Source organism: Cyprinodon variegatus, unplaced genomic scaffold (genome assembly GCF_000732505.1).
Source record: "Cyprinodon variegatus isolate N-32 unplaced genomic scaffold, C_variegatus-1.0 Scaffold84, whole genome shotgun sequence".
Taxonomy (NCBI): Eukaryota; Metazoa; Chordata; class Actinopteri; order Cyprinodontiformes; family Cyprinodontidae; genus Cyprinodon; species Cyprinodon variegatus.
This window is the reverse complement of record NW_015150537.1, coordinates 1,426,050-1,496,650: the sequence shown is the minus strand read 5'-3', so window position 1 is coordinate 1,496,650 and position 70,601 is coordinate 1,426,050. Positions and strand designations below refer to the sequence as shown.

Genomic DNA, 70,601 nt, shown 5'->3' with positions numbered 1-70,601 from the left:
CTATAGCAACGGGTGGTTTCAATATTTCAGGCACAGTTTGGTGATAATCTGTGGATTTACCAGCATGATCAAACCTTGTATCATAAAGCTAAAAGGAAGATGAAGTGGATCACTCTTCAGAACCTTGAACCTTTGAACCCTAGGTCAGAAAACTGACCTGTGGTCACAGTTTTGAAAAAAAGGTGGAGAAACAAAAGCCAAGGAACTGGATCCTTTCCAGGATCCAAAAGGAGCAAGAGTTCCCCACCATCAGTCCAGATTTGGTCTGAGCATCTTATAACAAAAACCTTTGAAACCAATAAAAAGGTTTTTTATTGTTCCTCGTTTTACAGCAGAATCCAGTAGAACCTTTTCCTCTGTAGGAACTTTTGGACCAAACTGCAGTGATAACAGAAGGATTAGCGGAAGAGAGTGAAATGAGAATGAATCCGTCTGTTTTTGTTTTCCAGAATATCCAGGCAGAGAAGGAGGCACTGACTGATGGAAGGGAGAAAAAACCAAAGTACCACCGGACTGAGGATGGGTTCATCCGGATAGGTGAGCCGTGACTCAATGCCATGTGGCGAGCCACGCAAACATTTTCCATCAACAATAACAAACTGATTAATCCATTCAGTAGTTTTTATTTTAAAGGGTATCAAGGGCATCATTTTCTTCCCCCATGAGTTTAAGTTTTTATGGTGTAAACTTCAATTCAACTGGATCAAATTTAGTTTCATACAATAATGCAGAAACTATGCAGAACTGTAACAGATCTAGACAACATAGATGTGTGTATATTTACTAGCAAAGGCTTAATGTTTGCGTTCTCTGATTTATTTGCAGAATTCACACGTTTTATTAATGTGACTAGTGAGCTTTGATCCTGAACTGTTTTGGCGTCCGTCAGCTTTCGGGCCCCCTAAGGGCACATTGGCCCCTGCCTGGCTACCCCTGTGAAATCTTTCTGCTTTACAACTAGCTATTAGATGGGCCCTTCCATCCCTAAGGAGAAAAAGTTTGTTGAATGATCAGTTACCGGTATTACCATGTCGAATGTTATTTGATTTTTTTTTTCTTTTAAAGAAAAAGATTTGAATTAAGTTCCTTTTACATTAAAACATTCGGTCGCCACAGTTCATTTTTTCACTGAAACTAAAGGAAGGAAACAACTACTACTATCTAATACTACAAGATTCTACTTTTTATATCTCAGGTTTAAAGTCCCAACATTGTTCCTGGTAGAAATGGTCTCACCTGATACGCCACATGTAGCAGCAAAATCACAGAGGATCAGGTTTAGAGCCGTAGCTATAACTGAGATGTCTTATAAGGGGAAGATCGGGGAAAAAGTCAGCTAAATAATCTTGTCATGTTTATTTCAACACATGCTGGAAGTCCTCTTGGTATTTTTACTACTTTGTATATTCATTTAGAGGTTGGAACGGGTGGTCAGCTTCACAAATTGGGATGTCTGAAGGACAAGAGGTGAACAGAAACATGCCTTAGCAGAGAGCACAGTTTGATAATCTGACCTTTCTTCAGCAGCAAACTTTTTCCAATGTTTAGCCTCAAAACTGCACCCTCTTCTCTGTCTGAGGCCCTGGAACGTGAAGGAGCTTTTAGTGCAGGTGCTGCTGTCCGAAATGCAAACATTTTCACAGCATTCTGATTTAAGGCCTCACATGCCGGATCTGAAACTGTCATCCGCTGGGTTTATGTCTGAATGATTCCAGTGCCGCACTCAGAAACACGCGCTGCCATCAGCTGCTTTGTCCTGCAGCTGTTCAGGAAGACTGCTAATGTCCTTCCAGCCTGAGAGGAAAAAGTTCAGGAAATGATTTGGTGTTTCCTGAGTCCCATTAGCTGCCAGTAAAAACCTGCACAGGGTTTTATGTTTCCCACCCAGCTGTGTACAAGCAGCTGAAAGCCTTTAGAGGGAGAATAATCTCTGATACACGGGAACCAACAGTAACACACACTGTAGACCCTGCTCTTTGCAGGGATTACAGCTGCACCTGGAAGCATCACAGCATGAATTATAATCCTCACTTGGATTATTGCTCTGATGAGGTGAAAGCAGCTGAAATGAGACGACTGGCTGGTCCTGATGGAGACACACAAGAACAGAAAAGCGTGCGGTCGCCTAATGGAGTCTGGATAAATGGAGTCAGTTCTAATACCCCTTGGTAACCTCTTTAATCTGCCCTGGAAGCAGAAGAAACCCTCAATTACCTCAGCTTCCATTTAAAAACAATAATAAATCATGAAAACACACAGAATAGACCCTTTTTGGCCCTTACAATCCTCAAGCATCTAATCATTAATTTAGCAAGACTGCTGAAGGTGTAGATTCTGGATGATCTCTAAGGTTTGGTATCTGCTAGAATAGAGATGTTGAACTATTATGGACATAAATGTCTTTAAAGAAAACCAAACTCAGCTGATTAGAACAATTCTTATTGCCAAGAAAGTTGTTGGAGGAGTGATGATGTGGGCTTGCACTCAATGACTGGACCATGATCCCTTCTGTATATCAGCATCTAAAGTCAGATGTGAGGTCCAACAGCTGAAATTATGTTGGGAATTGATCAGTAGAACTATGGTCCCAAATACAGCAGGAGCTCTGCAATAGAGAGACTGGAAAAGAAGACACTGCAAAACAACCTAGTAAAAGTCCAGATTTCTGTCTAAATGAAAGTGCTGTGAAGGACCCTCGGTGCTAAGCTGGAACCTAGATGCTAAAAGTTTATTTTGAGCCCTGATAATCCAGTGGGCTCATTCCCGAAAGAAAAGGTTCTGACTGAAGAAGCTGCAGCAGAAAATTATCTCTTCAGGTTTCTATACTGACTGCACTGATGTTCTGTCTTCTAGGATCCTTCCAGAACGGGATTGCAGAAGGAGAGGTGGACCCCTCCTTTGGGCCCCTGGAGGCCATGCGTCTCACAGTGATAACGGACTCACCTGTGTGGGTGATCCTCAGCGAGGTGAGACCAATCAGAGGTTTATGGGTATAAACTGTATAAAAACAGGAGCGGCCTGTTTCTTTTAAGCTGACTGTTCTTAGTGACAGAAGGGAACCACACGTCGTTACGTGAACCAGATCATCACGTTGCTAGTTTTAAACACAGAGCAGATTTTTGTCATGTTTCTAAATCGGATTCACAAGAACCTGTTCTGTCTGGTAAGCAAGCTAAGAAGGTTCTGTTCCCAAGCTTTACTCCTGCTTAGGAACTACAGCCCTGTAGCACCGTCAGAGTGCATTAACGGTTAACTGGTTCAAAGGAGGTTTAGAGGTCAGGTCAGGCACTAAGGGGAACCTTTACCACAGGTCTCTGTGTTCTTCATGCTGGGACTGACTGGACTCGATCTTAGCAAAGGTGGTGGCGTTTTTGTGTTTTTGACCTTTGAGGACCTTTGGAAAGTTTTATAGGATCTTAACAGTGACAGAACAAACTACATGTTTGTTTTTTTCTGTCTTGCAGATCTTCATAAAGAAAGCAGAGTGAAGCTCCGCCTCCCTCAGTCACACCTGAGCCCACCTGCAGGCTCCTCACAGCGGCGCTAGAGCACCTCCGTGTGGCCGAGCCTGGCCGCTGCAGAGCGATCAGCTCAGAGACTGAAACCATTCAGACAGGCGGCATCTTAGGAAAAAATGTTGTGCCGGTTTCCACGACAACACAAGGCTGTAATTATCTAGGAGATTCTGTATCTATGTGTACATACAGTAAGCTAAATGTGAAAACACTGGAAGTCAGAGAGGATCAATCTGCTGCTTTGACACACTTCCTGTCTGCAGACACGGCCCTTCCTGCCATCACCCACCCTACGCCCTCATGTATGTTTACACACACACCCGTGTCTGTGTGCGTCAGCTGCTCCGGGTTCCCCCTCTGTCAGTTAACAAGTTGCCTTAATGAAGACAGAGCAGATTTCTATTACATGTAGCGTCCGTCCTGAACTATCATGCATCCTGAAACTACTGATGAAGGCAGCCGTTGTTGGAAAAGTTTAAGGTAACTGAGGCCTTTACTCCACAGTGCTCTGTAGTTTACTCTGCTGTCTATTTCTGTCCAGTGTAACAACTTTCTGTTTTCTGTAAAGAGACTGTTGTCCATCTAGACTTTGTCTTCCAGAAAGGGATTTGTGTTGCCTCCATTCTTAGAGGAGAGGGAGTTTTAGATAAATTGTTCCCTTCAGATTCCCCACTGTGCTTCACTCTCACAGTAGGTGCCTTCAATCGCTGTAAATAACTCCATCAAATCCTGACACAATTTTATTCCCTTTAGTTTGGATGGAAGATGTGCTGGAATATAATTTTTTAATATCCAATAAATAATGCCAAGAAGCTTTTTTCAACACCACGTTACATCAAACCTTACCTGATGGATCTTGGTTTGGGGGTTCTGAGAGTTCAGTCGTTTCTTCTAATCTAGCTGCTTGGTGCAGACCCAGTTTAATGGCTTATTTTTCTCCACATGCTTTTTCAGAACCAACCACAGGTTCTCATGTGGTTTAGATCTGGGGAGGTTTCTAACCACAGATCCAAAGCTTTAAGGTTCTGATTACTGATCCACTATGTTTTCTTTTTAGTCTTAATGGGGCTCCATCATGCCGAAACATCCAAACTGCCTGAATTGTTGAAACGACCTGCTGCCATTGTTGCACCAGCTCTGTACTTGATTAGCTGTGAACTAATATTCAAGTTTAGAAGATTAAAAGAGCAAATCCAGTTATTCTCAGTAAAAGAACCCCCAGTAGCTATGTCTACGAGGTCTCCAGTAGCAAGTAACCAAGTTGATGTTCTCATCTAGATGTCAGGCTTAATTGTATCTGTTTTAAATCTTAAAAAAAAGTTTGTCCCTCCATTTTAGCATTACGGTAGTCTGCTGGTTATATTGATGAAGAGGTTGCTGCTGGACTCTATTACAGCTCAACCTGAGATGATCAGGTGGTCATGAAACTGGTTAGTTTGAGCTTAGAATCACTGAAAGTCAAATCTTTCTAGAATATAAAAGCTTTAGCAGATGAAGTTTGTGGACATGACACCTGATTCCTTTGTATAACAATCTCAAAATACCTTTTAGAGTTATTCAAACAGCAATGGCCTGACTGCAAAGGAGAGTGGAAGATAATAAAAAGTTATGAAGAGCTTTTATAATTCAGCTGATTTTAGTTAAAGTTTTTCTGCCAACATTTATGACAAAAAGAAAAAAGATTTGGGCAAAACAGACTTTGGAAGGATCATTATCTGACATAAAACTTGATTTAATCTAAAATATGGAAACTAAACATTTTAGAGGTCACATTATAATCCTTTTTAAGGTGTAACATTCAAACTACATCTTCCCCTTAATGTGCTGTTTGTTGGTATTTACCACTAAATAAAATATTAGCTCCACTACATTAAACTGATAAAAAGATTTGTGAAAGCTAACGCTAACTGCTAAGACGACTCAGCGTTTCAAATTAAAACATGTGACACCTGCCAACCTCAAACTCTTATACACACAATAAAGATCAAAAGCACAAAAAAGGCTAAAAAATGACTGACCAACACAGTAAAAAAACATTAATTTAAACCCAACTTCCTGTTGTAGTCTACCATAGCATGTAGCCTACTCATGTTAAGCTAACAGCAGGCCTATTTGTCTATTGCTCACAATAGACAAATTAGAAAATTTGAATTCCATAAGTGGATTTAACTTAATGTAAACTAAACCTAATTTAGCTTAGTTAAACCATCTTTTAGCAGTTTAAAAGTTATAAATGCCAATTCACTGAACAAAAATTTAGTTATGCTGTTAGCTGTTTGTGGAAGCGGAACTTTGCCAATTTCTGTTTAAAATCTGACTGAACCATAAATGATTAGAGAAGTTCTTATTAGGGGATTTCATTTTTTTTATATCATAATCTTTGCTCCCACTGATCATTACATAAAAAAATGTCAGGAAAATTATCTCAGGGAACAATTTATCTGGACTTTTTCTCTCCTGACACGGATCTCCTGTCTCTCTGTCTAGAATCACTCATAAGGTTCATTTTTTTACATTTAAGTTAGAACTTCATTCATGCAGGACATAAACTTGAGTTTTATTTCATTTCCTCTATGATGCACTGGATTGCATTGCTGTCATCTTGTTTGTGTCTTTTCTACCCTTTAGATAAACTATTTAAATTATCTTAAAACTTCTATCAAATAAGTGGATTGTAATAAAGAGAGAAATTAAATGATGTAAGCCTTTTGGTGTGCTTTTTTTCTTGTTTTTATTCATTTGCAATTTTCCACAATTCCAAAACAGTTCCACTAACAGCCGTCAGTTACATACTCATTTCAGCACAAAGCTCCACTGGCACTGACACATTAGTTCTCTGCTGATTCAGTAGGAATATCTAGAAAATGTTATAAAAACTTGGAGATTTGCTTCCCAGAACATTTATTTCACCTTGATAAAATCTTCATCGCAGCTCTTTTTTCATATTTAAAGGGTACTTTGTTTAAACCTACAGGTTAGTGTTTGTGAACTTACAGAGTATCATTTAGCAGCTGGTAGGGTTGGTAACTGGAACTTACTGTGAACTTCATTAAAACCTATGGAAAGTTCCTCACTGGAAAGTTCCTCACTGGAACTTTGTGAGAGACAATTGAGTATTTCTTGCAGACAGAAACCTGCAGACTTTCTGCCTATTTAGAGTTCATGGAAACAAATTTGAAATAATTGTATATACCACAGGTCTTCAACGTTTTCCAGGCCAAGGACCCCAAACAGATGGTGAAATGGAGCAGGGACCCCCTAATTATATACATTGTATGAAATTGTGTTATATCAACTGGTCCTATAGTAACTCTATTACACATAGACTAATGTAACTAAAGTAATTTCACCCTGGGATTAATAAAGTATTTCTGATACTGATTCCTTGTTGATGGGACAGGTGTTGTGAATGAAACGGTGCCAAGCTTGAAAGAGCTCCTGCGTGTCACTAAACGTGTGCATTGACGACTGAAAGACATCTTCTACCTCCATTTATCTGTTTACTACAGTGTGTTGAATTCATGTTAAAGTGTATTGAAAGACATTTCAATTAGTGGGAAAAAATTGCAGGGGGGAATATAAAAAAAAGGTCTAATCGACCAAAGCTTTCGTGACCCCCCATGCAGTACCTCCGTGGACCCCCAGGGGTCTAGGAACCCCTTTTGAAGACTAGATGGGGGCTAGATGGGGGGCCAGGGGTGGCCAAGGCCACCCTTAGCCAATCATTGTCCACCCCTGTGGCCACCCCTACCACTTTTTTCCCTCTAATACAGATGGTGGCAGCAGTAATACTCTCAAGGGGAATATTCAAAACATTAAAATTATACACATCAATATTATAACATCAAAGGTGAGAAATACAAAATTTAATACTCTTTTCAGAACTAGATTTTTTTTTATATGAGGTAAAGAGAAAAAAAGGTGTCTCTGCAAGTCATCTGGAAGTCTTCAGTGAAATTTGAAGCGAAAATTTAACCAAAACTTATCAAATAATGAATTTATGTACCGGTAGATATTAGTGCTTGTAAATATCAATTTTATGCAGAATGTTTACTGATACAAGTAGGTAAGTAATGACGATGGAAAAGATTTATGCCCCAGAACTCAAAACTGAAAGAATTTTATCCACTATACCTTTTATTTAAAAAGCGCGGATGTTTAGATATGTGTGTCTACTTTTTAGCAAAGGCTGTGGCAAATTATATTTTTTCTTTATTTAGAAAATATGGATGTTTTGCTCGTTAATTTTCCTGTTGGAACAGTGTAGATTGACCATGAGGTTCTGGTGCCTATCCACTTTCGGCCATCCCTCAGTGTACATTAGTTATTGCCTGGCCGCCCTTATTTAAATGTCCTGGCTACGCCTCTGGTTGAAGACCTCCGTTATATACCATTAAATAAATAGGTGTAAATGTATTACAAATAAACATACAATTAAATAACGGAATACATAAATATACCAGTAGATAATACCAATAAATATTAAAATGTACTATTTATTTAACACATTGTTAACTGGAGTTTCTAAATTGTCCTTTGGTGTGAGTGTGCATTTGTATGTCTCTGTGTTGCCCTGTGATGGACTGGCAACCATTCCTGGGTGCACCCCGCCTTTTACCCATAGACTGCCTGACATGGGCACCTGCCCCACTGGGACCCTGACAGATGGAGCAGGAGAAGATGGATGGAAAATGAAATTATTAAATGTGCCATAATATAAAACTTAAATTATGATTAAATGTTTTTTATTTAATTATTTCAATGTACATTTCATTATTTAATTCCGCCTTCTTTTTTTTTTATGGAATTAGCGCATTAAATAAATAACTCATTAGGGAAATAATTTAAACTGTTCAACTTCACCCATTAAACTCAGTGGAGGGACTTAGATGTGTGATTGGCTGATTCCTATTGAGTAAGAAAGAACAATTTCTTCATGTTTTTTGTTTTTTTAACTCTAAAGTCAATAGTATCGCTGAAAAAGGCAGAGAAACATGTTGCATTTTATTTACGGCATTTACATCCCCAGTTTGGTTTGAACAATATCATGGGTTAACAAGAGAGCTTGCTGTGGTGTAGCATGGTGGAAGCTGCCACAGATTTTAACAGAATCAATGTTAGCTCCGCCCACAGACTTATACCACTTCATGTTTTCTCATGAAAAAACAAAAATGTTTTCTCATGCACTTTTTAAAGACCAAGCTATGGACATAGAGCCTGGCGAGATTCTCCCAATATGCTGTTAATGAATAACAACAAATTTTCAAGGACATTTTGAATTGAACTTGAAAGTTAAAACAAAACATTAAACAATTGTTTTTCTCAGTGAGAAAATCTAATCAGACACCAGGGTAGCTGTAGAAGCTAGTCATGAGTTTGATGGGTCAGACTGACATATCCTTTCTTAGGCTTTATATAGTGGGCCAAAACAATGCCTTGTTTTGGCTTAGAAATCATGCAATTTGAACCTGAATAATGAGTCCATCTCATAGGAATGGGGGGTCCTTTGGGTTATTTTGTTAGCCTGCAATACCCAATACTGGTCAATGCCTCTGAAAGAGGGTCGTTAGGGGGAATTGTTGGCCTGGCTGGACAGACGAGATGTTCTGTTCCCCTATATGGTGGTGGGGGTTGCGATGATAGTGGGAAGTCATCTCCCTCTGTTTAAGGTTGTTTTCTCTCTTAACATGGATGGCTTCCTTCACACCCTTTTCAAACTACCTGTCTTCTTTGTCCAAAATAGGAATATTCTGGTCCTCAAAAGAATGTCCTTTGTGCATAAGTCGAGTCTTGTCCGGAGGAGGTCGCTCTTCTTTGTTGATCCATGCATCTGTGGAGAGGTTATTTGGTTTCTCAAGTATAAAGATCAGAGCATTTCTCCCTGCATTGAACTGCATACACCACTCCGCTCATATTTGGTCTGGGGGTTTTGTCTTTAGGATGAACTAGTCTCTGTTTAAGAATGTTAACTGGCCACTCTATAAAGCCTCAAACCCAATGCTAACTCTGACATTTTGAATTGAAAAAGCTTCCTGGATGTTAAGAGAAACCTCTTCTAACTTGAAAAAAAAAAAGTCCAGTGGATTGTTTTTCAACTTTTTTTTAATAACTATGACCTGGATGACTGAGATTCTTCACCAGCACAATAAGCTATAGATTCATCTAGAAATGTTAACAACTGGGACAACAGCGACCTCATGAGGTTAGATATTGAAATACATTTTAATTTTCACAACCCTTCAAATATTTGACGCTCTCGGGGTCTTTTGGGGTTTTCAAGTTATAGACTGATTGATTTTTGATTAAAAAAAACATGAGCTAAACAGTTGATTTTAAAATCATCTGTAAAAAGAGAAGGTTTAATAGATATTCCAAAGTCTACTTGATTGTGGATTGATTGTGGAACAAATGGCTGAAAGCCAAGTCAAGAGAAGTGAAGAAGTTTTCTTGAATATTTAAAGCTTTTATTCACTTCTCTAGCATTGATCAAAACAATGAAAAAACTAAGATAACAAGAGGTGCTGGCCAGAAACCTTTAAACCGCTCCACCACAGGTAATAAAAAGGGTTGAATGAGCTTTCTGGATAGTGGGTCCCATCAGCAGTGGATCACATGCTGGAGATCACATGATGATGGTTGCAGCTCAGCTTTTACTTAAGGATCAGGAAAGTGCCAAGAACTGCATCTACAGTTTATGTTTTTTATTTTATTTTAATGAATTCAATGAATAAATAAATGTTAATAGTTAATATAATAACTAAGAGAAATCATGATCAAAAAGGACCAGAAAGATGAAGAAACTTGCATCTGTCCCCTTTTTACATGAAAAAAACTAAATTATATGTTCAGCTCTTAAGATATTTACAGACATAATTCAAATACAAAAAAAAAAAAAAAATCACAGAAAGTAAACATCAAAATATGAAATGTTATCATAATGATCATTAGAATGAAGCAGATTCTTTTTTTTTTCTCATTTTCAAGATTTTTCGCTAGTCATTTCTTTGTCTAAAAGGCTCTTACAGCCTTCCTATTAAGCATTAATTTACAAAATAATACATAAATGTGTATATAATGCATTTTAGGGCTGGTTGAACAGTGGATAGCGTTGCCACCTTGCAGCAAGAAGGTTGCAGGTTTGACTCCTGGCCCAGGGTCTTTCTGCATTGGGTTTGCATGTTTTCCCTGTTGCGTGGGTTCTCTCTGGGTACTCTGGCTTCCTCCCAAAGTCTAAAAACATTAATGTTAGGTTAATTGGTTTCTCTAAAATCTCCTCAAGTGTGTGTAAATTGTTGTTTGTCTCTGTGTTCCCCTGCTATGGACTGGGGGCCTGCTCAGGATGTAGCCCGCCTTTTGCCCATTGACAGCTGGAGACCCCTCATGACCCCAGCAGGGATAAGCGTGATGGAAAATGGATGGATGGTGTGTATTTAATTTATTATCACCTGTATTCAACCATGGCAGATGATCATTTGACAAGCAGCGGGTCACAGCAATAGATTAGGTTCTCTTTGTGGCATTTTGAAATCCAGCCCAACAATTGTTTCCTCAAGCTCTCAAAGAAGTGACGACTTAAATTTGTCCTTTTTTTTAATGGTTCTCAAAAAATTCCTTCAGCTTTTTGTGTCATGTTTGCTTTAATCAGTCGGCCTTTAACTAAATAAATCTCTTTGTTTCTGAGTAAAGAAAATGACTGAATAAATAGTTTTTAAATATTTTGGTATGTTTTGGTGACTTATTTAGATTTTTCTTACATATTTCAAAGTAGAGGTCCAGCTATAGCTATAGCTACAGTATAGACCTTTTGCGCCTCCTTTGCCCTCCTGTGTAACATTTTCTCTAGCCGCCACTGGTCTCTTTCTTGGACGTTCAGATCTCAAACACCTTCCAACAGAGTTTTATTTGGCTCACTCTAAATAAAAACATGTTTATTCTCTCTCTTGTGTGGTGTTTTCTAGGTTTCCTCATCATTCTTAGAAAGGCAGAGTCGACATAAAGGAATGTAGAGTTTTTTGATTATTACTATTTTTTTATGTCCTTCTGCCATTGTGGCGTAAAGTTATGATGATATATTTTGTTCTTGTGGGTGATAAGAGGTAAACAGAAGGTAGTGGCCTGTTTGGGTTGGTTTCCAATAAACCTCAATCTTGCAGGTTCAGTCTCCTTCCATTTGCAACAGGAAGCTTATTGCACCTTCACTAGTGTATTTGATGTATGCAATGCTTCTGGAGAATGATTCTACTTCCTTGGCTTGGATTTTGACACAGCTGCTCCCAGAGTCAGGACTCAGAGTCAAAAGAGAGTCAGGACTCTCTTTTCCTTCTTGTAGAGATAAATCATCAGAACATTTGAAAAAGTCTGACAAGAAGTATCCTTGGAGGAGACAAAATAAGGTTTGGAAACTTAGAATACTACAGCTCTCTAGTAAGATGATGTTTACATTGGGATCTGTTTTTCTTTTTAACAAACTGCACTGAATTCCTTTTATGAATCTGTTTTTTGGTGATTTTTTGTATATTTTTAGTTTTCTTCCAAGTCTTCCATGTACATTCATGCTTTCATTGCCTATTTGCTTCGCTAGTTTGTGGCAGTGAAAATTCAAATTCTATGTTTTGGTTCATTTCTGAATTTGGATGGAATAATCAATGAGGATTAATTCCAAATCCTTCAACTTCATGATCGTACAGTCAGAAGAATAAGACTTGTGCCAAGGTGGGCGTTCCAAACAATGATCAGATCAGTGATGATCCCAAACAGATACCAGAACAAAACCAAGATCAAGTCTGGATTGTTCTGATATTCTTATCTAATTAAGTCTCAATTAAGTGATTAAATCTATCAATGAGTTTGTATGTGATTCTGTTACATTATCTGCATGTTATGGTATTTTTTTTTTTTATCAGCCTACATATCAATTATTATATAGTCCACGTGACAGCCTGCTGTCACACTCTGAAGCTGTGTGTTAACATTTACATTTTTTCATTTTCAAAATGAGTTGCACATTTCATATATTTTCATTAGCGTGACTTTAAGTTAGCTTTTTGCAGTGCCAACATTTAGTTAACTTTATTTGTCAGGTTGTTTTTTTTGTCAAGATGTAATTGATTAATTTCTTTTTTCTTTAAGTTGCCAGTTTCCTTTGGATCTGCTGGTGGAGGGCTGCAATGAGCTCCAGCTTTCCTCAATTGGTTGTTGCGGGCTAATCAGCGGGTCAAACCATTTGTAATGGGAAGGGAAATTTGTTTATCATTTCTTTAAATATTCTTTGTTTGGATAATGTTGTTAATTAGTTACATTTAAAATTGTAGTGTATTTAGTTTCTGGCCAGTATTTATCTGTTTAATCAAGTTTATTAGTTTGTTAGTCAGTTATCCCCCTTGTGTGTCAACAGTGGTCTGATCAGCCACTATTTAAGTTTCCCTCATGTCCTGTTTGTTAGATCAGTTTGTTGATCTCTGTTTTTTGGCCCAGTTTATCATTTTTTGAACACTTTTTTGAAATGATGACCTTATTTGAAAAATTTCAGTGGTTTTCTGGCTGGTTTAAGCATTTTACGATTGTTATGGTAGCCTAAAGCATTGATAACTCTAATTTTCTATGTGGGCATTGCTTCTGTTGTTTTTTTTTAAAGACTGCTGCTGTTCTAAGTTTGACAGAACAACCTCAATTAGACTATTGCTTTGTTGAATGGATCAGATGGATCCCAATATTTGAATTTTTCCTGACAATACTCTGCATGAGCTTTACCCCTTTTCCGCGGATGACATTTCCTGCCTGTGAAGACTGCAGGGATTCAAAATTCAGTACAGAACAGAACCATGGATTGACAGTTACACAGATATGTGTCAGGCTCAGATTTTCAACTAGTGTTATGTTCCTGCATGAGGTGGGATAGGCTGAAAAAAGATGAGATAATACTGTTTATAATAAGCCCCAAAAATCTATGACAGCAGTGTTACTATTGAGTATGAATGAGAATGAAGGGACTTTTTATGTTTTACATATTTATTATTTTGAAAACAGTCATTTTCCCTGCCTGGTCACAAACTGTCCAAACACATTCTTACCACTCATTTCCCATGGTACTTCATAAAATGTAATATGATTAAATGTGCTCCAAGTTGTTAGTTAGGCCACTGTGACTGTATTTCAGGATAATGTATGCTGACCCATCCTTTGCTCAGTTTACCATGCTGAAGCTTCTTCCTACAGTACCAGATAGTATAAAAAAGTATACTGGTTTTATAGTGGGGTGCCTGCTTTATAGAATGTGGAGTATGAATTATAACAAAAAATTTTCTCATCAGTTTTTTTTTAATATATGAAAGGATAAATGTCTATTTTACCCTCAATTCAGTTCAATAATTATAAAAAAAATGTAATCATAAGTAGTTTCTTTTTCCTCATTAGATTTTATCAAAATATGTAGCAAACCTACTGAGGATATAGGATACAATATAGACTGCTATATAAACCACTTTGTATAGCTTACGGACTTCCTGTATTTATAAACAAACCGAAATATTCATTTTCAGTTACTGATATTTGTTATAAAATTAGTTTCACTCTCAGCCTCAACCAACGCCATTACTCTGCTTTCGAAAGGCTTACTATAGCCAATCAGCGTTCATTTCCTGTGGCAGGTGCGCCAATCATCGCCGTCCACGAGGTTCAGCTTCAAGACAGGCTGTCCGACAGAGATTTCTCTGCAGCCAATAGGCAACTGACATTTGACAGGAAACGTCCGACCCTGGGTCTTGTTGGCCAATCATCGTCGATGGAAGGCGGCGATTTCGCTGAGATTCCCCCACGTGACCCTCCTCAGTAGTTCCCAGGCGGTCACATCGCGGAGCTGTAGGTGAGTAAAGAAAGGGATTAATTGACGTTTTTACTGTAAACTTTACATGAAAATCAGTGTTTCCCGGTGGGAACATTTTTATAATCAATACATAGGATTGGAGTTGGTTACTGGTGGTGGGTTGTTCCGGTGGTTAAACTGGGAATTGTGTGTGAGCGGTCAGCTAGCTGGGGCTAATTAACCGCAGGTGAACATGGGCAGCCGATTAGCTCAGAATTACACTCAGAAGGCAGCCGTTATATGTATTAAAACGAGACCGTCGTCGGGTGTGGTTTTTAAAGACGTGTTTTCCTCCTAGATACACATTCATAAAAAGGCCTCCAGTGGTTCAATAAGAAAAACTAAAAAGACTTAAAAATGGCATGACAGAAGAGCTCGAGTTTAAATTAATGCAACTAAAGTAATGTTAAAGCGCTTAATATGAAGTGATTTATGATCGTGAGTTTATATTGAAAACGGGAAAAACGTGTTACCTGAAATAACGTCACCAAACATTAATATGTTAAGATGTTTCCATAAAATGCTAAAGAAGTAGCATTTGTTTAACAATGCGTTTGTCAGAATACAAAACAAATACCCAATTTTAGGTCTAAAACAGAATATTTTCATTTTAAATGTAGACAGAATTTCTCAAAGAAATCCAGAGCCATCATTTTTACATTGCTAATAAAACAATCCTGATTAGTGAAAATGTATACAAACCCAAATATTTAAGGACCTCCTTATCACATTAATCTTATCAAAACCATAATTTTGTGAAAAGTTTGCATTTGAACACTTTCTTCATTCAGTCGTAGGCATTTCTGTCTCCCTACACCTAGGGTGTCTCCCACTGCTAGAGTACTGTCTGACCAATCAGATGCCAGAGTGGAGAAAGCCACGCCTGCTGTAGTTCCCTTGCAGTAAATTGCACTTCCCAATTGTTCTTTTTGAATTAGGCATTGTCTCATATGATATTCTGATGTTATAACCTTAAAAGAGCAGTAAATGAGACATTTACTGTGAAATTAACCAAAATATTCTGATTTTTCTCCTGGATGGAAATTACATTTCTTATAATCAATCGGTCCTCTCAATCAGCAATGTTTAAGTCCCGCTACAGTTACATTCTGAAACTAGTGTGTAGCTTGTGTTTACTTCCTGGTTCCTGAGCCAATCATGGAGGAATGAGGGTAGCCATAAATTGCTTTATTCTGAAATATGGCTGGCAGAAATTATGGTTTCTCTTATGGTACATGTGTACAGGTTAAGACAAAGCAGTGTATACTTGGTCATTTTATTGTTTTTTTATGTACATGTTAAATATAATTCACAAGAGGAGACAAAGTGCAAAGCTGCAGCGGTTCGATACTCTGGCCTTTCACTAAACACTAAACAAATACACAAAGGGATGATCCGATATTGCTATCAGAAATCGGTCCAATATCGGAATATATTGTATTTGATCAGTTAATTTTTTCATGATCTTAAAGACCAGAGTCTATTGTTGCAGGACGTAACTGTAACCCTTTGTGGAAAAAGTGCTAAGTTCTACTTGCATGCTTGAATCTGCATTCTAGCTGCATCTCTCTCTTCCCTTCTATGTGGTTGCAAAGCCACTTTAAGTGCATTAAGCCGGGCGTACACTGTGCGATTTATGTTTATTTATTTTTGTCGTTGCACGCAGCTACTGCTCACAGCTCACGATCTATGTTCGGCCCGATGCTCTGATGCGATCTACCTGCTCACATTGTATGACTAAAATCCACGTCGGACTCAGCTGCCGCAGTGAGATGGAGCTGCTCTGTAGCTCTCTATCCTGAAGCCAAACAAATAGAAGAGAGATATTAACCTCACTATAGTGTACCGCGCTGCCTTGGCAATTTGTGCAATTTTGTGCTGAAAATCCTAAAAAGAAAAGGCAACGACGTATTTGGAAAAAAAGAAATGGCTGAGCAAACGTGGCTACTAAGGTCTGTCAATTTTACTGACAGAACTGCATTTCACTCATTGCATCCCTGCAACGCTGCTGTGTTTTATTGAGAGGAAGAAGAAAAAGAAGAATCCTTCTTTGCGTATGCCCCCTGAGCCATTTGCCCACGACATTCGGGAGAAAATCTAAAATGTTTGATATTCTCCCGACCTCACGATTCCTGATCAGGAGGTGGTCGTGAGAGGCTGATCACCGCTCGTAACCCCCTGTACACTAGACGACTCATGACGCACGATCAGGCTCAAAGTCGGCCCGATTTAAAGATTCTCGCACGACTGGAAAATCGCCCTGAAAATCGCACAGTGTACGTCGGTCTTTACAGCCACCTAAAAGACTGGGAAGTTTTAGCTACTTAATCTTGGTAAATATAATATTACCAAAAAAAAAAAAAAGTGCCTCTGTGATTTGAAAATAGCTTTTTATTTAGTTGTGATACTATTGCAAATGCAATTAGTTGCATGGACTTCATTAGTATCACACTGCACTTACTGCAGTATTGATATCGTATTGGAAATGAAAAAAGTTGTATTGGAACATCCCTATGAACCATCCGGCAACCAACGTGATCAGCAGTCTCTCTGCTTCATTAACATGTTGGTAGTGTTTGTCTCACTACTAATGCTACTACTAATGCTAGCTTGTTCATTTGAGGTTGACATGAACATCACCTTGAATTGATCAGTTATAGTGATGGGTAGCAGATGTGCTAACATATTAGAAGTATTGCCTGAAAGCACGTCCTGTACACAGGGCGACCTTCTTCCTGTAGCAGCTGAAGTATACCTGCAGAACAAGCAGCTATATAGGGATGCCCTGGGGGGGGGGAGGGTTGCTATACTGTAGCTGCAGATGAGCTGAAGGAGCTGATGGCTACACACCAGGGCCCTTAGTGGTTTAAAACTGTATACCAGCTACCTGTTCATACTTGGTTTTCAATTGACCTGAATTTTCTTTCACCTGTTAGATGTCCCACAGAAAAGTTTCCTCACTGTTTTTTCTATTCTCCCCCTTTTAAAGGTATCTTTTAATCTAGTCTAAAATGTAATGGGTCTAACAGGAGGGTGATGATAATCAGGCCCTTTTATATCCTCAGATGTTATCATCTGTCATCAACCTTTTTCCAGCTGACTGGTCAAGCTTATTACATCAGAATAAAACAAAAGTTCTATTTAACTTTTTAAAATTAATTGATTTATTTTGACAAAATTTCCGTTATTGGAAGCTGCAAACAGGAAAGGGAAATCCACACTTCATTTTGAGAGAAAATCAATATCATTCAATCAATTGATATCATTTGACCGTCTTTAACTTTTTGTTTTTTTCTGGAAGTGGTAATGAAGGCATTCCCTGTTCTGTTGTTTTGGTTCTGTTAGTTGTCCGGGTCCTGTCTTTGGTCCTATTGGTTTTTTTTGTTCCTGAAAATTTCCAGTTGGACCTGCAACAGAAGCTTCTCTAGCTTTGCTGCATTTCTCAGATCTGCTGCTTGTTTGATCACGAAACACTTTAGTGAAACTGTTGTGGCTCTGATGGCTGCTGGTTGGTATAATTGTCCCCTTTTCTATTAAATGGAGGGAATTTGATTCCTGATGCATCTGAAAAAAAATAAACCCAGACTATCTCCATGCCAAAGTGACGTGGTTCTTTTTTTGCCTGTCTGCTGCTCATTGGAACTGCACGGAAGATGAGCTGACAGGTTAACAGCTCCCCATGGTTGATGTTTAAACATATCCTGTCCTTTTTATCTGCAGAGGACTTTGTGACCTTAAATGGGAGTTGGTTAGAAACTAGAGCTGAATGGTGACAACCCTAATATATATATATATATATATATATATATATATATATATTAGGGTTGTCACGATACTAAATTTTTCAACTCGATACCGATACTAAGGAAAATATTCGATACTCGATACCATTTTCGATGCCACCAGGATAAAAACAGACTCCAAAATTCTACAGAAATATTTTCATTAATAAATAAAATGCAATAAATAAACACAATAAAGGTTGTATGCTGTGCACAATATTAAGCAAGCTTGATAAAAAACTTATAAAATTAAAATTAAGTGTTCCTTCCTTGGCTATGCTTTGCACACATAACAATGACACTAGCCAAACCGGTTAAGAAACAAAAGTAATTCTCAGCAGCTGCACCTGTTACAAAAAAAAGTCTGAAACTGAAAAGTGCACAGAATTATTCAATCACACAGTGTTCTGAAAGTGCATTTTCCTCTATTCTGCACTTTAGATGAATGACTGCTTAGGTGCCACTGGTGGTAGCTCTGTATCAATACTTTTGAAAATGAGTGTTGTATCCGAATACAACGTTTCAGTGTCAATACTTTTTTGAGTTTCGATACTTTTGACAACCCTAATATATATATAAAATATAATAGACTGTAATGCATATCAAAGCTGTAAAAGTATTATTGCAGCCTGTCAATAGATTTGTCAGAATTTGGCTCATTGTTGCTCTGTCCCCGTTTGTGACCCAGTGGGTAATGTCATTTCTGAGCTCTGTCTAAGTGGAAGTAAAGTAGAAGATCCATCTGATATTAAGTTATTCCAGTAAAGTAGCATTGTAACAGATCTCGGGAAGGAAACTATGATGCCGTTGACTTCAGTTTAAACAGTAACCTGTCTTACTTGCTGGGTGAGAAGTTAACTGGTGGGGTGTCTCATTTAACTGCCTATGAACTAATCCTCAAGACTTGTTTATGAACCATCAGCAGAAAATGTGGTGAACCTCCTGTTCCGTTTCTGGTCTGGACAGTGGCCCTCCACTGTTACTGATCCTGTGATGAGATAAACTTCCACATAAACCCAGTTAGAAACCATTTAGGCTCCAGTTAGACAGTGATGTGAGGAGCAACAGATGTCCTGCAGGCTGATCTGGCTCTAATATCTGATTAACAGTGAACTCCAGGCTCCAACGGTGCCGTCAGTCTGGGTAGATAACAGCAACTTCAGCTGGTTTCACTCCACTGATCAGGATTAGACGGCTGTTTTATCAGCCAATCAGAAGGCGGCTCGAATCTTATTAGTGAGCTGCAGGAAAATCAGGTATGGCTGCTAATATGCCTGGTTCAGCATGTTTTCTGGATGGCAAAGAATCAAGGTTTATTAATGAAGGCATGCAGGCCTCAGTTCCGGTTTCTTGGATCGACTGAAACTTTTTCACTGATGTGAAAACGTGATGCTACTTTTCTTTAAAAGAACTTCAGCTGTTTATGTAGAAATTATGTTCATGTGTGGATTCTTCCTCTTCCAGCCTGAGGGGAGTTTGTTTTCCACCTGTTCAGTTCAGTATAGAACTATAAGCTGAGGAGTTTAAGGCTTTTCTACCTAAAGGGCATCAGTGCTGCTGCTAGAACCAGATCCTGACGGGTGTATTTACCATGTCACATTAAACAGGTCATCCAGCAGATATTTAATTCACTCTTAGTTTTAAGTTATTAAGAGGATCTATGTTCTGCAGCGCATCGTGGGATCATTGATATTGTTGAATGGGCTTTCCAAAAAGTCTCTGGTCCTGAGTCAGAGAATCAGCTGTCTATGGAGGAGGAAATTATCTGATCAGTAACTATAATACCATCCCTCTATAAAAGAAAACAAGTCAGATTTGGACCCCCAGGCTCTCTACAGACGTTCCTGTTTTATTCAGTGAACAGGCCTGCCTACAATGATGGCCCAGACTTTCTGCATGTCAGAGTCCATAATTGAGATCCAGTGTTGATATCGCCTTGTCGGGATCCACTGTGTGGGAATGGGTAAAAATGACTCTTAACTGCTGTTACCCTGACTGCCTGATTCGGATCAACCAGGCTGCAGTCTTGAGAGGTGCTGGGACCTGAATGAACATATTCACTAGTACAATAAACAGAAGAGGTAATCGGGTTATCTTCAGAAATGGGATCTATACAGCTCTAGGGTCATGCATTAACATCAAAATATTAAACAGTTGACACAGATTCGCTCTCAGCTCTTGTTATTATTGTTAAAAAGCCCCTGAGAGGATTTCTGCAGGTTATATAAAAAAAATACACACTGCAGATACAGATGCTGTTAAATGGCTGTAAACACAGGTGGCAGTTGATGAGTGGGTAAATATGAGCCTCTTTAGCCTGCTGTGTGCTGCAGTAAATCATCTATGGGCCGCTGCAGTAATCCCATTGGGTGTAATCTCATTAAGGCTAAAAGAGCTCAGGTGATCTGTCCTATGGGTGCAGGTTGGTCTCCGTGGTGATGGACCCGCAGCCTGGTTGTGTGGTATGTTTTTTGTGTATTTCTGAGCCCAGTTCAATCTTCTGTCTTGGCAGACTATGCATCAGAAGGTCCTGTTGTTCGTTCTTCTGGCGGCAGGCCTCCTCTGCCTCAGCCTGGTCCCTGTCTGTCAGGCCCAGGATCTGGATGAGGACGTGGACGTAGAGGACGACCTGGATCTGGGGTTGGCTGGAACCGAGGACGATGAGGAGGAGCTAGAGGGAGACGAACAGGATGAAACCCCGCCTGCAACAAAAACTGCTGCACCAAAGGTGAGCCGCCTGCTGGCTGCTGATTGGACAGACTTTAGCTTCTATCAGGATCTCTTTCAGGATGTTTTCAGGGATGTGGTTATAATCCTGTTATCTGTAGGAATAAGAAGTGCTTTTATCAGCGCTTTGTTGGGAGAACTTCCCTGGAAGCAGCTGTCACACATTAACCAGTCCATTCAGTCTGATAACAGAACCTAAAGTGACCTACTGATCCACTGACCTGCGCTGATATGTTCACTCTGCATCAGACCTGAATGTCATTCTGACAATTGTTCATCAGCTGTAGCTGAATGTTTTTTTTCTTTTTTTTTCAGCACTCTAATGAACAGGTGATTCCTTTCTTTGTTCAGGTGACCTACAGGGCTCCAGAACCAATGGGGGAACACTTCTTCGCAGAGTCCTTTGACCGGGGGACCCTGGACGGGTGAGGACAGACACACACCTGAGATTATTTAATGTAGTTGGTTCTGGACAGACTTAAAACATTCAACATGGTTCGGATTGGTGGGTCTGATCTGAGCCAGTTTGGACCTTGGAGATCAGCTTTAGAGCAGAACTGATCCTGATGAGTTTTGGTTCTGCTAGCATGTTTTAGCTAAGAGAACCATTTGAATGTATCTTGGTGTGGAGAAGGTGGCGTAGAAGCAGGATGATTCTAATCTGGCTCTGATCCACACTACAGCTCTCACTGATTAGGTCTGCTGGTTGGTTTCAGGTGGGTTCTGTCCAAGGCCAAGAAGGATGATGCAGATGAAGAAATAGCAAAATATGATGGTAGGTGTTGATACATTTCTTCAGGACTTGTTGGATTTTTTTCCTCTGATTAGCTTAAACTATCTGAAGTCTAACTGAAGGTCAATGATTTGTCTCTAGTTTGGCTTTCGTCCGTTTTTATTTTATGAAACTTTGCTTTTGAAACTTAGTTTTCTCTTTAGTTTAGTTAAATTCTACGTTTACACTAAACTGGTCTAAGTTTTGTGTATAAAACGTGTTGTGTTTTTCTGAACCTCAGCTGCTATTGGATCAAATTTCATTCCTGTCAAAGTAATTTACAGACATGTGGATGTTTCAACCTCTGGTAGATTTCTTGATGATGATGTTGATGATGTTGTATGAACAGGTAAATGGGCAGTAGAAGAGATGAAGGACAGTAAGCTCCCAGGTGATAAAGGTCTGGTCCTGAAGTCCCGAGCCAAACATCACGCCATCTCTGCACATCTGCTGCGACCTTTCGCCTTCGACGCCATGCCCCTCATCATCCAGTAAGAGCCTATCTGAACCAAAGTTCTGCAGCTTCCTCCTGATGTATTAGTTGGTGGCTTATCTGTATATCTCAACCAAATCCTGAGGTTTTGCTCTGTTTGATCAGGTATGAAGTGAACTTCCAGTCTGGGATCGACTGCGGTGGCGCCTACGTCAAGCTGCTGAGTGAGACTCCTGATCTGGACCTGGTCAGTACACCAACTTTAGGTTAATTTACCAACACCCGGGAAGAAATGACAAAACCAGTTTTGGTTTGATTAAACTGCTGCTTTCCTGCAGGATCAGTTTGTGGATAAGACTCCGTACACTATCATGTTTGGACCAGACAAATGTGGAGAAGATTATAAGCTGCACTTCATCTTCAGGCACAAAAATCCCAAAACCGGCGAATACGAAGAGAAGCATGCCAAGAAACCAGACGCTGACCTGCGGTCCTACTTCACAGACAAAAAGACTCACCTGTACACTTTGGGTAAGGCCACACACACACACAAACCTCCCCCACCATCAAAAACACACACAAGAACGAATCTATAACTTTCCTGTCATTCCTGATGCCCCAAAGTGGTGAACAGCGACAACAGCTTTGAAGTTCTGGTGGATCAGACGGTGGTGAACAGCGGCAATCTGCTGACGGACGTGACGCCTGCTGTGAACCCCCCCGCTGAGATTGAGGACCCCAACGACCACAAACCGGAGGACTGGGACGAGAGGCCAAAGATCCAGGACCCCGACGCCGTAAAACCTGAAGACTGGTCAGAACCCACTGTTTTCTTCTTCTCTAATGGTTACTGTGGTTATCCCGCTCTGGGTTGGGTTAAAATTATTAGATTAACTTCAGTAAATGTGGTTAACCTTTTTTTAAGGGTCATTAAAACTAAGAAGGTTAAGAGAAGTAGTTGTACTGGATTCAGATTTTTATTAATTACTCCACAATAATTATATCTTAACTGAAAACCATATAAGGGACAAAATAAACCCCCTCTTTGGTTCAGACCCTTTTCCCTTCGAATTATACATGTACAACAACACATTTTCAGTCCTTACTTTTTTTAAAGAAAGCCATATTTTATACGATATCTGTGGAAAAACAACTTCTATAAAATGTGATCAGTATATAATCATTAGTTACACCATGATTCCTTCCACCAAATTTTGTATGAATATATAGTCAAGTCAAACAATATTGCCTGTTAACAGAAGATAGTTTTATTTTTAATACTTAGAGCTATGACAGTTTAGCTCAGCATTTCCTTTAGAGGCTTAACAATTGCTGCTCAATGTGCAGCATTTAGTAGAAACAAAAACATTTAGCTCACTGAGGCTACTATTTCTCATTAAGCCAGTAACTCTCATAAATGATCCCTGTTTCTGGTCCTAGAGCCTTCTTAACTTCCATCAATGCCCACATATTTATTGCTTTTTATGGCATCCCCGGATGCAAGCCCACTAAAGCTTAGATGTTCATACCAATTTTAGGTATTTGTTAGGTACACCTCGCTGCAGAACTTGTATTCCCTTTCAGCTGTGATGGTTTTTAAGCCAGTGGACCAACTCCTGTGGTGCTACTTGTGTGTCAAATTTATGGGTGTAGAAGAAACAGTCGGTACAAAGGTTCCTGCTTTCCCGGATTTTATTAGGTATATAAGAAATGCAATTATTGCATTAACTTTTTTAAGTTAAGGGTCACGTGGCTTGATAATCTGAGGTTTCAGTTTCTGCGTCTTACAGGTCTTTTTCACACCTATAAAGACTCTCCTCTCTGGGAAATACTTTAAAATACTTTAAGGACCAAAAACATTCCCCTTCTAAATTTCTGATAATGGTTTAATTGATGTTTTTCTCTGCAGGGATGAAGATGCTCCCGCTCAGATTCCTGATGAAGACGCAGTCAAACCAGATGGTTGGCTGGACGACGAGCCCGAGTACATCGGAGACCCCGACGCCATCAAACCCGATGACTGGTGAGTCACTATGGCGATACCGACTGCCAGCCTCCAGCATGTGCTCTGCTGTTCGGCTGTGATGCTCATTTCTCTCCTGCAGGGATGAGGACATGGATGGAGAATGGGAAGCTCCCCAGGTCCCCAACCCCGCCTGTGAGAGCGCCCCCGGCTGCGGCCCCTGGAAACGGCCAATGATCGACAACCCCAACTACAAGGGCAAGTGGAAGCCCCCAATGATTGACAACCCTAACTACCAGGTAAGTCTGTGCTTGGAGGACGACTACTCTGTCTGGTTATGGCCACACATTCAACATCTGACACCTGGTTCTAGGGCATCTGGAAGCCGAGGAAGATCCCCAACCCAGATTACTTTGAGGACCTGCAGCCGTTCAAGATGACGCCGTTCAGCGCCCTGGGACTGGAGCTCTGGTCTATGACCTCCGACATTTTCTTTGACAACTTTTTCATCACCAACGACCGCAACACGGCCGACCGCTGGGCTGCTGATGGCTGGGGGTTGAAGAAGGCAGCAGAGGGTGCTGCTGAGGTGAGTTCAGGTCAACCACACACAAAAAAATCCAGAGGTAGAACAGAGCTGCTTAAAGTCCCTCCATTCCTCTCCAATTTAACAAATTTCAAAAAACAATTTCAGACATTCAGCCCCCAATGAGTCAGAATCTCTTAGGGCTGCAGGTTTTCTGGGGTTTTACTCCCCCAACTTTGAAAATCTCCAGGCTTTTCCCCCAGATTCTTGGATAGAATTATGGCAGGACTTTGACTAGACCAATCCACCTTCAGAATCAGTGGTGACCTAAACCATCCATTGTACATTGCTGAAAGCTGAACCTCTGCCCCATTCTCAGGTCTTCTGCTGCCCCTAATCAGTTTTCTGATTATCCTGGATTCAATCTTCATAAAACTTCCAATAAAATCATAATAAAATACTGTGTGGTGTGAGGTTTCCCTTTTATATGAATAGAAACAGACCAAAATAAAAGCTTTTCATCTTGTTTGTAGATAAGTACAGTTTCTTCTAAGCCATTTAAATTCCCTAATAGAGCATTATTGAATTGAATGTAAATGGCTCGCTGTTGCTGCATAAAGGCAAATGTCCGTTTTAAAATAAATCCATCCATGGGGTTTAATTTGGGTTTCTTTACAGCCTGGTCTGGCAGCTCAGATGCTGACCGCCGCAGAGGAGCGTCCCTGGCTGTGGATAGTCTACGTCCTCACTGTGGCCCTGCCGCTCGTCCTCATCGTCGTCTTCTGCTGCACAGGAAAGGTAACCAGTTCACAGACTTAACAGTGAAACACAAACGTGCAGAGATGAATCCAGCCTTTTAGCAGGTTTATTCTTCTTGATATTTCCCATAATGTGTCAGATTACATTAAACAGGCTAAAACCAGCACATTAGGAAGATAAACTGGCTTCAAACAGCCTCAATCCTGTAATGTAACAATGATAGCTAAGGGCTCTGTGACAATCCCTACTGGTTAATGTTCTGCTGGTGGATTGTCCACAGAGGTCATCGGGGTCGGCTCAGGGTGCGCTGAGTCTTACCAACTTACAGGAAGAGCTGAAAGAAGCCGGACGCTCCCACCCGGTGACTCCTGCTGTTAGAATAGCTTCATGTGGCGTCGCTGTGCTGCTTTAGCTCTAGCGCTGGATGTGTTGTTGTAGCGGGAGAAGGGTTCTTCATGTCCGCCCTGTTAGCCCTTTCTCTGACTGATTTCCTTGAACCACTCTGCAGGATAAGAAGAAGACTCCAGCAACCGCAGCAGAATACAAGAAGACAGACGAACCTCAGCCTGATGTGAAGGAGGAGGAAGGTGAAGAAGAGGAAAAGGCTGAGGAGGAAAATAGCAAATCAGGTGGGGAAGCAGTCTCGATGAACTGCAGCGGATCAACCTGCTACCTTCTGTAACTCTTATTTTTTTCTTTCAGCTGCAGAAGATAAAAGTGATGAAGATGAGGCTGCTGCTGAGGATGGAGAGGATGGAGAGAAGGAAGCCAACTCAGATGAGGTGAGGAGGTTTGGTAGATAAAAAGGCTCCATCCGAAATGGTCAAACTGGTAATTGAGTGGATGTGTGAAATTAAAGCAAGACTCTTCAAATCAAAGATAAATAAAAAGCAACTAATGAAAAAATATTTAATATCAGAATAAATAATAGTTTAAATAGTTAATTCTTAATGTCATGTTATTATTCTATAGGGGATATCAGAAAGGAGTTAGGAGCCCTTAAAATGGGAGATGTCAAATTTATTAACACCAGTGGAAGCACATGATTTAAAGATGGAGAAATCTGGAAAAAAATCTCTAGGCTAACCAGTAGCTTATTTGCTGGTACCTTACTTAGCTTCTGAGTTTTACAAAAGTACCAATTAAACCACAAATCACAAGAAAGTTTACATGTTTTTGCTGATTAATTATAGACATGGCTGTCTTATATTGGTGTGTGTCCTTATCATTAGATGATTCACTGCATATTTGTTGGGATCCTTCTTTTTGTGTCTAAATCCTTGTGTTTGGTGCCTCCCTCAGGTGTAATGACTGTACTGCATCTCACTTTGGCTATTGCTGTTAACCCTACTGTTTTAGTGAAGTCAATCAGAAAAACTGTATGTAGCTTTACCCAGTGGGTTGGAAAAGCAGCTCAGTTTTCCTCGTCTCTGTAGTGAAGTGGAGCAAATCTGCATGTAACCTTGTAAGCCATCTAACTGATCAGACCGATTCTTTTGGATCTGTCCAAATTCTCGGACGCCTCAGGAGCTACATATCTAGCTTTGTGGATAAGATGCATTTTAAACATGTGCTTTTCTTTTTGTTGAAGCAAAAAGAACACTTTTTCTGTGAGACTTTGCTTTTTTACGTTTTAATCAAAGGTTTGGCCATGTTCTTCATGTTATGCCTTCTCTGGTTGTGCTATACAGAAAGAAGATGACATTCTGCGGAGATCTCCCAGGAGCAGGAAGGTCAGAAAGGACTGATATCTCTAAATCTTTATCCTTGTCCCCCCACGCCTTCCTCCCGCCTCCCCCACGTCATCTTCCTCCTCCTCTGCTCCGAGGCCACAAAGCCTGAATGGATCTGGAAAAAGCAGTGGAGCCGACAGAATAATGATCATGATTCCAACAAGATCTGGTTTAGGACTGAAAAGGATATTTTTTTCTTGTTTTTGTTTTTCTAAGACATCAACGGAGATTCATTAAAACGTCCTGCATCATTCCAACCTGTGGAGTCGACGTTCCTCCACCAAACAGCAAACCGATCAGTTAGCAGGAAGCATCGTCCTGCTGGACAAACACACTGGCTGCTAATCAGCCCACCGATAACTAACTTAAAAACAACTAACTACTAGCAGCTCATAGAGGTTCTGAGTTAGTCTGCTAGCTGCCTAATAAACCCAGAACATAGTGTTTGAGGATAAATTAACTGGGAACACTCCAACTTTTTTTTCATGTGTCTGTTTGTGTCCTGTTGACTGTAAAGCAGTAACTACCTGTTAACCCTGCAGTGGGTTCTGCTCTCTGGGTCAGACAGACAGTCAGGAAGCTCTGGAAACACCTGAAAGTTTGAGTCTCCAGCAGCAGGTTGTCTGTTTCTGCTTCTATATTCAGCACTTGCTCCCTTCAGCACCTCAGTGACAGACTAATCCCCATTTCAAAACAATAAAAGGGACCAAGAGTGAACACAAAGCCCTGATAAACCTCCTACTTGCAGTACCCCCACCCTCTTTGTGCTCTATATCCCTTAGTTTCATGGAATAAGAAATGCCTTATTGAAGCAAAAGTCAAATCCAGTAAGAATCTGACCATCAGGAACATGATTGGGTCTTCAGGGGATGAACAAGGAGGGGTAAACTACCTGCAGTTACCACCAGCTACCAGAGGTGGTGCTAAAACGACTTAAAATCAACTGCTGCTGGTTTTTCTTCAGTTGGTCCTGAGCTTCCTTTTAATGTTATTTTTACATTACACATAACCTCTAGCTCTCGTCCAGTGGCTGTACAACTTGATACATTTTGAAAATAAAAACAGAGCCATACTAAAGTTGTTGATTATCTATCTGAAAACAGTTTGAAGTGTAAACTACCGCACTGTCACCATCACATCAGCTGACATTAGCTAAGTGAGGTTCTGTGAGGTAGTCCTCAGTGGATCATTTTATCTGTAAAGCTGATGCTATCAGATGTTCAAAAATAAGTGGATAGAAAAATATTGTCTTTTTATTCATGTGAGTTGGACTGGATTCAAAGATGTCATCCAGTTCCCTCCATTTAATTTTTTTTTTTTTTTTTTACCAAGTGCTTCCTTGCAAAATTCAGACTTACATTCACCTTTTCTTCAAATTTGCTTTATGAGAACTGCTGATGCTTTCTATCAGTTTTTTTGTAGAAATTAAAATATTTGGGAGCCTCAGCCTTCATTTTAACCAGTAGGTAACATGGAGCAATTATCTAATTTAATTTCGCATCTTCTTGTGTTTGGTTTTTAGATTGTTTAGTTGTGTTTTTGTTTTAAAGATATAATTTGTATTATTTTTTTCCACAAGATGATGCAGATAGTGGTTGATCCTCCGATCAATCCTGAGCGGGGTCGCCTCAGTAGACTGCTTTTGTTGCTGGTTGTTTAATGTGGAGAGGAGGGTTCACAGCCAAACTGCGATCGCTACTGGTTCGTCTGAATCCTCACTGAAAGCCTGTTTCTGAACGTCTGCTGGGATCGGCTGGTCCTTCAATGTTTGCGTCCTGTGATTGGCTTCAAACCGAGCTTCCTCGTCTTCGTCCCCCCCGTGGTCTGATGGGTGGGTTGGGTCTCTGACTTTAAACTAACACTGTATCTGCTGCGTCATATTCCTCCCATGGTCCTGGACCGACTGGTTGTAGAAAGCTCCATCTTTGAATGAAACACTGTGATGATGGAGCTGGATGTTGCTGTGCATAGACACACAGCAAAAATGTTTTGATGAATAAAAAAAAAGGCTGAATGGAAACTGTTTAAAGCCTCCAGTTTTTTTCTTGGGATAGTTAATAGGCATTTCTGATTCACACACAATCTGCATAATTTAACCATTTGTTCACATTTAATTTAATGCAGCTATAATATACATTATGCACACTATGAGACTTATCCTGTGTCTTTATCTGGGCATTATTCACTGTGTTACAAATGAAAAAAGAATAGATTTGTCCACATATAAAACACTACAGAAATAAAATATATAGAAATATTGTTATACTTTTGAACTCTTTCATGTTTTAACATCTAAGATGTATGCTTTCATCTACTCAGCTAGCCACCAGTAGTAAAATGTAATATTTTCTCAATTTAAAAAAATATTTCTTGTAAAAGTCACACCCAGATGTGCTGTGATTGGCTCCATTATGTGGCACTCAAATGTACTCGAGCCTGATTGGTTGTTTTGAGCTTTCAGTTAGGAATGGGACAATGTCCGGTTTCTATTGGCTGTTGTGACTGTCAGTCAATGGCGACCAGCAGGAACATTCTTTTCTGATGGAATAAAATAGAAAGTTTCCAATATGGCCGGAGCTGCTAGTTCGCTGGGAAACAATAGAAGCGGGGAAGAGGGACGAAGTTAACCTAAGTCCTGGTTCGCATTGAACGGTTTTCTTCCCGACGTTGGCTTGGCCGCGGAGAAGAAGGATTGTCCGCCGTGTTGATTTAAACTTAGTTAAAGTATGAGCCTTTATTTAAATGTTTCAGGCCCGTCGACCCAAAACACAGCGGCTAACGGCTACAGGGAGGCGGAGAATCAGCTGCTGTTCACCGGACAGATGCTGTAGGGAAAACGGGCTGCTACATTTTCACAGTAAGTGTATTGAATCCTAAACTCAAATTTCAGTATTTTGGAAGTGACAGTCTTAGTACTTATCATATTACGAATTCTGGATTTTTTTTTTTTAAGTTTTAAGTTTGATTCAGCGTTAGCTTACGATGTTGAAGTTGGCATCCGGTTGGTAGCTCAAAGCAGAGGCTAAGTTACAGTTTTAAAGGGAAAATGAATTTGGTTACGACTACTTAACAGTTAACAGTGTGTATAAGGGTCAAACCTTAACTAGATTTTTCTAGACCTGTTTTAAATTAAGTATGTTGTGTTCTATAACTTTATAAGGGCGTATTTAAAGTTGTTTTAGTAGGTAATCGTATTAGTTGGTGGTGTTGCCTTTTAACCATAGGGTCTAAAATGAAAAAGCACAATAACATTATTTTACACTGAAGACATTTCGATCAAAGCTAATTTTGTGGTTTGTCAAGCTTTCTGTGATAGATAAATTGAAGTTTTCCTTAAATAAAAACTAATTAATGAGTTCAACCGTCTCTAGGGAATGTGGAGTAATTTGGTCTAGCTTTTATCTCTCTGAATTGTGACCTAAAATGTATTAAAGTTACTTAAGGGTCCTTTAAAAACAGCAAAATAGCCCTTTACTGCGAAACGGAAGCCAACTTTGGTGTCGTAGCTAGCTCCTACTCGCTAACCAAAGCTAACTCCCGTCTCAAAATAAAAGTTTGAGGGAAGTTGGTGAGCAGTTATGTCGCTCCCAGCGGATGGAAAACCAGCTCAAATCCAGAACCTTGTGTTCAAAAAGAGGCTGCTGCTTCCCGGATTTAAAACAGACCAAGTCTTGTTGGATTTTTTCCAAAGTTTGGCTTTGATTTAGAGTGCAGGAATGTGCTAAGTTTTCGTAGCTGATCGGAGAGTTACTTTGGTGGCGACTGTTTTAAAAATGTTTTTTTTTTTTTTTTTTTTTTTATCCAGACAGCAACAGGTTTTAGTATAAGCTAAACCGAACGTGGCTCCAGTAGCTCAGCCAGTTAAATGAGCTGATGTTTAGAATTTGAAATCAGGAGGCTGAATGGTATTTTACCCAGAAACCTTACTTTTCCTCTCCGGCAGTGAGTGCCGCTGTGACTGAAGGCCGTTAGCGAGACAAAGGTCGCCTCCATGGAGCCAGCACAGGAGTCTTTGTAAAGGGCCAGGGGGGTGTATAGACGCCCAGAGTGACAGAGAGCCATAATCAGCATTTTATGGACGAAACCTGAGGCGGGAGTTCACTGCAGGTCTTTATTGATGATGGCGGATTTTGTTACAACGCGACACAGCGCGGTGATGGAGCGGCTCCGCCGACGGATCGAGCAGTTCCGGCAGCATCACAACACCTGCGAAACCCGCTACGAGGGCGCAGCAATCGAGCGGCTGGAGCTGGAACGGCAGCAAACCAACAACCTGCACCAGCGATTGCTCCAGAACAAAGCCAAGCGGGCCAGCAAGCACCGGCAGCCGCAGCCAAGCGTAGACCAGGACGCCCAGAGAGCGCCGGGAGGCGGCGCGGAGAGCGGAGGGACGCCGGCGGAGCAGAACCGGAACAGCAACCGGCCAGTGGTAAGTCCCCACTTCAGGAAAGCATCACGTCCATCACACTGGTTCACAATAAGTGAACATCAGATCCTGTAGAGGAGGAATGCAAATAGATCATTGGATATTTATGAAATAATCCAGATCCAAACAGGCTTTGATTCCAGGGTTTAAGTTTCTTTACCACTGATGGTTCAGGGTCTGATTTTAAAAGTGGAAGGAATCTATTTACACCTATGCAAGAAGAGAAGCTGGAGTCATTTTATTTGCATTTATCTCTGTGTAAATGCAGTTCAATGTTCTGCTCGTTCAGGGAAAAATAATTGGTTACAGTTACTAATCACTTCATTTACAATATTTATTATTTTGCTTGACCTTAGTTTGTTATATTTCCTTATATTTCCTGAAATGCAGTCGTTTCGCCTGTGGTATCTCACTATGGGGGTGTAGCAAATCTCATCCAGATGCATGTTTGGTGATGCAGCTCTGAATGACCATAGATGTGGTGCTCAGAACACTCCTTACAGCTTAATTCATTAAGTCATCCTAAGGCGTTGGAAAATATTCATATCACTAAATATATTTTGTAAGATTTTTATCTGGTTTTGTAGTGGTTTATTAAAATTATATAAAAGACGTATTCTAGGACTAGCATTAACAATGATCATTTTAAAAGCTTGAATCAGTTCCTTCATTAAGTGATTTATTTATTTTCTTGTCTTTTCGAGTTCCTTATACTGGAACTAGCTTCCATTTTAAGCTAGTTGAGGTGTATGGACTATGATGGTGTTTTCTCCTCTAGTTTAATGTCCTGCTTGCCCTCCAGCCTTATTCTTGCATCACTTTGAAGGAAGCTTTCTTTTTTTTTTTAATGCACTCCACATCTACTCCTTTCCTGGACTGTTTCTACTACTCTAAGCTAAACAGGACACCCACTCAACAAGTAAAAAGCACAAATGGTATAGATGGTTTATTATAATAAAATCTCAATGGCCAGTCCACCTCTGAGTAACAGAATAAGGCATTGGGTCATGGTAACCCTGACAAAACTAGGAGTGTTTCATCACCAGAGGAGAGGTGTTATCAGGCAGTTGCTGTAGCATCTGACAGAAATAAGCCGTCTGCCCTTTCAACATGACATACTGTGGTTGTTTCAGACCTAATGTTTTCATGATATAAACCTCCATCCACATGTGAACTCACAAACGGATCAGGACCCATCTGGTCCTGCTATTGCTTTAGACTGTTCTATACAGCTTGTTTTGTGTCTTTTGGAGCGCTGCTTCCTCATATCATACCCACTCTATGGAAGTTACGTTAGGTTTGAAAATACTTTATTGATCCCAAATGGTAATAGAGTGTCGTATCTCATGTAGTATTTATTTATTTTTTTTCTCCAACTAGTTGTTGATAGCTGTAGACAGATTATTCTGTAGTGATCTGACCTGCACCTGATCTTAAGAAGTCTTTGACTGAAGACGGTTATTTAACAATCTTCTGAACAGGATGCTCACGTTTATTCAAACTGTTCTTCATTTTATGAATTCTTCCTCCTTGTGAAATTATCTCCAGAGGTTCTAGAGAACTTCCTTGAACAGAGCTGAACTTCTTTATTAGCCTGTTAAGCTCTTTTTTTAACCTCTTAACCTCCTTTTTTTTTTCTCTCTCTCTCACAAGTCATTTGCTCCAATGCAGCAGATGATGACAGAAGAGCTCACCCTCTTTACAACAAAACCCAAGAAGTGCAGCTTCTTGCTGCAAACATTGTGTCATTTCTCTGAAGATTTTATCTCATTTCCGCTGTATTTCTTAACCCTGTTTGGGTCCATAGGATCTTATAAAGTGAGATGAAGACAAGGGGTCAGATTATTAATCGATTAACTGAAAAATTAATGGACCGATTAATCGATTTGCAAAATAATTGTTAGTTGAAGCTGTAGGTGAGACATGAGCAAAAAGACTTTTGCGGTGTCAGGAGTTATGCTACAGACAGCTTCTCATAGCAGGGAAACCCAAGGAAGGAGTCAAATATGCTGTGCCTCTCTGCTGACCTTCAGTCTTTGTTGTGGCTGGCTGTGGCTCGGTAGATATTCCAGCTACAGACCTGCCCATGATCTGAATCATTGGCATCCCTCTGACTGGTCTAAGGACCACGTTAGGAACCTCTGGGTGTTTGCTGTTGATTAATACAGATTTCTAAATTGTATGAGGTGGCTTCAGGAGAGTGTGGAGTTTCTGTCATCGTTTCATTTTTATTAGAAGCTCGTTTAACATTTGTTGCAGCTGTGGCTGCTTGTTTAGCCGACAAATGTTTTGACTGCCCTGTAGTAGCATTTCATTCATCCAGAGACGACAGTCTGCATTTATGGTTCCTACTCATGAAATGTGAGTAAATTTTTCATTTGGCGAGGTAATGCCAAAGCCCCATTCGCCACAAGGTGAGTAAATGTTTGGACCACAGCAGCGTCTCAGTCACTTCCTTTCTGGTAAGTCTCACCTCTGCCACTTTCCCTCACACGCCAATAGACAGGCGTACAGTTAGCACACCCCACCCCGTCATTTAACAGCTCCTCCACTTATTAAACTGTGGAGGAATATAGTTGGAGCAACCAAGCCTTCTAAAAGACAACAATGATGGGTAGGGGGGAGTGAGGTCTACAGCCTCCAAGCTCCCACAGAAAGTTTATTGAAAAAAATGGCGCTTTTGAGAAGACTGTTTTGCAACAGACTGGCTTATTTATGATGATGATGCTAAGCTGATGTGCTGCTCTCTGTGCTGCAAATACTCAAGAGGACAGACACAATTAAAATGTCGCTCTGTGAAACTGGAGAATATCCATGAACGCAAGCGCAGTAAATCCAGATTCGCTGGATGTCCATGTCTCAGGCTCAATCGAAACCAGCCATGTTACTGCAACTATGAGTGCGCTGATGGTTATATATCAACACAAACTTCCAAAGATGAAAATATTGTTTGGTTCTGCCCAAGCCCTGGAAGAAAGGCTATGCTTTTATTTATAGACAATATAAAAACAACAGAGTGGTGGTTTTTGAATTGTTTTATTTATGGCCACTTAATCAAATAAAAGTATTTTGCGTTTGCACTTTTTTGAATGAAATTTAACGAAATTCTAAATTCCAACTCCATTTAATAAAACTACATATTTAACTGTAACTTTGTTAGTATTTAAAATGATACCAAAGTGAAAAGGGTCCCAAAAAAATATACAAAAGCAAATTATTATTTTTCATCAGCTTTTTAAACTGATGTTAATCACCCTGAAACTTTTCCAGAGTAAATCAGGGATCCATTTCAGCTTTCTGTGCGCATGTTTCATTTAGATTTTAGAGGCATTATTCTTCTGTTTAGATGGATTTCTCTATATCTAAATTATAAAGGATCTCTGGATCTATTGGCGGGCAGGTACGGCAAGACAGACATGTTTAAACCTCAGCTCTAATCCGTTTGGTCCAGTGTCCCGCACCTTTTAGAAATCTGATTATCTGACTCCAGTGTGTTGAAGCAGAGACGTGTCCAACATCTGCAGGACCGACCTGGAGGTCTCTGAACAAGGAACCCTTCAAACCATCTCTGGTTCTCACACCTGCTGATGTTTGGAGAGTTTTCTGTTGCTCTGATTGGTCGACTGCTTTCATCCATTTCCCAGTGTTTGAGGGTCTGAAAGGTGGGGAGAAAAAGAGAAACAGCATCCATGATCGTCAGTCTTTTAGATTAATGACTGGAGATGACTACGCTGCAGACTGCTTTGGGTCTTCATTCTGGTGCATCAGGAAGGGATAGTTCGCCTCTATAAGGTCGTCGCTGTACATTGAGATGTCTTTGCTCAAAATGATCTGACATAAATGTTTCTGCACAGTAAATACTATAGCCTTACTCTAGAGATGGACATTTGCAGGACAATAAAACAGAATGCCATCAGTATTTATTTGGAAAAGGGAAAGTTGTATTTAATTTTTGTTATAGCTTAACTTCAGTGTTATTCCCCTCTTACTTCAATTGCTTTGATTAATTTTGTTATAGTTTACAGTCCAGCTTTATTTAATTATCTCTTTATAAAGTTTTTAATATGTCAGAAGTTTATAAATAACCTAAAATAAAGAAATGTGATGATATGCTTAAGGAGAATAAACCAGCATGGCGGCTCCCTGTACCCCCCAGGGGGACTACAGGCTGATCTGGTTACAAATGACCAACAGAGCATTTCCTCTTCCAGCTTCTGACGAGCAGAGGGAGTCACCTGGGCCCACCTGTAGCTTGGAGCCACGCCCAAACTAAACATGCACCTTAGCATGTCCAACTGTTAAAAGAAAGCAAAGTGGAGGTGGTGACGGAAGTGATGCTTTTTAATCCTTCAGTCCCAACTGTCAGAAAAAAAATCTATCATTCATCTGAATAAAAGGGAAGATGATTTCTGATAGGTTGGAATTAAGATTAAAAGGAAACCGTTGTCTGCAGTCATTTCTGCTCCCATAATGATAAACATCAGATCTTTGTCTCAGTTTCTCTTAAATGATGACCAAACCCTTCAGGAAAACACTGCCTCCTATCAGTCCATCACCTGCACCTCCTTACTGCTACATCTTCCACACTAAAGGCCTCTTGGTAACTGCTTGTTAAGTTGTGATGCATTCACTGACCCCGGAGAAAGTAAAGCAGATTATCCAAAGCTTGTGACTAGATAGTTAGATCATTAGCAGGTAAAGCAAACTGTTTTCATGCATTTGTAATAGTTGTGATGTGGACTTGTGATATTCCCATCACCTAGAACACACTTATCCTTCTCAAAGACTTTGTTTAACCAGAAAAACTTGTTTTAAACAAATGAAGACACAGCTAGGATGAAATGGAAACTCTTGCTCAGCGTTTGTCACCTGGTTTGATGTGATATCAGGACCCTTTAGGCTGACATATCAGTTATAAAACTAAAACCATCACTGGTGGTTTTTCATTTCATACATTTTCTATATTAAAAACCATAACATCTCAACAGAAGAAAGCAGTCACAGCTGTTGAAGCTTTTAATTGTCTCCTCTGGTCCTCGGCTGATGCGCTGAAAATCAGCCTGCTGACACCAGCAACACAAAGTAGTCTGAACAAAGAAAACTGCCCTTTACGTGTTTGAAATTCTTCCAGGAGAAAAATATCAGTGGACAAACACTGCAGATGCTTTGAATTTTTGTGGCTGAGCGAGAGCCAGAAAATCCAGGATGAGTCATTGTGAAGGCCTGTCTGGCTGCCTGCGGGTCGGAGCGCAGAACCGGATCGCAGACCCACCTTGGAAACTGTTTTCCAGGATGGTCTGCTTCAAAGCTGCGTTAGCATCAGCATTTAGCTCTACCAGGAGAGGTTCTACAGGAGAAGCTGTTCTGACTCAGATGCTCGCAGCCCCGTTCTCTGCTGCACAGGATGTGAGGAGAAGTCAGATGCGAAGTTCAGTGAGTCACTTTCTTCTCACAGCTTACTGTTTACTGGTACACACAGAGACGTGGCCCCGCCCACGCCCACCAGCTGACTGCCTCATAGATGTTCTGGTTGAGCAGCAGCAGTTGAATATAGAAACCCATCTTATTGGATCAAAATGAATAGTTTACCTTCAGCACGCACCTTCATGTCCTGCTGACCGACTGGACAAAGACAGTTGGGTTCAGTTAGTTCCAGACAGTTTTCGGGCAATTTACTACTTCTCTGCATGCTCGGCTTCACCTCTGCTCTCGCTCGGCTCCACAGGATTATTTGATGTAATTTTGCTGTGTTAGATGCTTCTTCACTGGACTCATCCGCTATTCTTTGTTTACGCTTGTGACTGGATTGGTGGAGACAAGAATTTACACACATGCTTCAGGGTTTTAAAGGGGAAGGAAATACCAGCCGACACTTTTACTTTTAACGACATGGGAAATTGGTTGCCGGTTGAATGGCAATAAAGGTAAAAATCCAGTTTATTGCCTAGGCCTAGCTCAGGGTTCATCTGATTTCATGTAAACTTCTGCTGGACCTAAAAGACTGGGCTCTATGTTAACCTCCTTCTAGCATTAGCTTACTTCTCAGAACAGAAACCAGTTAGATCAGATTGAGGCGGTGCTCACGAGATCTAAAGCAACAGAAACTGATCAGGATGAGTCAGTGACCGATTCTGGAGGGATTCGTTTTGAGCCAGGAACAGTTGCCTGGTGTGTTGGCTGCCTCCCACACCCAGAGTGTTTCTCTGTCTGCAAAGGTGAAGAAGAGAAACGTGCTAAAGGGTTCATCTGAAAAGTTTAGGACTCCTCATGTAGTTTCACAATTATACATCAGAGAGCAGTTCCACATGGGGCTGCTGGGGCTGGTTGACCAGGAAGTCCAGTTCCTTAAACACAGAAACCTTAACATATCTCTATATTGGCTAGTTACTGAAAACACACAGAGGGTTTAAAATTACAGTTTTAAACTGGCTTAATAATTTTTTTGTTGTTGTTGTTGTCACAAACAAGCAGAGACAGGGGTTGTTAGTTTCCACATTAGTGTAAAGTTTTTCAGTGTTCTTTGTTTCCAGAAGAGACAGTTTAGTCCAGTTCCTGTTAAATGCTTCCCTTTCCTTCCTGCTGCTGTGCACTGGATGAAAAAAATGCAATTTTCCCTTTCTTTATTTTTTTTTTAATCTTTAATTTTTTTGTAAATATTTCCTGGTCCAAAGAGGATCTTTGTATTTTCATAAACATAAATAGAAAGACCGCGTGGAGGCGTCATGCTGTGGGGATGACATCCTCACTAGTTTTCAGGTGACGCTGGTTTAAACCAGCACTTAGCTAAGCACTAAGATGCCCCTTTGTGTTCTTATTGAGTCTAACCTAAAATCAGAAGACCACACAGCAGATCAGAGTTGGACTAGAGGAACCTGGATGAGATTCTGGTTTGTTAGTATTCATGATGAAAAACAGCAGCAGACGAGGAAACAACGCTGCATGGCTAGAGATAATTTGAGGATGTTGTTTTAAAAACTGTATTAGATGCACTTCTGGGTCAGGGAAAGTGGGGGCGGAGAAACGGCATATGGGATTGGAAGTGGGTAGTCCATCAATATGTGATCCCTGAGTTGTTTAGAGATCCAAGATCTACCTTAAAATGCATTAATCTTACTCTAGTGAAGTAAATAACATTCATTTATTTGTCTAATACATCATTATTAAATATACTATTAATAGGTAAAAAGCGCAGGTAATTTATTAAACTTAACAAATTTACTAAACTTAATAAATGTATTTAAATTTAAATTAATTATCAGTTAAATATTGAAAATTACTGTTCGAAATGAGGAATTAAATGATTAAATGTAATTTAAAAAATATTTTAAAATGAATAGAATTACCTTGCGTGTATGTTGTTTACATCAATATAGAATAAAATCATTCTGTGTACTTTATGGGATCACTATTCTGTTTCATTGCTATTTTTGGGACAAAAACGTTTGGGAACCCCCATTCCCCTACAGGCTGGGGATAAACGGAAAAAATCAGGCTTGCGGACATGTTTATGATACAAATCCTGTGATGTTAACGATACGGATCATCATCTTGTCTCTGATTCCTCCTAAGCAACACTACACCTTTTATAGCCTCAGCACTGAACTACCCCCTACCTACTCCTCTCTAAAATGAAAGTACAGTTCTAGGGAGTTCATATCTGAATGTTCAGGTGTTGGCAAGCACTGAATGCTTTGCAGGTGTGCTTTCTAGTAAATTCATTATCTACATTTTAGTTGTGGGGCTGACTGCTGCAGCTAGTCCATTTCTTCATCCATCTATGGATAAATATGAACCTCAGGTTGAGCTGTGGATTGGGAGTTTTTCCTTCTTAACCGCTTAAAGCAAATAGTGATTGTCTGTCCAATTAAATGAGTCAATAAAAGGGTGAAGAAGGCCGTAGCTTTGACACAAACTAACCTGAATCCTAGTTTTTGTTCTGATGCTCAACACTTTAAATGCTGCATCCAGAATCTGTTGCCATGGTTGGTATAATGCCCCCTGCTGCTAGAATGTTTAAACGCACCAAGAGGTGCACTAAGAGGAGCCATGGCTGTAATAATGCACACATATGAAGTTTGACCTGAGCTGTTTTGACTCATTCACAAATCTTTCCGTTTATGTTCTGTTACAAAAGGAAGAACAAGAATTTGCACTTGTTAAAAATTTTTATTTGGGCTGGAAACCTTGAAGAAAGAACATTTGATACGTCTCTGTACCTCTCGGGGGTTTTGATCAGGTTATGCTTGTTTAGCACTGGGGGGTTTAAAGTTCAGATCGTTCTATTACTTTTATTCACCCTCCTGTTTGTTGTTTGCAGCTTGATGCGGTGAAGAGGAAGATTGAGAGTGGTGGCTCTCCTCTGAGCAACGGGTTACCAGATGGCCTCTCTTCCAGTAAGAAGGCATGTCCAGATAACGGACCTGCCAATGGCTCCACTATGGACCCAAAACTGGGTCACGGTGATCGGAACTCCAACGGGACACACCGACCTGCAGGGGAGACGGTGGATGTCAGTGGGGAATCAGACTTCCGTCAGAAAGAGATGAAGCAGGAGCCGGAGGACATCCTGCCCATCGTGCCTCCGTCGGTAGCCGGTAACAACGGCCTGTTCCTAGACCTGAACCTGAACGAGCAAGAGTGGAAGGAGCTGATAGAGGACCTGAACTGCTCTGTACCCATCGAGGACATCCAGGATATCCTGAACTACGGCTTTGAGGACAGGAGAGATCCTCTGGAGCTGGCTCCGACTCCAGCAGGTGGTGGAGCTGTGGGGGCCGGAGCAGCCGCAGGGGGAGGTGGGGGCCAGTCATCCCAGAGTCTGCGTCCGGTTAAGGCAGAGTTTTCCCCGGCCTCGGCGGTCTTTGAGCAGGACTCTCGTACCGGCTCCCCCCATGTCAGGTCCACCTCCTCAGGACCGCCTCCCCACCCGACCAGCTCCCCTGTTGCTGCCTCCTCTGCTTCCTCTCCTGTTCTCCCCCAGTCGCAGCCAGCTCCTCCCCCCAGGCAGCTCCAGCCCCCTCCCAACCATCTCCTCCCTCCTGGACCCCCAGTATCCAAAGACTTGTCCCCTGCTCAGCAGCTCCAGCAGCTGGCTGCCCAGCAGCAGAGAGCCCAGCACATCCAGGGCAAGATGCAGCACAAACAGCCACAGCCAGGGGCCAAGTTTTCGAACCAGGGGCCACACAGTCACCCCCCACCCTGGACTCAGATGGCCAACGGTTCTCAGAGCTCCTTTGGTATGGACAAGCCCACAAGCCCCACCCTGTACCCCTCAGACTTTAACCCAAGCAGTCAAAAGCAGCTACTGATGCCTGCTCAGCCCAACAAAGGTTCACCAAAGGCAGGGGCTGGCAGCTACATGCCGGGGCCCACTGGGTCCCCTAACATCATGAATCACCTGTCTTCAGGGCCCCCTTTAAGCCACCCGCCTGCACAAGGTGCTCAGACCCCTGCACAGCATCTGAACTACAAGAACACCTTACCTCTGTCACACTTTGAGGCAGGCCCGGGGCCTCCACGGGCCCCCAACAACCAGATCCAGGACAAGCAGGCCCTGCTGAATCTGCTCCGACAGCAGAAGAGCAACATGAACTTCAGGCAGCATATCCCCCACCCTCAGGTAAACAACACCGCTCCATTAGTCTGATTAATAAAAAAAAAATGGTTGGATTGATTTCTCTATTACTTAAACACCAAACCCAGGAGGAGACCAGTGGCTGAAGCTCATCTTCAATTTACTGGTCCCTGCCTCAGTGTTAGAGAAACATTTGCTTCATACCATTAAAGGAATCTAGCAACACCCAGCTTATAGTAGGTAATTAAGTAGCCTCCAAAATAATCACATTGCTGTTAGCATTGGCAAATGCATACTGAACACACAAGCAACACAAATGAAACACAGCCAGGCACTCAGACACCAGTAGACATGTTTTTGACCAGGAGAAAGTAGGGTTACCCAGAGACAACCCATTCATGCAAAAACAATACAGTTCAACTCTGGGACTCAAACCAAATACCTTCTTACTGCAATGCAACAGCAGCAACCAGAGCAACGGTGGTGTTATTTTTAGGTCTAGAAATTCTTCCCTATGAGGTGACATAAGCAGCCTTCTATCAGCCAGCTGACCATAAGGGTGCAGTAACCGGTGGGGGAGGGTGAAGGACCCTCGCCTGCTCAAAACCGGAGCTCAATCCCTTCACATGAAGAGAACCAATTGGCCCGTGGCTGTAGTAACAGCTAGTCGGAGCGAAGGCTTTTCATTCAGAACCACCGGGCCCCTCGCCTGACATCCTGGAGGCCTGTATGTGGTTCTGTGTGTGTATGTGGGTCAGCAGCTGGTTGCTAAGGCCTGGTGAGGGGGAGGAGGCCCGTCATGACAAAGCAGCCTTTCATTGCTCTGTATTTAAATTTAGCCGCTGCTGTTGAAGTTTGTGTTTTTCCTCACAGCAGTCGGGACTTGGTGTTCCTGCTACAGTCCACACTTTACAGCGTGTGTCCTCAAACGTCCCATATTGTCCCGGGTCAGAGGAGGGAGTCGGCAGCGTGCTAGGAGCTGAACATGTCCGCTGAGGCTAGAATGGGATTTAAAGTCCAGTTATTGTCCAAACCATCCTGTAGCACCACCTTCAGGTCAAACAGTTGATACAAGCAGTGTTAAAACTAATAAGCCACACCTTGAACACTCTAAACGCAGTGGATCTAATAGGACCCTGTGTCCAAGTACCTCTCAGGTTTTCCTGAACATCATCATTCTCTGTGATTGGGTCTGTCCTAGATTTGTTAGTCCCTTCAAACTGAAAACTGAAATGTAAATGTTTGGAAACACTATAAGCTATTAAATTAAAACACCTTTGAACAGGTTTGTCTCTATTAGTAAAACTTGTTGATTGTCTCTTTACCTGCTGGTACCACAGTGTTCCCACTGTTTAGTAAAGGTTAGATATTCTCGTTAAAATGGGACCAAAGTGGAGAAAACCACCTTGAACTACATTCAGGTAATGAAAGAAAGCTAAAGCAGGACCAGCATTTACTGTAATGGCATGAAAGCTACTTTTCTTCCCCTTAACCATAGCCCTGCAGTCCTTTACCCAGTTAGAGCCATCATGGTCTTCATTTGTTGCCTCTTCCGTCAGCTCTGTCACTACATGAGCTGCCAGCATTTATGGCTTCCCGTCAGATTTGGTCTCTGCTTTTTGTGGAGGTTGTGGTTCTGCTGGTTTCCTTCTGCCCATCAGACCTACACCAAGCTCTGGGCCCTTTCACCACAGGGTGCAAAGTCGCTGGGATTAGATCCGCTCCTGATGTCAGAGGCCATCAGAAAAGGAGAGTTTGTTTCTCAGGTGCAGAAGTTCCAGTATCTTGGGGTTCTGTTCATGAGTGGGGGGAGAATGACGGACAGATTACAGCTGCTGCTGTAATGCAGACTCTGCACCGGTCTGTTGTGGTAAAGAGAGCTGAGCCATAAGGCAAAGCTCTAGATTTACTGGTTGGTCGATGTTCCTATTCTCAACTATGGTCATGAAGTCTGCTTTCAACAAGATCCCAGCTGACACCAGCTGATATGTTTGGAAAGTTTTCAGCACCTGAACCAACATTTGCACTGGAGACAAATATCCAGACTGAACCGCACACACTGTCCCTCTGCCTTCGCTGCATGCTTCCTTTTTACATTCAATAAACTGTAACTTGAATTTAATCTAAAATCCGCTTAATTTGTCACAAACAGGATCAGAACAGCTTCTCTGCTCCTCCACACGTCACGTGCCCCGCTAACACTGGCAACAACCCCATGGCATCAGCGCAGGGGGCCAACACCATGGCAGGTAACCATGGAAACGCTGCGTTCCAGATGGCAGCAATGAAGCAGCAGATTCTGGAGCAGAAGAAACAACAACAGCAGCAGCAATTCCTGCAGAGACAGCTCCTGGCTGAACAGGTACGGCTCAGATCCTCTCTGGTTCTGTTCTCCAGAAATAAAGTAGGAGTGGTCACTGAGGCGGATGGTCTGGATCTTTAGGTTCTGCTCATTCTGAAGCAAAGGGCAGTACATTTATATTGAGATGAGAACAGTTCTGTAAACAGACATAAAACCCCTCACCTTTGGTTAAATTAATTAAATGTGATTTTATCCCAGAAATGATTTATGACCTCAGTTGTATATAATACAAAGTGTTGGGTGAAGTGTAGCTCTGATAGTGAGCTGTGAATGTGTGCATAAACCTGATTGGAGCCCTGCTTTCAATAAGACATTCCCCTATTAGAGCTACAGCATTGAAACTAGGGGTGTAAATCACATCCATCATGGGGATTCGATTCAGTATCGATTTCCTGACCCAACGATTCGATTATTTTCCATACTCAAGAATACATCACGATTCGATTTGATAAATCGATTAATCGGTTAAATTTTTTTTTTATTATGATAATTTTTGCATTTTTTTTTAGAAACAACAGCAAATAACAGAAGTAGAAAAGTTGCATCAAAAAATACTGCACAGAATCCTTGCAATGAGTTCAATTCAATACCTCGGCTCCAGAGTGTGGACGTCCCCGCCCCCTTGAGACGCTCTGCTGCTCCTCCCAAATTGTAGATGACCGCAAACAGTGCCGCAGACAGGAGGTCAGCTTGTTTTGTTTTTATGACCGAAATTGCGGAAAACAACTCGTGAAGTTTGACCTGCTAGAAGAGCGAGGTGCGTGAGAACGCTGGGACCCTTTTTCCAACTGCATCCCCGCTCTTTTTGGCCCTCATGTCCCTCTGTCGTCGCATTAAACTCGCCCCCACTTTCTCGCCGCCTCGGCTGTATCTAGACCCACAGTGTGTAGCTCAGACCACGCTTCAATATTGAGCATAATTTAAAAATGTCTGTGTCAAGCTTGCTGCAACACACTGCTGTAAGAGTATAACCAGGAAGTGAGCTAGGAGGGCAAAATAGGTTTAGCGCCACCGCAGCACAGGAGGGAGAATTATGCCCAGGAGCAAATGGATAAAAATAGACCGGAGGAAAAAAACAAACATGAATCGATTATCTTGCGGACGTGTCCATGCATTGGATCGTCGGCTTTTGGATCGATGCATCGATACAAAACGATTATTCTTTACACCCCTAATTGAAACCTTAGCATGATCACTGCTACCTGACTGGGTTGTGCAGACAACAGTGAGGACTCGGTGATGTGGATGTTTGGACTCAGGCAGATGCTTCAGAGGCTTTTAGTGACTAAACTGGCAGGCCACATTATGTACAGGGATGAAAGGAAGCAGGCTTGGTCCTGTGTACCACTAATCATAATCAGTAGTAGCAGGGTTCCCGCGGGTCCTTAAGAAGTCTTAAAAGGCATTGAATTCTTCAAAATAAAACTAAGGCCTTAATTGGTATTAAAATGTCTTAAATCAGTCTTTTGTAGGTCTTAATTTTTAAAACATCATAAATAGGATAATTTTTATTACGATTTATTTTTGTAATCTGAATAAAACGTTAAAACTAACAATTTGTTTTTATTTAAAAAAAATAACGGCTCGCCATTATTGGTTCCGTCCCGATAGTGGAACCAATAACAGTGTGGACATTTGGGAGATGCGCCATTAACTATTTGTCTGGAAAATATGAGCAAGTGTAAATGTAACCAAAATTGGCTATCCAGCCAAGAGTTTTCTCCATGGCTAAAACCAGGGAACATGTATGAGGCTCAGTGTATTTTGTACAAGAAGTCATTCAAGCTCGGAACGATGGGAATTAAGGCAGTAGAGTCACACATGCAAAGCACTAAACACAAAGCGTCAAAATGGAGTTACCGAGAAACAGCCGGTATTTCTCAGTTTTGTTCCACCCTTGTCTCTGCAACGCCTCCACTTATCACCAAATCAAACATACTAAGAAAACGATACAAAGAAAAATGGCTGCAAAAAAAACTTAGCACTGGTTATGTTGTGGCTTTAAAACTGATTTGTTTTGTTCCCTGCTTAAACAAAGTTTGTGAATTCAGTTAAATAATTGTTAAAAATATATCTGTCATTTAAGTGTTTTAGCCTTCTTCCTGTATGGGAAGTTTTTAAAAATACGAAAGATTAGTGCAGTGGTTTAAGTTAAAATAAACCTTTGGGTTAAGTTGTAGCAAGCAGGTTTTTCTTGTGTTTCTTGTGAATTTGGTCTTAAATTTTTATTTCAAGTGGCATTAAAAAGTCTTGAATTTAACTTGCCTTATGCTGTAGGAACCATGAGAATAAAGGAGCATTGCTGCTGTTTTTATCAAGCTACATGTTTTTTGTTCCACCAACTTCAGAGTACAATTGGCAATATAAGAAATAAACTAAGGAGTTAAGGTATGTCTAATTTTCAGATATATATTTTTTTTCTTGTAGCTTCCAAAAGCTAGCTTGATAAAAGGCTGTCTTTGCTGTTGGGTTTTCTATACTATATTCAGATTAAATGTTTAATTGTTTTAAGGTAGTGTTAGATACAGATCCTGATAAACATATTTTCTTATATCTTCATGAAGAAAAACGCTATTTTTACATTAAAGTTTACACAGAGGCTCAAATACTGTCTTACAAGAATTTAAAACTAACTTTACCCTTGATGTATAAATGCTATACCATCCTGTAACTTGAATCCTGATTTTTCTTCAAAGTGCACTAGATTAGTGCTTTTAAATTTAATGGTACAACATTTTCTCCCACCACCTTTACCCCTGACCCATTTTTATCCGTTTTAAAACTTCTCATCCCAGACAGCAGATGGAGCTGTTGGTTCTTTGATGCAGATCAAGAATCAGAGTCCAGGCTTTTTAAATGAAAAGGGAAGCGAGAGCTAGATCAGCAGTTTGTCATCTGAACACTTAGACCTTGAGTTTGATCACAGTGAAACTAAGGTCCAAAAGCCGAAGCTTGGTCCAAACTGGGCCAAAAACAGGACTTTGTATTTCTCTTTCCGTGATGTATTATCTTCACTGAGTTTGAAATTCCAACACTGATTGAGGATTTAAGTTGTTTTCCTTGTTTTTGCAGGAAAAGCAGCAGTTGCAGAGACATCTGACCCGACCTCCCCCACAGTACCAGGACCAGACGGGACCAGCAAGTCAGAACCCTTTCCCTCAACAGTCAGTTGGACAGTTTACAGGTGAGATTATTCACATAAGTATGGGCAGTTGGTGCTGTCCTTAGTTTCCTACCTGCAGGTTAGAGGTTATGGTCCGGTTCCATTTGGATAATTAAACGACACCTGAAGGTAAACCCCTGTAAACCCTGATGGCTTTCATCTTGTTCTGAAAGCTTATGTTTTTAACAAAGCCCCCAGAGCTGGCGGTGATATCAGAGAAACAGCGATCAGGTTCTTTCTGCTGCTTTCATGTAATATTTGGGTTCTGGTTCGATTCAGATTTCAGAGATTGGGCCAGTGTAGCTCTGATTGTTGTGATCAGAACAGTTTCAGAATTCAAATGATCCAGCAGGACTCCAGCTCAGTAGGTGTGCTTTTATATTTGCTTAATATATTAAAAAACTCTAAGTGTTAGCATTTGTTTCACTCTAAAGGTCATATTCAAATTGAAAAAGCTCAGCATCTAACTGTTCCAAAGCCAGGTTCTGTCCAAGTCAGCTGCCTCCATCAGAATCTGGTTCCTGTTCAGATCCAATGATGCGCACCACTCATTTGACTGGGAAATGAAAGCAGCTGCTGGGACATTGCTCAGCGTAACTGGTCACATAGTAGCTTATAAGCAAGGCATTAAGATATTGGTTCTGACCCAGACTATAGTCCCCCATAGAGCCAGAGCTAAGTTTGTTCCTTCAGAAACAACATGGGGAATCGTTCAGTGTTCACTGCTTTGCTCTCACCTCGTGCTACTAGATGGAGCTGAGGTGTTGGCAAACAGCAGCAGCACATGGAGAGAGGGAGGGAGGAGCAGTGGCCAATCAGGTGCTGGTTGTAAGTTAAGCTTTTTTCACTTAAAATGGAATACAGAGATAAATAATGGAAAAAAAAAAAAAAAAAGAAAAATAAATGGTAGAAATAAGGTATGTTTGAGGTTTTTAGGTGGCTTAACAAAATGTATTTAGTCCAAGAAGCAATGTTGATCGTCCTCCCTTCCAGCACAGATCCTAGATTTGCAAGGAGGTACCGCTGAATCCAACCATCATCCAGATGGCTCTGGATGAACCAAAGTGGACCCCAGTGCTTTTATTGTGAAATGCTAACAGCTGGACCTTGACAGGAAATGCTATGGGTTTGTCAGGGGCCAAGGGTCTGGGAGGCTGGTTGAATTACTAAATATTAAACAGTCATTCAAGACACTAAATAAGGCAAACATGCTCGCTGTTATATTCAACACAAGCACAGGAATGACGTGATATTATGCAATAACTTTATATCAGGAACGAGCGCAGCACTAATGTCTGCTGGGAAAGTCACGCCATCAGCCGTAATTTACGTTTATTGTATCTTAAAAAAGAAATCAGCCTAAATAAAGTAGCCCTGAAAAAGTAGAGAATTTATATAAAATTCTGAGCTTTATAGATGGATAGTTGACCTCTGGTTCTATCTTTAAAATCTCTGAAACAACAGTAGCTTACATGATTTTTACAAATGACCAATTAAAATGTACAAACATACACTACAGCAATAACCATTCAGTCTGTTTGCTGAACTTTTTTCACATCGGTGGGGTTTCAGCTTCACGCAGCTGAAGCTCCTCCAAATTGATGGTGCGGTCTAAGGTGTAAACACAATGCATCTGATGTGCTGAGTGGTGAACTCCCTGCAGGGCTCTAGGAAATCACCGCAGCCACTGCGCCCGGCCTTAACGCACCATTAGGCTGCACAAATAGTTTAAAAATGTTTGTGTTTTGTCTCTAATTGAAAGATTTTTTTTTTCTTCTCAGCTTCTTCTCAGTCAATGAGCAACATCGGTTCCATGGGAGGCCCCGCCCCAGGATCCCGCATGTTCCTCCAGAACCAAGGCATGATGGGAATGACAATGGCCCAGGGAGGGGGGCCGGGTGGCGGTGTGGCCTCAGCCACTGCCGTGAGTCAGGCTGACATCAGTCTGCCATCCTGTGGAGGTGGAGGGGGCGGAGCCAGTGTGGACTCTCTCTACAACAACATGAACCTGCACCCCAGCCAGCAGGCCAACCTACAACGCCAGCCTCTGGGTCCCATGAGCACCTCCTACAGGCAGCTGCAGCAGCAGCAGCTCCTGAAGCAGCAGCAGCAGCAGCAGCAGCAGCCCAACGCCGCCATGTTAAAACAGCAGCAGCAGATGGCTGCCAGCCGCATGCCAAACAGCATGCAGGGCAGCATGGGGGCCGGGATGGCTGGAACCATGCAAGGGGGGCAGGGCAGCGCATGGCAGCAGCAGATCACCAACCAGCCGCCCTCTGCTAATTCCGGCATGCACTCCAACGCCTTCAACAACAACGGCTTCCATATGCAGCAGCCTCGCATCCCCAAGATGGCCGCTGGTTCTGCCTCTTTTGGCCCTGGCTCCAGTGGACGCCCTATGACTGGTCTAAATGCTGCGCAGCAGATGATGCAGACAAACATGGCTGCCCAGCAGAGGGCACCACCGGCGGCCCACAGCCTCGGCCAGCAGCAGCAGAGTCAGCAGCAGCCGGCCAATCAGAGCCAGGCAGTCCTCTCAGACCTGGCAGCATTCGGACAGGGAAGCAGCCGCCAGGCAATGCAGTGTAACCAAGGTTACCAGGTGAGCAGGACTGCCAGCCAGCAACAGCAGGTGTCATTCGGTTACAACGCAGCGGCGGGGAGCTTCGCCGCAGAAAGTGAGCTAGTCGATTCACTGCTGAAGGCTCAGAGCACGCAGGAGTGGATGGCCGACCTGGACGAGCTGCTCGCCAGCCACCCGTAAGACACGGCGCCCCAGCTGAGAAGGATCTGATCCAAGGTTCAGATGGGAAAGAGGGCAGCAATTTTACTTAGATGGGCCAGATGAGTTCACTGCACACTGCTGACCCCGGAATAGCTGAAAAAAAAATCTAATGTGGTGAGTGATAGAAGGTGAACAGTGAAGTAACCCTCCTGATAGAGCCAGATCGGATCAGAACCCCCATCATGTAACTCCAAATCACAGCACAAAGACAAAACAGCATTAATTATTGCATTACTTCCTCCAAAGAGTCACTTCCGGGGGAAAGCAGACATTTAAATGAGTTGATGCAACTTCTGGCCTAATTCATTCAGTGAAAGCATGAAGTGATGAGGGCAGTGCTCTGGTATCATGGCAGATGCTGGTTTGGATCATGAATTAGTGATCAGAACCAACGGTTTAATTTGAAGGGACCAAAATGAGTTTCAGCTCTAGTGGTTAAACATCTTCAGCAGGATGACACCACTTCATCTGTTGTTCACTACTGTGTAATCAGAATTTTTCATCATTATCATTTCATGCTGAATCATCATGAATGGTTAGGAAAAAAAGGTTGAGAAGTGAAGTTAGGGATGCCACCATCTTTATTGGCTTTACTGCTGATTTTCTATGAAAATCAGCCACCTTAGCTGATATCATTCATTGGTTAAAACATCCAGAGCTAAAACTTTCATCAACTCCCAGTCAAATCGCAGCATTTGCCTCAAAATGTTTTGAATATTTTGTGGATGTCCAGTCATCTCATAATTACAAAGAAATCCTGTTTATCTAAAGCCACAAAAACAAAGATCTAATGCAGGCGGGATGCCTTAACGATGAGTCCCAGGCATCCCAGTAGAACTTCCTGCTCCCCTTCCTGAAACTGTAGAGTTGGCATGTCTGGATGTTGATCTGATCGCATCAGGCTGCAAACCGTGTGGCGTTTATAGACTGAGACTACTACTGAACCACTGTTCTCGCCCCCGGAGCGCCACCTGGAGGCTGGCAGCACGGCCCTGGGGAGCGAGATGTTTTAATGGACAGCAGCTGAAGTTCATTCACCCTGAAGCCTCCATGAGGTTCCTCTGTTGGCTCCCATGTAGAAGGTTCATTTTCATACTGTAGGGAAATTTATGGAAACAACACAAAGTCTAACATCTTCAACAAGAGTTGGTTCCGTTTATGCAAACTAGTTTCTCCCCTCTGAATATTTTTAGTCCCTGGGCTGCAGCTTGTTGATCAGTCTGATAAATCCACTGCAATAACTGCATTTATATTCTGGTTAGAAATTAACCTAAAGGAAAAGAAACCTGTTGCAGTGCTGCGCTTCTGAGGATGAGACCTGGAGCCCTAAATCTGGTCTGCTAGATTGCATGTTAGCCTTCAGGAGGTTGTAGCAAAGATTTCAGCTTCAGGGACTAAAATTGTTTTTGTTTTTTGTTTTAGAAAAGGAGGAATTCAACTTCTTTCCTTCTGTTAAATTTGTTAAAGTTTGAGCTGCGTCAACTGGTTTGTTTTCTCTCCATTTGCAAAATATGTTATAAATCTGAAGCAGGTATAGATAAAAAAAAATGAAGTTAAATAATTGAGTTTATTATTATGAGTTCATTCTAAAGCTTAAAGTTCTGATGGGAGATTCTAACAGATCATTTAGTGTAACCGAATTGGAAACATCTGTAAGAACGCAGCGTTGGTCTTCCAGGGATCCTTCCTTAGACTTTTAAAAGCGTATTCTGGTCTCTTTCAAACCTCTGACCCTGACAGCCGTCTGGTTTTAAGGTGGCCTTGGATTATCTACTGTACTGTTTCTGTCTCCATCCACGTTTCCAGTCTCTGCAGACAACTTGTACGTTTGATTTGTGACAGTTTTCACTCTCCATCTGCAGAGTCTGCCGACTTTTCTAGGCCCAACTGTTGTGAACTGACTATGTATAAATGTTTATAAATATATTTTTTGTTATGTAAACCTTTCTTAATGATGTGGAGAAGATAGAAGTTATTTTTATATATTGCAGCTGAATTTTGTAAGTATTTTATACTTTTGATATGGTTCTCTGTAAAACAAGATTATTGTGTAAATATAGTTCTTTAGAAATGATTTCTTTGTGGGGTTTTATTTTTTGCCTGGAAGCATGCTCCTCCTGTGGAGTAGAGTCCTAAAACTTCATTGAAAATTGGATCCAATCGGTCTATAATAAATTCTTGGTCTGTAGGATCGGTTTGGGTTTTCAGAAGCACTAACAGATTCTTTTCTCCGTTAAGAGCGATTCTTTCTGCAGGTGAAAGCTGCTCCAACAACCCAAACAATCAAGAGAATAAAACCATAAAAAAGGTCCAATAAACAGTAAAAGTATCATAAAACCTCATCATTCAGTCATCATCCCACACGTTCTACGGGGTCATAACCATTCTTATTCAAAATTATTTATCAGCAGGCCCTCAGGGCCCTCCTATATTTCAAGTCTTTGTTCTTCAGTGAGGCTGAAAGGAGGGATGAATGTGGTTCTATATTTGGTGTTTTTACAGAGTGCATTTCCTTCCTCAGGTCTGTGCCTTGTGTTAGAAGGTTCAGAACATGTGGTGTCCAACATGTCATCTGCTTGTATGATGGACTCCTGGGAGAAATCGTTTCGGGGTTCTGGATCCTGATCATTTTACCTGTAAGGTGTTGATGTAAGGTTTGGATTTTAGCGGTTGTGCCTGGTTGAGACGCTTCACTGAACCGCTCCTGTATTGTGCTTCAGAGTGGAGTCGATGAAAACCCTGAGGAAGGTTTAGGGCAGGGTTTCCCAAAGTGGTTTTCACAATAGTTGTGATGGGACCCCTGATGAATGTAGTGCAAACATGCAGAATAAATGCATAAATTTTACTGCCATTAAATCCACCTTGAAGTAGGTAGATGTAACATTTATGCATCATATAGATTAAAATGTCCCATTCACTAAAGCGGAGGCCTTCAACAGGGGGTTGCAAAAGTTTTTAACCATTTTTTTTTATATTCCTCCCTGCAATTTTTTCCACTTATTGAAATTTCTTTAAATACATATTAGCATGAATTCAACACATTGTAGTAAACAGATAAATGGAGGCAGAAGATGTCTTTCAGTCATCAATGCACACATTCAACGATACATGGGAGCTCTTTTAAGCTGGACACCGTCTCATCCACAACACCTGTCCCATCAACCAGAATCAGAAATATTTTAATAATCCCAGGGAGGAATTATTTCGTTACATCTCTCCATGTGTAATATAGTGACTATAGGACCAGTTTGATATAACACTATTGCATACAATTATATATAAAATTAGGGAGTCCCCGCTCCATCTCGCCATCAGTTTGGGGGTCCTTTGACTCGAGAACGTTGCACTAAAGCATTTAAAATAAAAGGATTAGATCTCATTTACAAACACATTTATTTAAAAATTATCACTTTATAAATACAGTTGTGCTTGAAAGCGTACATACCTTTCTGTCAAAGACAATCAGCTGCCAATAAAATAGATTGAAAATCACAAAAGTAATTAAAATGACATTAATTTTGAATGTGTGGGATGAATGAATGAAATAAAATGTTTTTGATTTTTGAGGCAAACACTGAAATCAGGTGTTTTTTTTGTAATGTTCAGGAAATGATCAGTCAGATTTTGCACCTGTTTACAGGTTCACTGTTCATGAGCAAGGTTTCCTAATTTGTCAGGGACAGTCTGTTTTTCTAGAATTATTTTCAAAAACAAACATTTTACTAAATTATCATTTAGTAAAAATGTTTTCGCTGTTTGAATTGTTCAGATTATTTGCATTACTAGTCTGAATTTATTTTCTTTAATGGGAAGGTATTTATTGGATCACCAGCTGAAATGTTTGGGAACCCCTGATGTCTACATACATCAACATCCCTGAGGATGACCTTAGAGATTGACTGCTGGGTCTGAAAGAGCAGGTTTCATTCGTTGTGGCTCATTAGTGGGAAATGGATGACAACATTTTTTCAAATGGGGATTTCCTTCTAAAATCAAACTTTTTTTCCCCCCCAGAAAAATCTGTTTGGATGAAATGAGAATGGAGCTAAATTCAATCTGTTCAGTAATTGGCTGGAAACAATGCAGCAGACAAGTTTTGGGAATAACAACCATAAGGCCTTTTTCTTATTTCTGTCTCATTGAAGGTTTCAGCAGCTGGTAGGTGGATGGCTCCCTACAGTTAGGAGGCAAGTCCCCACCTCTATCAGAGGATGTGAAGCATCCCTAAAACAACATATTGCAAAAAATCAAATCAGGAAGATGGTCTGAATATTACTCAGCCCACAAGGGTGAGGATTTCCTTGAAGCTTCTTTTTATCAGGCCCTGGATAATTCATCCATCACACCAACTCTGATTAGCTTCCTTGTTCCTGCTGAAGAAGAGCATCCCCACAGCATGATGCCACCACAGCCATGCTTTACTGTTCGTATGGTCTGTACAGGATGTCTTCCTCCACAAAGAGTTTTCCATGTTAGCCATAATGCGTAGTTTAACACACGTCTCTGCAGTGCTAGGACCAATTCTCTTTACTTTATACATGCTACCAATCGGTAAAGTTATTAGACAGCATGGGATCCATTTTCCCCGTTATGCTGATGATACCCAGCTATATCTGTCTATAAATCCAGATGAAGCTAACCCATTACATAGATTACAGGCATGTCTTGAAGACATAAAAACCTAGATGACTCTTAACTTTCTCCTTCTGAATGCAGACAAAACAGAAGTTATAGTCTTTGGACCAGAGTCTTTGAAAAATAAGCTGATTAGTCAGTCACTTCATTTGGATGGGATTAAACTGATTTCAGATAATAAAGTAAAAAAAAATCTCAGTGTTGTTTTTGATCAGGACCTGTCATTTAAATCTTCTTTCATCTGAGGAACATTGCAAAAATTAGAAATCTCCTGTCCAGGGGTGATTCGAGAAACTAGTCCATGCATTTGTTACTTCAAGGCTGGACTATTGTAATTCTTTACTATCAGGAAGTCCACAAACTGTAGTTAAAAGCCTTCAGCTGATCCAAAATGCTGCAGCCAGAGTTCTGATGAAAATTAAAAAGAGAAATCATATCTCTCCTATCCTGGCTTCTCTTCATTGGCTTCCTGTTAAATCAAGAATAGAATTTAAAATCCTCCTTCTCACATATAAAGCCTTAAATGGCCAAGCTCCATCTTATATCAGAGATCTGATTGTTCCTTATATTCCTAACAGAGCACTTCGCTCTCAATCTGCAGGTTTACTAGTGGTTCCTAGAATTTCTGAAAATAGAATGGGAGGCAGATCTTTTAGTTATCAGGCTCCTCTCCTGTGGAACCAACTACCAGTTTTAGTCCGTGAGGCAGACACCCTGTCTACTTTTAAGGCTAGGCTTAAAACTTTCCTTTTTGATAACGCTTATAGTTAGAGTGGCTCAGGTTATCCTGAGCTATCTCTATAGTTATGCTGCTATAGGCTTAGACTTCTGGAGGACATAGGGACCCCCATTTCATCATTCTGCTTCCTTCTCTCTCTATTCTCCTATTCTGCAGAATCTGTTAGTTCATCTCTAACGTTATGCTCTCTCTGCTTTTTCTCATAGTAGCTTTCCCTCGTCTAACCCTGTTAAGCTGTGACTCCATCCTGGAGAGAAACATCAGCTGTGCTGCTTCCATCAACACCCTTGTTTATAGATGTTGGAGATCAGCCTGTTTTCCAGTGTGGTCCTGTTTCTCTGACAGTGACTGGGTGGATGTGCTCTCTTCGTCCTCTGGCATGGGAGCTGGCTTGGAGCTCGTCTGCCTGGCTGTGTGTTTCCTGGACGGGGCCGCCTTTTGCAGCTGCTTTTTGTGTCTCTGCTTCTGTCTCCTTGAACCCCAGTCGGTCTTGGCAGATGGCCGCTCACACTGAGCCTGGTTCTGCTGGAGGTTTTTTCCTGTTAAAAGGGATTTTTTTCCTCTCCACTGTAAGGTTATTGCATTAGAGCCAATGAGTCGATGCAATCAACTAGTTTTCCTTAGATAGAAAATTTTGAATCAATTTGACTGTATGATCTGGTTGAACTGTAAAGAGCCTTTAGATGACATGTCTTGTGAATTGGTGCTGTATAAATAAACTGAATTGAACTGGATGAAGCCTGAAATGTCTTTGACATCGTCATGTTTTGGATTCACCATGTCCTGGATGGCTGAGAGTACACCAGCATTTTGTTGTCAGATTATCAGTCCTCCATGAAGTTTGTTGAAAGAGAATCAACAGCCCTCTTCATCCAGGATTAGTTATTGCTGGAAGTTTGATCATGGTATGGGCCTGCAGAAATTACGATCAGCTGCTTTCAAGACTGAATCCTTTCCAGGGGTTTTCATGCATGTTTCATGACCACATTCTATAATTAACTTATAGAAGATCTGATATGTTTGAGTAGATGCCTTACCAGCTATCTGCCTCCTGATGGCATATTTTTTGCTTGTGTAACTTGGATCTGCTTTATGCAGGTCTGAATTTAAGCTCCCCTCCCTACAGGTGTGAATTTTAGCTCCGCCTCTTACAGGTGTACTCTCTCTCAGGCTCTCTCGGACTGTCAAAGCTTCCTGTCTGGTCTCACTCCATCTCCACAGTTCAGGTGCTTCTCACTTGTCACCCTGCAAAGATGCTGGATGAGGCAGTAGGACTTGGTGTAGTGACAGTGCTGGGTGTCTTGGAGCAAGGTAAGGCTGTGGTTGGAGATCCAAGGAAATCTCAGTGTCTAGGATGTAATCTGACTACTCTTTAGGTTCAGGTTTGTTATTTTCCTGTATCCATTTTGCCGTTTTATAAAGTTGAGACAAGTATTTCCATCCAGATGCAAATATTTTATCTATTTTTATCCTGCTGCTTTTTCTGGGATAGTATAAAGGAAAGCCTTCTACAGTCCAAGAGGTCTATAGAGAAGATTTAACTTTGACCTTTTGTTTGCTTTAATGAAGCATATTTGCTTTCATTATTAAGAGTAAACTTTGTTTTGAAGAACCTCACAGTCCTCACTGAGGATGTTCCCACAGGTGTATGGAATGGGTCCAATAGGAACAAGGATATGTTATGACTCAGACCTTTTGAAAAATCAGCCACTGTATGTAAATCAGTGTGATAATAATAATAATGATGTTGGTGTTTTTTTGTATGCAGCCTATTTCTCCTTGCAAGTAATTTACGCCAGGAGGAAGTACAGTGTCTCTCCGCCCACCACCAGCGGCCCGCCAGAGTTCGAGCGGATCTTCAGAGCTCAGTCAGTACCTTGTTCGCCTGTGTGTGTTTCATTGGGGAAACTACACCTGCCTGTGTAGCTGTATTGACAATAAAAATGTCTAAAAAAAATTTTAAAAACCCAGTTAAAATGCCAGGGTTTTAAAACACCATATGATCTTAATTTCTAAAGAACTTTGATAAAACCTTATATTCACAAAGTGCTACATAGCAAGTAAAACAAAGGCCAAAACAGACAGTTTAAAACAAAAAATAAATTTAAAGGAAATAAAAAAGGGGAAAAAACAATCCTCTCAGGAAGTACAAAACACATTTGCAAATAAATGAAAGGAGAATCAATGTTTCTTGAAAATAAAATAAATGATAACAGACAAATAGAGAAAAAAAGATGAGGGCCCAGCACTGAGCCCTGTGGGACACCTGTAGACTCAGTATTATATACAGCTTTAAAATCAGATTGAAAGATCTCTAAAACTACATGGTCCTCTTAAAAGACATGACTTACTTGTTAATTGATAAATAATGAAAACCAGAAATAAAAGGAAGTTTAGAAATATGTCCTTAATTTGAAAATTATTAGTTTAGAGCATGTTTTTTTATTATTAGCAAAGGCTCAATTACTGTCTATTTAAGGTCTGTAGGAACAACCCCAGAGGACAGGATGCTATTTAGAAGTGACTGAATGTTAAGGAAGGTGTTGTTGAAAGAGCGGCAGAAGGAAAACATCGTATAAAGGACCAGGAGAAAGAATAGTTTTCTGCAATAAAACAGGCTCAACTAGTGGGAGAGCTCAGGGCACTGTTAGAGGAACACAGTGAGGACACTGACCTCACTGTCAGATCCCTCACTGGAAGGAATGTTTCATCTGTTTTAGAAAAAGCTTGGACACAGATAGACTTTAGTAAATGAAGAACCATGTCAATACTTTCAAATGAATTAGAGGTCTTGTGACAAAGTGCTTTACTGATCAATAGATGTTTTTTTTTTTTTATTATTCCGGTCAACTTTCTGGTAAGACATCCAGTTTCCTTTTAAAATGTCATTTCACACTGGAAGTTTATCTTTCTTCCGTCTGTGCTTAGCTCTGCGGGCACAATAAATATAATAAGGACTTCTTAAATGTGTTTTCTAATTTGTTAGCTGAAATTATACCAAAATATAATCACTTTCGTTTTGTTTTGGACTTTAATAATTATGTGTGCTATCCCGATAAGCTGATTGCAAAATAATTTTTAAATCATGCAGATTCCAGGTGGTTTGATTAAGTCATGGTTTAGGTATGGTCTTTACTTGCCTGATTTTAAAATTGGGCCACAAAGTTTGTCACATTCGTCATATATACTGTATGGATTTAGGAAAGCTGTAATTTTGATTAAAAGCATCAAAAAAAGCATTTTAGGGGAGGGATTAACTTTTCCAGATAAAAGGGAAATTTCAAACAATACGGTCTTATACTCTGACCAAACCACATAACAAAGCTCTAAGCTAAGAATGTGTTGACTATATGTAAATACCAGTTCTAATGTGCAAATATTTGTGTGGGCTTGGAGAAAGATGGTGATAAAATAATCTGCATGACTTTGCCATCGGCTTATTGGAAAAGCACACATGAATATTTAAGTCCACCACGACATGAAAGCGATTTTATTTTGGTATAATTGCTGCCAGCAAAATTATGAAACACTTTTAAGAAGTCCATATTGTATTTAGGGTGCCTGTAGATCACAGCATAGAGAACTGTGTGAAAACAAACCAGCTGAAACAAAAACAAAAAAATCCTGTTCCTTTATGTGACCTTTAACCTTGAAAGCTTAGTTTGAAAATTTATGGTTCAACCTGAACAAGGAAACTAAACCTCTTTTATCTTCATACAATAACCTAACATACCTCAGAAAATGGTGGAACAGACTGAGTCAGATAGAAAATATAAATGTTAATTTCTCATGTAAATGTTACAACTCATCAGCATAAAAACTGGGGGGTCTTTAGGCCACCAGCAGCTCAGCTTTTCTATGTGAACTGGGATGTACGATGAAAAGATATATAGAAACATTCATGCACACTTTTTTACACATTTAGCTTTTCAAAATTAGTTGCCATCACCATCTGTTAGCATAAAAGCTACACTCTGTGGGATACGCAGTGTTCAACTGCATCAGATTGTTTGGAACAGCTTAAAAGACTTGGAGCCGGTCTGGCTTTCAGGTGATCAAGTAATACTTGTTCGCTGTTCTATTAAGGTGCATGAAGATATAGCAGCAGTGTTTTCTGCTAGCGTGTCTTCCAACGGTGAAATGCAAAGCAGTGAAATAGTTGGTCTATTGATGCTACTCTGCAATAGCTTGGAAAAAATGGCTTTAATTGCAAATCAAGTTATTTTATTCAAATAAAACCAAATCACAGCAAAATGACCAATTCAATAAACAGGAGTACATCAAATCCAGAACAATCCACAACAGTCAAAAAATGTGATTCCCTTTAGATCAAACTATGGTACAACAGTTGGGTACAAATAAATTTAGTTGATGTCTGCCCATAAAACTCGTCTCCTGAGCATGTTGTGGTGACAGTGGGAAAGAAAGACTCCCTTAAATATGAACAAAAGAGCTGAACCAGTGTTGATATGTGTGAGGAAAATGCGGGAACCAACAGAGTTTTGAAAGGACAGGAAAAAGAACTACAGACAGACAAAGATACCAAACTTCGAGTAACAAGTAAGAAAAAGACCCCCAAAACTTCTTATTCAGCAGGGAGATACAGTTAAACACTAACACAATGGGGCAGAAAGAAATGTCAGACAGAAAATAAAGTTTAAAGTAAAATAAACAATGCAAAATAAGAGAATAGAAGGAGACTGTAGCAGAGTGAGGGGAAACGATTCTTGCCCTCCAGCAGTCTAAACCTATAGCAGCATAACTATAGAGATAGTGCAGGATAAGTGGAGATCAAAAACTAGTAAAGCTTTTTAGTTAGCAGCAGTTTTGGATACGGTACATAAGCAGGACGAATTGCTCTGCTGACTATTCTGAGTCTCTGCAGATCTATCACCTGCACGAAGATCTCCTGTAAAGTTGCTCTTTGCCCATAATTGAAAGCTCGCTGATGCTTCCTGGTGAGTTTATTGTCACAGCTCTAACCCTACTGCTTTTTATGCTGCAGAGCAAACTGTTCGGAGTATTTCCCCATCTTCATCACTGTAATGTGGACATCTGGAGTCTTCTTCAGCCAAGGTGAGGCCACGGCTGACGTGAGCATGGGTACACTCACTGAGAACAGATGACTCTAAGGCTGTATGTGTGTGTGATGCAGGGTTGTCCAGCATCTGCGGTTTGCTGTATCTATATGGACGCTTGCGTTACTTCTGGGGATACGCAGAGTCTGCACAGGGACGGTAGGATGAAAACCAGAAAAATTTAGTAATCTGCTGAGTTTTTGCACCTTAAAGGAAAATATTCTTACATAGCAAGAATATTTGATTTATTCTTTGGGCATTTTAATCTTAACTTTCTGTGAAGACTTGGCAGCAGATACTTTTCCTTAATAAAGGTGGTAGAGGAGTATAAATACCTGCTTCAAGCACTAAAGGACCTAAACTCCCTTATTTGTCCCTGTTGTCCTTTTTAAACTGGATCAGTTTAAAGCTGCACAGTGAAAGTCCCAGAGTTTTATAGCCCCTCTGGCATCATCTTGCAAAGGCTTAGTTCTTCTGACGTTTGGTGGTTTTAGTCTTTGAATTTATCATGAGACATGGATTTAATTATATTATCACATGTCTTAATTGAGGTGGGTATCAGGCTGATATCAGGCACTGGTTTTGGGCCAGAACAGATCTACTAGTGAGTCCATACCCCCCCGAGACCCAAAACCTCCCCCCCAATAAACTGTCCTCCTATTCCTTTATTTATGTGATTTCCTGTCAATCTAGGCCCAAATGAACACCTTACAATCTTTTATAACATGTATTATCTTTATTTTATAGCTTGTCCACTATAGTGGATAACGATTTAAGTATGAAATTGCAACTGAAGTTATTGAAAACTAAGAACTGACTTTTTCTGATTTTAGAATAACTAAATAATATAAAAAAAGTAATACATTTGAACAAAATGTAAATAATTTTTCATCATCTTCCACAGATTTTGTGAAATGGGAGCAGCAAACTAAAGCTCATACATGCTTAAACTAGTTATCCGTTCTCTCTCCGTATGGTTATTTCAATAGGTGATAACGATTTCCTTCTTAGTTAAGCATCTTACATTTGGTTATTTCTTTTCCAGTTTAGTATTTAGCTTTTAAATTAATCTTCTGCAACTAATTTACATTTCTAAATATGTAAGTCAACTTTAGCACAACACAGTCAACTTTATTCATATAGATCATAGATATAATTTCCCAGCAATAAAACTGTAGCTAGTAAAATGCTGAGTATAATGATATTCTAAGGAAAATCTTGATTTCCTATTCCTATTTCCTATCCTTTCAAACATCAAATGATTCCAATCTTCTGTGGTTTTGTAGCAGAATCCTGAAGGTTTTGTTGCTGATATACCAGAGATCCTGCAGAAGAGCCTGCAGCATTGTTTTTTTCTGAGCTCTTGCTCTCCAATTTCTGCTCTCTTCCAGACTGGCTCCGCTCTACTTCAGTGCCAAGGTTCTGTGGGTTCTGATCGGGTTCTCGGCTGTGGGTGTTTTCCTCTCATTCTGCCGGGTTTATTTGGATGTGGATCTGCTGCAGGTGCTCATCTCTGCCCTGTTCTGATCCAGAGGAGGAGGAAGTTTTACCTTTTTTTTTTCTATACCGCTGTTAAAAGATGCTGTAAAAATAAACCAAGTCAGAACCAATTAATTTCTCCACTAATGAGTAGTGTTGCACCAATACCAGTATCGGGCGGGGCCCCGATCCAGCACTAAAATGGTGGTATCGGTATCGGCGAGTACCAACAAATAGGGCACCGATACCATTTTTAGAGCCAAAAGTTTATTCAACTATTGTCACACATTCCAGGTAGGCAATAAAAAGTTCTACTGGATTCACTTTGTATTAGTCTTTTTCCTGCTTCACAAAGGTAGGCAGCAGCCTGACAAAGCCATGATGGCAATTATTATACATCCAAGTAGTATGCAGTTCTTCATATACACATACACATCAATTTCAAACGTATGGTATCGGTATTGGCCGATATGGCATCGGGCCAAAAAATGGCATTGGCGCAACAGTCAAGTTTGAGTGAAGTTCTGATCAGATCTGCAGGACCTTCAACATTGGAGTTAAATGATTAATGCCTGAATAAAGGAACTGAATCCAACCTGGAAGCAGTAACAAAGGCTGTTGTCAAACCTGCCTGAACTGACGGCAGGCTTTTCAAAATAATCAGGAGAATCTCTGAAACCTGTTAAGAAGCATGCCAAGAAGTTTTGGGTTTAATTTCCAGAGTGAATTATGAGGTTAAAGTTTGAAACTGGAAAAAGGTTTAGATACAGATCACATGTTGAACTTAGCAGCTCTAAAGTCCAAAGATGGATGGCTAAAGTATTTGTTCAGGCAGTTCACAGAATCCAGATGTCCCGGTTCTAAGACCAAGACAAATGTCCACATTTGGTTATTGATCTTGAAGTAAATAATTTTTTTACTTATTTAAAAAAAATGTTAGCATGTACACTGGAAAAAAATCAAAATCTAGATAAGTCATGTTTTTCTTAAAATAAGGGCATTTGTTCTTGGATTGAGGAGGTAAAAGAGATATTTTACCAATGGAACAAGACAATTTACATTTAAAATCAGAAAACACAATTGCATTGTTTTATTTCGAGTGCATATTATCTAATTACCGGTATCTTATTTCATTGGCAAGCTATCTCATTTTACCTACTCAAATTAAGAGTAAATACACTTAATTTAAGAAATTTTTACTTATTTCTAGATTGTTTTTCTGGTGTAGTATTGAGACTGAAACCTGGTTTCTCCAAACTTCCTTTAAAAAAAAAAGAAGAAGAAATCGAAGAATAATAATTTAAAAAAAAAAATCCTAAAAGACCTAAAGTCATCCTGGTCTCAAAAAGCTTTTTTACTTTGTTGGACCTTCTCAAACTGTTAAAATTAAATTTGGAATATCTATGCCGGTCCATATGAGCCACATTTTTTCAGTAGATTCTGAACCAAAGCAGCCATTTTAGATCTAAACTTTCTTTTTTAAATCCGCAGACAGTGTTTTGTAAATTTAGTCTGCTGGAAGTTGAATCTCTGGCTTCAGAAACACTGTTGGGTTTGGTTCATTTGCTTATACAGTAGTCATATAATCCCGTTGCTGCTTTGGTACCTGAATTAAAATAGCTTATAACAGGTGGGTGTAAACTTTGTACCATATGGGCAAGATGGTCAAAACAAAAACTCAGAGGCCAAAAAATAAATGAATAATATAAAACTAAAAAATCCTGATTGTGATCTGTTAAAATGAAAGCAAGAGCATGAAATATTCCATTTAGATAGATTATAGTAGCAAAAATGATTCATGAATTATTTTGCATTCAAAGTTTGATAAGAAAGTTTTTTCTATTTGAAAGAAAGCAATTCAGTTTGTAATCAATTAGAAACAAATCTAAAAAGTTAATCTCCCCTCAGCAATATGAACAGGATATTAGTCACTGTATCACAGAAAACACTTTGCTGTTTTTAGAGAAGTTTAGAAAATTTATTTAAAGCAGATCTAGCAGTAGGAAATCAGTAAAAGTATATTGGGAGATGTGGAGCAGATTGAAATATTAGCTTTAATTAATGTTCATTTAGTCAATAAGAACATTTCTTCAGTAATAATTTGCATGTGTATTATTCTAGAACTGCAAACCCAGGTAGGACTTTAGACGCCCCTGATCTTTTAAAAAACAGTATGTTTATTATAGAAACATTAACGCATTTATTGTGTTGAAAGCGTCATATTTAGCTTTTTGGTGTCTGCAGCCACTTTGAATGTGGAGCTCCAAGATGTTCTTATCTTTGGTCACCAGATGTCACCAAAGAACACTTGATAAAACGTTGAATGCTAAAAAATAAACCTTTTTTCAAAACCCTGGACTAAAGGATATCTATATTAAAGGGGGTGAAACAAATGCAGCAGATGTTTCAGCCTTAAACTGGTAATCTGACAGAGCAGCAATGGTTGTAGTTTTTATATAAAATGTAATTTTACACAATATAGCATTTTATAGGACCTCATAAGAAGTAATCTTACATTTTGTATAAAATCAAAGAATTTCTCCCTTCTTTCTCACCTGTAGTCCAAATGAAGAACCAACTCTGGGTTTATCAAGGAGCTGCTCAAAAGGTGCAGAAGAGTTTTTTTTCTCCAAAATCCTCCCTCAAACCTTTCCAGCTCTTTGAAAAGTTTTAAAACAAGACATTGGCATAATTGATCCTTATTAAAGCTCACCACCATATGTTTTATTTATTAAACAAGAGCCACTAATCACTACCATTACTTGGGAGTAGGTAGTACTTTAAATTACATTCCTCAGAGTCAATGTTTTTTCTTTGAAAAAGTTGAAAATGACAAAGATTTAATATAATGAAGCCGGAGGCGGTTTTATGTACACTGGGAAAAAACAGCCTGAATAGAAATGTATATTTCTAACAGGGTGCTCTGAGGTATACTTTTCTGAAGCCTCGCTATTCCCAATGTTTTAGATGTATCTCTGCTTCAGATTGGCTGATTTAGATGACTAGACCCCCAGCTTTAGAAAATTGTTGAAACCCATCAGAAAAACAAATGAACCATGAGGGATTATAGGCCCTGAGAACCTGAATATCTTCAGAATATCATCCAAACACACCTCTCAAGCAAAGTTTACTCAAAGCTGGTTGTCTGTTTCTAAACAAGTCCTCTTAAATCTGAGAAAAATAATATTTTCTTCATAGTTGTTAACAAGCAGAACTCTTTGATCTGCTGGGTTTGTGTTTGGCCTCCTGGTCAAATGTAAAGCGCTCACATCAACACTGGTTTCAACACACCAGAAACTGAAGAAAACTTGTTTCCATAGAAGTTTAATTTCAACATTCAACAAATCATCAGTTATAGTCACATAATCATGAATTTTAATCTACGACCTATACAGGTGAGTGGATACAGTTAATTTTAGTTACCGTTAATAACTAGAAGCTGAGGTTTGTTATTCTGTTCAAGATGAACCTTTATGATCAGGCAGGTAAAGGGGCACAGAGGGTGATGAGTTTGATTAAAAAAGGTCATTAAGTTTTGTTGCAGACTTAAAAAACAAACAAAAAAATGTAGTGAGGTGCTGAAGGTTGGAAGCAGATTTTGATGTAAACAAAATAACGTAGAAAATAAACAGTACAGTAGTTCCAAAATGGCCACCTTGTTATACCTCCTGTTAGCTCGCTAACTAGAAGCTGCTGGTGGTAAGTGAATCAGCATCCACCTGGTCTTTGGTTAAACACTGCAAGCTGTTGGGAGGGGGGGATCTTATGGGAAATACGGCTTTGCACCCAGAAAAAGTGGTCCACCACCAACTGTTTTTCTTTTTCTTTTTATGTAATAAAGTTTTAACTGAGTTTTAATCAACACAGAGCTCAGCTTCTTCAACAAAAAAAATTTGGAGAGGACAGCATGACCCCTCCAGGATGGAGTGGGACATGCATTGCCTTGGACCAAAACCCAGAACTGCATTTTTCTGCTCCTGTGACATCAGAAGGAGGAGCTACTGACTGAAGGCACTTTTTAATTTGGGCCAAGACAAGTGCAGGGTGGGAAGATAAAGCATGGATGACCTTCATTATTAAAAGCTTCAGTTCTGATCCAGAAGAACATAGATCTGATCCAGGGGAACCCTGCACTGACAGTCTGTCCAGACAGTAAAAGCAGGAACACTGCAGGTGGGTAAGAACACTTCTCAAAATAAAGCAGTTTCACATTCTTCTTTCTGCCGATCAGGGTCCTTAGGCACCTTTGAGGCGGCTTCTGCTTCATCAGCTAATTCACCAAATTTCACAGAACCACCCCCAGACAGAAGAACCCTTATTCCAGCATTGTTTCCTTTGGGACGGCCACAGCAGAGCCTCCATCGTATTTATGGAGGGAGGAGGAACCAACTCCTCTGCAAACATCTACTCCAGAAGATCCATAGCAGCCAGACTCAAAATCTTGCAGTAAAATATTTCAATTTCAGAAAGGCACAGAAAAAAGATTGTATTTCATCTATTAAGGCGAATGCGGATAGTTCTGCTCCTTAACACAGTGGTGTTGGAGAGCTGCAGCAGTGTTGGCTGAGCATGGAAGTGACCGCATGAAGCTGCAGCTCCACGCTGACCTGTTTCACACTAACTGATGGTCGGTGGAACAGCAGCAGCTGGATTTACTGATCCTGCAGGATATCAGGACAGAAAGTTCTAATTTAAAGCTGGTCAAAATCAGCAGGTCACCAGCAAACCCAGTTGATCTGTTTAACTATTTCCATTTCAGACTGAAACTCATACTTTATACCGATTCATCCACAGAGTGATTCAATTCAAGAGTTGGAAGAACAGAAACATAAACTATTAGCAAAAAGCTGAAAACTGCAGAAGAAACGAAGCACTGAGAGAAGTTTTAAACAGGTGAGAACGCAGTCCAGTGGAAGTATTCTCAGTTAGCGATGATTCTGGGATGCTGGTTATGCAAATACTGTAAAGAACGCGGACCAACTGGTCTGCTGGCCCACATCCTGGATCCAAAATCCATTTTTATTGGTCTAATGTTACATTCAAAGTAGCTTACAGAGTAAGTAGCTGCAAGCTAGAAATAGTGAGAAAACACAAACATATTCCTCTGCATTCAGAACCGGTCTACTGTAGGAGTTTCATTTTTTAAAAGTAAATTTTTTCATTTTGTTTTGTCTGAAGTTTCAGTTTTAACAACAGAAGCTTCTGCTTGACTCCTGCAGGCATCACCAGGCACCTGTATCAGGTCCTAGGAAGAACAGATTCCTTTAACTGTCCTCTGTTGACCCTTAGATCCCAAAAGGATCTAATCCAGCCTTGGTGAACAACAGGATAAATCAGAACCACAATACTTTACAAGGCATTATTGCAGGAGGTGTCGTGGTGAGAATGACATCAGTCATCGAGTGAGGAACCCTCAGCCTCCATGATGAGGCTGAAGGTTCAGTCAACAGAAGGCAGCATCTTCTTCCGGGTCTCCTGGTCTCATCACATTTCCACTCGCAGTGTCCACAGTCACACATCAACATCACACTAATACACTGAATACTTTCCATTCATTTGGTTAAAGTAAGTATTTATAAAGATTTACAGATATTTTAAGGAATGTTAATCTAGTTTGTTGGGGTTTTTTTCTTACAAAGAATAAAATATTTTTTTTAACTATGAAACACATTTAAGAACCAACATTAAAAACAACTTATGAGTCCTTTTATCATCTTAGAAACAATCCATAATAAAAATAAGTTCTATGTTTCTCACATATATTTTACAATATATATTTTCTCTCTTTGTCCTTTTCTGTTCTGGCTTCTCCGGCACCGAAGGGGCGGCGGTCGGCTTGGCTGAGGGAGTTAGTCATGGAGCGCTGGTGTTCATCCGTGTGGGAAGATCTCAGAGCGGCAGAGGTGTGTGTTGCAGAGCCAGGGAGCGAGCCGCAGGCCCGGCCCGTCACAGCGGGCATTGGGAGCAGCCGCATTCCAAAGCCGTCTCCATCTCCTCCGAGTACGAGGTGCCGTCAGTGCAGCGGAAAACCACCTTTCGTCGTCTGGTCTTGGTGACGCCGCAGCAGACGCCAGGCGGCGCTGACGCCTGGCAGGATTTGGGACAGGTCATGCGGGGAACCCTGCTGGTGGAGGTGCAGGTTCTCAAGGCTTGGTGGCGTTTCAGCTGCTCCCTCAGCATTTCTCCCTGGCAGCTGAGCTCTGAACCAAAACATGGAGACCTCAGCAAAAAGCCAGAAGATCAACGTCTCACCTTCAGCTGCGTGGTTTTGGTCTTACCTGTGTCACACGTGGGTCCGGTGTAGCCCGGCTGACAGTGACAGACTGGCACGCCTGATTCTGACATTCGACATTCTCCCCGACCGCACCGACTGCAGGCGGGTCGGTCACAGTACCGACCCTGGTAGCCTTCAGTACACTGACAACTGTAGGACTGGGCCTTCACAACACAGGCGCCATGCACACACCTGGAGGAAGAGGAGGAGACGTGAGAAGAAGGAAAATGGAATCCAATGAAGTGAAAAAAACTCAAATGATGAATTTTATAATCAAAAAATCACCCCCTTTTACTCTGACTCCCATAAATAAATCCTAGAGCAATACATTTCCATAAGCTCACTCACCTGTGGTTCTGACAGGGATTATTAGCAGCCGTTTCATCACACAGAGGTCCCATCCTTCCTGGGGGACAGTTACAAGTGACCCCTGTCTCCCCTCCCTCTCTGCAGGCACCTTGCGCACAAACACTGCAGGAGTGACATCCTACCAGAACGGCTACAGCCTGGATAAAAAAACAGGAAGATGTAAGGTTAGCAGAGGTTCATGATCCACTCATAACGTTCGGTTGTCTATTTAAAGAATCTGACAAAGGTTCTGGTTCCCGCACTGATTCTAAGGCCTGTTGGAGCATTTCATCTCCGACATGAGAGGAGTGTTTCACATAGAGGAGCTCTGGATGTTCTCACCTTGGCTTCCGTCCCATGTGGCGGTCCTCCTGTGGGCTGGAAGCTCAGGTCCTGAGTCTCTCCATTGATGCGAACGTTGTGGATGCAGCCATCAAACCCCTGAGGAGAGCGGTCAGGACCTGGACGTAGACCTGAGGCCACCACCTGGGAGGGGACACCTGAGAATGGGACAAACAGGGATGAAAACATTGATCCACTCTTTTTGTTTTTTTTTGCTAAAAGTCAGGTTTAGGGCTAAGGTGTAAATAGAGTTTAGGTAAGGGAAGAGAGATGGGTGAAAAGTGAGTGATAAATCAATTGAGCTTTCCAAAATGCAGTGTGTGCAAACCTCCAATGTAGAGCTGGGTGTTGAGGTCCACTGAGGGCTGCCGGGCCAGCTTGCCCAGGCTCTTCGGGGCGCCGTTATCCACCACCAGGCTCAACGAATGGTTCTGGATCAGTAGCTCCACTGTGTGGAAAAGCCCGTCACTGACCGACTCAACGCTGCAACAAACGGCAGAAAACATGCAGAGATTTCTCAGTGTGGTTCTGATCGTGGTAAATTACTGTAGAATTCTGTCCCAGATGGAAAGAAACAGATCAGAACCTGATCCAATCAAAGTTTTTCTCTTTCTGTTTTGCTCTCTTTTTGAAAATGAAAGAGAATCGAGAAAACGGGTGTTGAAATGTTTTCCTTGGGCATAAAACAATCTGATGATGTTCCCCAAGCAGTTCTTTTGGAAGAAATTAAATCTTTTCCTTAATCTGGGTCATGATTTCCTCACGCGGAGGCCCTGGCCAAGAACTGGGCCCCATAGCAGCACATGGGCTCATTTATTCTCATAATCTGAAGCTAATTGAGATTTTAACAACTTAAAGGCCAAACTCCATGACTCTGAAGAAGCTGAACTGATAATTTCCAGAGAGGAGAAGATGGTTCAGAACCTTTCGCTCCATGCTTGACCCCACAGAGACAGTGAGTGTTCCAGATTGTCCTCGAAGTGGTTTTAGCTGGAGAAGAGACAGACTCTTCTAGAGACAGTGGTTTGGCAGAAGTAAAAAAGGAGAGACATAAAGGAAGGGAAAGATAGCTGGTGGGATGGTTAGGTCCAAAAGGCCTCTGCTGAGCCTGTTTCAAGTAGAGCATCAGAATAATAAGAGAATGGAGAGAGAAGGTATTTCTACCCACAGCCTCTCATGGCTTGATGTGCATAAGGTCTGCTGAGAAGTGGGTTAAAGTTCTGGAGGGACACTTAAAGGAAGGACAAGATGTTATTAGGAGGGAAGAAAGGGGTCTTCCTCTAATGGACTTTATGTCTGAACCATTTGAAACATACAGAGCTTTCCGTAATTATTCACACTGCTTCAGCCACATCTTGTCGTCTTAGAGCAGCAGAGCATCGGGTTTAATCTAGATATGATGAGACAGACCAACAGAGAGCATCACTCTGAACCAGGAGCAGAAATGTGAAAGCGTGGCATTTACAGCTCTGCTTGAAAGTTTACATGCTCTTCCCTTAAAGAAAATCATAAATTCACACATTTCAAATAGCACAAAAATTAAAACTTAATAATAAATACAAATAGCAAATGACAATGTAGTAAAACAAACTATTGATTTTGATTTTTCTTTTTAATAAACCTAAATAACCCCTCTAGCAGACAAATTAAAGTACCTTCCTCATGAACAGTGAACCAACATGTCAACAGGTGTTAAACTCTGGGTGAACATTTCCTGATACATTATGGAAAACACCTGATTTCAGTTAACTGTTAACTTGTTTACTTAATTTATTATTAATATATATATACCCTTACACACACACACATCAGTATATATATATAGGGTATTGTGTCTTTAATGGTAGTGTATGGAAACTTTCAAGCACAACTGTATACCTGGGAGTGGTGTCCTAGTGGTTAGAGCATTGCACTTGGGTCTTAGAAGTTCTGAGTTCAAGTCCTAAAGACTGCCACTCTTAGTCCCTGGGCAAGACCCTTAACCCCAGACTGCTCCTTGTGAGCCGCACAATGTCAGCCCACTGCTCCCCAAGGGGATGGGTTAAATGCAGAGAGTGTAAAGACAATAAAAAATTGAAATTAATTCAAAATATTATTTTAGGTTGATAGAGAGGGGAGGGTGAAAAAAAACTTTCAGATTTATGTTTCTATAAACTATTTTAAATTGTCAATAATTTTTCGAGCGAAATAAGACAGTTTCTTCTACTAAATGTAATATGTGCAGTCATGTTGCAGTGACACCAACAATCCACTGGGTGGCAGTATGTCTATGTGAGAGAGTGTGCTCAGGGAGGAGCTGAGCTTTTATTTTTGCCAATATTTGAT

The 70,601-nt window shown here is 40.7% G+C and overlaps 5 protein-coding genes across 7 annotated transcripts in view; 4 read left to right on the top strand and 1 right to left on the bottom strand.

Moving 5' to 3' along the window:
• mgat4b (mannosyl (alpha-1,3-)-glycoprotein beta-1,4-N-acetylglucosaminyltransferase, isozyme B) overlaps positions 1-6,214 on the top strand; it is a 71,020-nt gene extending 64,806 nt beyond the window's left edge. The window contains exons 13-15 of the mRNA XM_015373281.1: positions 450-537; positions 2,854-2,966; positions 3,465-6,214. Coding sequence (XP_015228767.1) covers positions 450-537; positions 2,854-2,966; positions 3,465-3,488 — 225 coding nt within the window. The 3' untranslated portion in view covers positions 3,489-6,214. The remainder of the gene's footprint in view (positions 1-449; positions 538-2,853; positions 2,967-3,464) is intronic.
• An 8,030-nt stretch (positions 6,215-14,244) lies between these two features.
• canx (calnexin) lies at positions 14,245-27,230 on the top strand. The gene is made up of 15 exons (XM_015373275.1): positions 14,245-14,376; positions 20,671-20,886; positions 21,237-21,310; positions 21,602-21,660; positions 22,007-22,148; positions 22,256-22,337; positions 22,429-22,621; positions 22,715-22,904; positions 24,000-24,113; positions 24,196-24,352; positions 24,427-24,642; positions 25,258-25,377; positions 25,847-25,967; positions 26,041-26,120; positions 27,030-27,230. Exons 2-15 carry the CDS (start codon positions 20,674-20,676, stop codon positions 27,084-27,086), a joined length of 1,818 nt encoding a protein of 605 aa, XP_015228761.1. The 5' UTR covers positions 14,245-14,376; positions 20,671-20,673; the 3' UTR covers positions 27,087-27,230.
• Positions 27,231-29,617: 2,387 nt separating this feature from the next.
• On the top strand, positions 29,618-51,438 carry maml1 (mastermind like transcriptional coactivator 1). Of its 3 annotated transcripts, none has more exons than XM_015373277.1 (6): positions 29,618-29,928; positions 31,179-31,500; positions 39,815-41,116; positions 43,224-43,433; positions 46,506-46,617; positions 48,378-51,438. In XM_015373277.1, the coding sequence occupies exons 2-6, from the start codon at positions 31,189-31,191 to the stop codon at positions 49,358-49,360; spliced, it is 2,919 nt and encodes a 972-aa protein (XP_015228763.1). In that variant the 5' UTR covers positions 29,618-29,928; positions 31,179-31,188; the 3' UTR covers positions 49,361-51,438. The 3 variants fall into 3 exon arrangements, with proteins under 3 accessions (XP_015228763.1, XP_015228762.1, XP_015228764.1); XM_015373276.1 differs by having other exon boundaries at positions 31,015-31,500; XM_015373278.1 differs by having other exon boundaries at positions 31,221-31,500; positions 48,378-51,437.
• A 4,492-nt stretch (positions 51,439-55,930) lies between these two features.
• Positions 55,931-61,545, top strand: LOC107083789 (leukotriene C4 synthase-like). Its single transcript, XM_015373259.1, has 5 exons — positions 55,931-56,066; positions 56,524-56,623; positions 59,761-59,831; positions 59,911-59,992; positions 61,225-61,545. The coding sequence occupies exons 1-5, from the start codon at positions 56,009-56,011 to the stop codon at positions 61,358-61,360; spliced, it is 447 nt and encodes a 148-aa protein (XP_015228745.1). The 5' UTR covers positions 55,931-56,008; the 3' UTR covers positions 61,361-61,545.
• Positions 61,546-66,475: 4,930 nt separating this feature from the next.
• The window catches only part of LOC107083797 (slit homolog 3 protein-like), a 256,322-nt gene continuing 252,196 nt past the window's right edge, over positions 66,476-70,601 (bottom strand). Inside the window, exons 34-38 of the mRNA XM_015373268.1 lie at positions 68,605-68,759; positions 68,277-68,434; positions 67,935-68,092; positions 67,591-67,778; positions 66,476-67,512 (exon numbers count right to left, since the gene is read on the bottom strand). Coding sequence (XP_015228754.1) covers positions 67,259-67,512; positions 67,591-67,778; positions 67,935-68,092; positions 68,277-68,434; positions 68,605-68,759 — 913 coding nt within the window. The 3' untranslated portion in view covers positions 66,476-67,258. The remainder of the gene's footprint in view (positions 67,513-67,590; positions 67,779-67,934; positions 68,093-68,276; positions 68,435-68,604; positions 68,760-70,601) is intronic.

Bases quoted from the DNA above. Each gene is read 5' to 3' on its own strand.
- canx (XM_015373275.1), top strand. From the start codon at position 20,674: ATGCATCAGAAGGTCCTGTTGTTCGTTCTTCTGGCGGCAGGCCTCCTC. The intron at 22,338-22,428 runs GTCAGTACACCA...GCTTTCCTGCAG, and splicing joins AGACTCCTGATCTGGACCTG to GATCAGTTTGTGGATAAGAC. The intron at 24,114-24,195 runs GTGAGTCACTAT...TCTCTCCTGCAG, and splicing joins GCCATCAAACCCGATGACTG to GGATGAGGACATGGATGGAG.
- maml1 (XM_015373277.1), top strand. From the start codon at position 31,189: ATGATGGCGGATTTTGTTACAACGCGACACAGCGCGGTGATGGAGCGG. The intron at 31,501-39,814 runs GTAAGTCCCCAC...TGTTGTTTGCAG, and splicing joins GGAACAGCAACCGGCCAGTG to CTTGATGCGGTGAAGAGGAA. The intron at 41,117-43,223 runs GTAAACAACACC...TGTCACAAACAG, and splicing joins AGCATATCCCCCACCCTCAG to GATCAGAACAGCTTCTCTGC.
- LOC107083789 (XM_015373259.1), top strand. From the start codon at position 56,009: ATGCTGGATGAGGCAGTAGGACTTGGTGTAGTGACAGTGCTGGGTGTC. The intron at 56,067-56,523 runs GTAAGGCTGTGG...TTTTGTATGCAG, and splicing joins GCTGGGTGTCTTGGAGCAAG to CCTATTTCTCCTTGCAAGTA. The intron at 59,993-61,224 runs GTAGGATGAAAA...GCTCTCTTCCAG, and splicing joins GCAGAGTCTGCACAGGGACG to ACTGGCTCCGCTCTACTTCA.